We start from the raw sequence: 72,089 nt of genomic DNA on the forward strand, positions 1-72,089 counted from the left end.
TCTAGGTGAGTGATCTCACCATCGTGGTTATCCGGGTTTAAGATCTTTTTTGTATAGTTCTTCTGTGTATTCTTGCCACCTCGTAATATCTTCTTCTTCTGTTAGGTCCATACTATTTCTGTCCCTTATTGTGCCTATCTTTGCATGAAATGTTCCCTTGGTATCTCTAATTTCTTGACGAGATCGCTAGTCTTTTCCATTTTATTGTTTTCCTCTATTTCTTTTCATTGTTCACTTAAAAAGACTTCGTCTCTCCTTGCTATTTTTTGGAACTCTGCATTCAGATGGATATATCTTTCCTTTTCTCTTTTGCCTTTCGCTTTTCTTCTTTTCTCAGCTTTTCTTCTTGTCTCCTCAGACAACCATTTTGCCTTTTGCATTTGATGTGAGGATGCCCTCAAACCCTTTTCTTTTCAAGCCCTGCGCCTGATATTGGGTGCTTGTCTCTTGACAGCTTGTGAGTGAGTGAGTATGCATACTAGCAGGTACTGGGGAAAGGTCAGGTAGATTTTCTAATTGGGTGGGTCCCCAGCCTGCCTCACCATTTGGATCACTGGAGAACTTTGCAAAAATAGTTTCCTGTTCTCCTTCCTGGAGATTCGAATTCAGTGGGTCTGAATAGGGAATCTAAGTTTTAAAACCTGTGCTCCCACCCGCTTTCTTGCAGACAGCCAGGAGGGCCCAGGTTTGGGGGGTGAATCTGGTGGTTTTCCGGCCAAACTGTGGCCCAGGGAAACGAGGTGGCGTTTCTGATCTCCAGGCGGGGAAGGGGCGTGGGCACCAGCCCCAGAACCGTGCGGCAGGTGGTTGCTGGCCGCGCTCATTCGAACACCCATTTCTGGTGCGCCGCTGGGGTGGTCTGAAAGGAAGCCGCCCCTGCGGGGAAGGTCATCCCCCTCCCAGGCCCAGTGATCACGGCCTTCCCCGGCCCAGACGCCTGGGGAGGGTTTTGGGGCGGGTTGCCAGGTGGGAGAGGGAGAGGGCTGAGCGCGGCTGCGAGAGAAGGTGGCCGAGAGGTGGCAGCATCAGCCCGCCCGCCGTCTCCAAACCTCCGGACCGGGCGGGGGTCACGGAGACTCGGGCGGCTCGGAGACGCTCGAGTGGCCGGGGACGGGGGCGCCAAGGCTGGCAGGGCTGACCCCGGGGCTGGCGGGGAAGGAACCACGGAAGCAGCCGCGAGGTGCCCCCAGCGGTGGCTCGATGTCTCACGGAGTCTGGGAGCTGGGGTTCGACCAGTCTGGTTACACCCTGGTTGAGTCTCTCTCCGCAGGATTTGCAGGAGTGCAATACATTGAGTTCAAGGGACACGGAAACGAGCCAAGGGTCCTGGGTGTACAGTTGAGGAACCGCTGTCTCAATATACTGTGATGTGAAGGATTTTTTTAAGGGGTGGCTGGCAGTAAATCCCTTGTTGGTGTCTAAAATTCCACTATCAGAGATGCATTCTCTTAAGTATTGTTCCCGCCTCAAGGCTCTGGGAAGCAGCAATGCATTGAAATTTAAACTCTTTAGAGTAAATCAATGACTCCATCTAAACTTAATTCCTGGCAAGAGAAAGGTTAGCCCAGAATACTGAAGAAACAAAGAAGCCTGAAGGCTCATTAATTGGTCCTGGCTAATCAGGCCCCAGGGACCAGGGCACTTCCTGGGAAGGTCTCAGAACCAGTTATGCGGGAGAAAAAGGAGCCCTATACCCACTTCCTGAATGTTTGAGAGAGGAATAATGAGGTGCCAGCCCAGGGGGATTGGTTCAGTGCTTTGCCTTATTATTACTGTTTTTGTAAAAGAGGAAGCACCTGTACTAAGACTGTCCTAAATTATAAAATGAATCTCTTCCTCTCTTTCCTTCTACCTTCTCTGCTTGAATTAGGGAAATGCTGTGGTGTGGTATGATGAAACTTTTACACCAGAAATTCCTGGCTTGGAGATCTGCCTCTGCCCGCTCAGCTGGAAAACATCTTGTGAATGGATGTACTGATTCGGGCCTGAGTGAGGTGTGTGTCAGAACAGTCACTGTGAGGGGCTTCCTTGTCGTCTGAGTTTTCTATCTTGTTCAGTGACAACAGCGATGCTGTTGAACAAGGCCGTCCAGCTTAAGGACTGTCACAACTTACACTGACATGGGCAGTGGTCTGTGAGTGATCACTGTGAATGAGAACTGTAAAGAAGAACTCTACACCCTTATATACTGGATTTTAGGAATCTTTTACTAGAAGGAATAGAAAATATTGGTACGCAGTAAAGTCTAATCATTGTTTGAAGACTGGCTCTCCACAGATTTCTTCCAGGAATTTCACATGTGTTTATTCTTGTGACAAACTAAAATATCTCCTCTATATTGACTAGAGGTCTTTGGACTAAAGACCTTGAGGCAGAGGTTGAAGTTTAATCTATCCTTGCAAGGACAGCCCCCCTACTCTCCTATGCAGTATGTTCTAAATATGTGTGTGAACACCAGTTGGTATTTCTCCCGGTGATAAAATTAAGGGTAAAATGGTATTTTTAGGTTCACAACTGTGGAGGCTAAGTATCTTTTTCTTTCCCTCTGTTCCTCCTTCTTATCTGAAAGTTCATTAAATATGGGTTTGTAATTTGGGTTGTTATTAAATTACTTTTGATGTTGTGTGTGTCCTGGATTTAGATTTTTGACACATATTTCTGACACATATTCCGTCTTGTAACTGTATTTAAATAATTATCTTAGACTTGTCTTTTTGTGTGGTTGGCTTCAGTGCTCACTGCTAGTCCTTTTATGTTTTGATTTTCCCATTCTTGAGGTCCTAATTTTAAGTTGTCACTTGAGAAGTTGGAATATATTTCAAAGTGACTTAAACAGTATATGAGTGGCAGACACTTTGAGCTCTTATGAATGTCTCTTTTGTTTTCTCGTCTCAAAATTAAAACTTATCTGTGAGTAGAACAGCTGAGTCTAAATTTTTTACCATGTCAAAACTCTATAGGCATCTATCATTGCAGAAGCGAAGGACAAGGTCAGCATGATTTTTATTCCTTTATAGATATTTTTATGTTCATTTTTGGGTCTGGATATGTAGATAGACAAAAAACATGTTTTATATTTTAATTTAAATAACTGTCAGGATATTTTTGGACATGAGCCTGTGTTAGTTACTTTTCCCTGGAACCTGGTGAGTGTTTCCTTCTCCCCACTCCTCTTTTGGAAAGTTTTCTTTCGCTATATCTTCAGTGATTGTTTCTTCTTTGAGTGTTATAGAGCCTTCCTCAGAAACATTAAGTCTTGGGCTGAATCTTTATTCCTGGTCTTCAATAGCTATCATCTTCTTCTTTAATTACTGTATCAATATTTTATCAGTTGTAAGAAGTACTTGTATTTTATGTACTATTAAGGAAGAAAAGATGCTGCCAGTTAAACTATGACATAATGCCATAATTACAGTCCTGTGAAACTGGTGAGTTGATCATACCAGCTTCTTTCTTGTGAAGTATTTCATCTATCTTGAGGTATTTGACAGTTTCTCCTGCCTTTAATTGCATTGTTTGGCATGTGACAGGCAATCTCTTTTGCGTGTATCTTAGTTACAAAACATAACAATTTCTAAGCTTCTACTTAAGGATAACTTCTTTTCCCTTTCTTGGATCCTGTAAAGAACTTGGCTTTTTTAAAACAGGAATTTCAGTCATTGCTCCTAAAACAGATATTTGCTTCAGTGATATCAAATTACACCCTGCTGCTCTAATTCCACGCCTTTCTGCATACACAATAACTTCTTGTTTTAGTGCCAAATCATAGTGTAATCTTTTAAAAGACATTTTAAATGGCAATTAAGCTCACATGTGATTGCAACAATGTGCATAACTCAATTAAGGTGCTTAGAACATGAATAGCTGAGACCACAGTTAGGCCATGCCCAGGACCTGACAACAGTCTCATTGTGACAGCTCCCAGGTCCACAGTGATTGTACGATGCCACTGATCATAAGACTTAACTGATTTCTGAATTGTTGTGAAAAGATGGACATCTTAGAATCAGTGAAATAAGATAATATTAATTCTTTGTTCTCTTTCTCTGCAATTTGGAAGTGTTTCTCAAGTTTGTCATCCATAATACTTGATTTTCTGCCATGTTAATTGCACTCATTTACTGCTTCCTATGTTGTTCAGTCTGTGACCCCATGAACTGTAGCAATCCAGGCTTCCTTGTCCACTGCTTCCTATATGTGGTTTTTAACTATTGTTTAACAATTTCATTTTCTTGGAGATAGTGCTCTTTATCAGAACTAGCTTCCTTTCTATCTGTTCTTGGATACCATTGGTCAGATTCTCATTTCTAGGTTGAAGCCCCTGGATATTTACCATACAACTGAGCTCTATTGAATTCAAATGATGTGTGTGACTTATAGAACTTCCCCATAAGAGCATTCGTTAAGCTCTTCTCTATGCTCATTTTCCCTCATTCCAGCCGAGTGCCAGAAGATGACAGTGAGAACCCATGAGGCCACATGATGAAAATGGTGGCACTTTTGTTATCCTGGGTGCCCAAGGATGGAGGTCTTGCTGACTTGAAACTTTTGCCTTAGACTGTTTTCTAAGTGACAAGTCAACTTTTATTATATTTCATCCAATATACAAATATTGGGTGTATTTGTACAGCAGCTGAATTTACTCTAATAATACATATTCTGAAATCACCATGTACCTTTTGTAAAAGATTTTCATGAAATTCTTACAAAGTTTCAGTGAGAATTGCCTTGAATTTGGCTTTCTTAATTACTGTTGCTGCTAAGAAAAGAGAGTAACTTGGACAGTGAAACTATAGCAAATGAGGTAATGAAGTAATTACTAGATTTTAACATTCCCATCATTTATGCCAAAAGAAAAAAATGTTTCAGAATACCATCCTTCCCCAGTGAGTACATGGAGTTCTGAATTGCTCAGACATTTGATAAAAGAAGAAAATAAGAACTCTTGCAAGCAAGTGACTGAAGCCTGGATGGGTAATAACTGGACATTGTCTAATGCTATTTTGGATGAAATATTTTTTTAGAAAACTCTGCTCTTTTAGCTGTTGTCTCTTATTATAAAAGTTCTGTTATTGTTTATTTAAAAGATTCACAATTACCCTTTGCATAAACAAAGGAGCTTACCCCCATCACATTTTTGTAAGACCTATCATGTCATTTCAGGTGGTAGTCTTTGAGCCTTATCCTCAGTTCAACTCAGTTCAGTTGCTCAGTTGTGTCTGACTCTTTGCGACCCCCATAGACTGCAGCACATCAGGCTTCCCTGTCCATCACCAACTCCCAGAGTTGCTTAAATTCATATCCATCAAGTCGGTGGTGCCATCCAGCCATCTCACTCTCTGTCGTCCTCTTCTCCTGCCTTCAATCTTTCCCAGCAACAGGGTCTTACCCAATAAGTCAGTTCTTCGCATCAGGTGGCCAAAGTATTGGAGTTTCAGCTTCAGCATCAGTCCTTCCAATGAATATTCAGGACTGATTTCCTTTAGGATGGACTGGTTGGATCTCCTTGCAGTCCAAGGGACTCTCAAGAGTCTTCTCCAACACCACAGGTCCAAAGCATCAATTCTTTGGTGCTCAGCTTTGTTTATAGTCCAACTCTCACATCCATACATGACTACTGGAAAAACTGTAGCTTTGACTGGATGGACCTTTGTTGGCAAAGTAATGTCTCTGCTTTTTAATATGCTGTCTAGGTTGGTCATAGCTTTTCTTCCAAGGAGCAAATGTCTTTTAATTTTATGGCTGCAGTCACCATCTGCAGTGATTTTTGAGCCCAAGAAAATAAAGTCTGTCACTGTGTCCAGGTTTATCCTGGTATCAATTTTATCTCAGCTTGCTTTCCATATGGTTTTCAGTTTCATCCTCAAAGGGCCATGTTATATTTTTCATATTATAGATGACAGTTTCCTAAAATTTTCTTCTGGTTTCTATAGTAAATCATCTTCAGAAGTGTGCTCTTTTTCTTAGTCTTCTGGGTGATTCTCTTTTTTTCTCATATGTGGCATTGTTTTCCAGTAGGTCCAATTCTCCTCCCCCAACCCCTGAGCCCTCTTCATTTTACAATAAGGCAATAGAACTCTGTGGAGATTTGGAGCTTGCTAACAGAGGAAGTGTGGCTTGTCCTTGGCTTTGCTCACTGGGCTGTTCTTCAGATGTGTAGATGGAGGGCCAGTTGAGGTGCATAGCTGCTCAGCAGTTCCCAGATTCATCTTGATGGGATTCAGCTGTTCAGCCCTGCTGAACTGCTGTGAGATCTCCTTCTCCTTTGGCCTGTTCTCTAACCTTCAGAACTGATGAGTATGTCAAAGTCTTACTCTCCAGCACAAACTGTCTTTGTCCTGCCTACACAGCATCATGTGTGGGCAAAATACCTTCCACAGTGTGATGCGCCATCGCTACTCATCCTCGTCTACTTCCTGCTTCCTGGTTTCCCAGGAACTCCATTCTGTCAATGGATGTGGTTAGTTTGGGGGAGATAGAACAGTTCTCTGGGGCCATCCAAAGAGTAATACCCATAGTAGAGAGCCAGGTGTTGGTTTGGTCCTGGATCTCTGAATTAGGGGTAGAAAGTAGGAGAAAGGCAAAGTATTCCTGTCACTTTTCAGGTGGGTAGGTCTACTCTGTTTTACAAGGTGAAACAAGGATTGTTTCAATGCAACTTAGCTTCATTAGCTTTATTTAGGTAACAGAAATTCTTTTCAGATTCTGGTAACAGCTTGGTGATTCATCTTCATTTTTTTAAAAATTAATTATATATTTATTTTTTGGCTGTGCTGTGTCCTCATTGCTGCACCAGGGATTTCTCTAGTTGAAGCGAGTGGGGGCTACTCTTCATTGCTGCATGTGAGCTTCTCGTTGTGGTGGCTTCTTTTGTTGAAGCCTGTGTGCTTCAGTAAGCTGTGGTACCCAGGCTTGGTTACCCCACGTCATGTGGGATCTTACTGGACCAGGGATTAAATCTGTGTACCCTGTATTGACAAAGAGGATTCTTAAGCACTGGACCACCAGAGAAGTCCTTCCCTTGTGGCTCAGCTGGTAAAGAATCTGTCTGCAATGTGGGAGACCTGGGATTGATCCCTGCATTAGGACAATCCCCTGGGGAAGGGAAAGGCTACCCACTCCAGTATTCTGGCCTGGAGAATTCCATGGACTGTATAGTCTATGGGGTCGCAAAGAGTTGGACATGACTGAGCGACTTTCACTTTCACAAGTCAACTTCAGTTTTGAAGTTGTTGAGAATATTTATCTTTTTCTGTTTTGTAAGTAATTTAGACAGAAGTTTAGAGACACTTCATTGGGTGTGTCAAGCCAAGTGGCATTTAAACCCTAAGGGAACCTGATTTTATTTTATTAAAAAAAATAGGTCTAGGCATTAATTCAGTTTACTTTCTCATCATGTTCTGTTTACCCTAAATCAGTTCATGAAGCATCTAGTAGTCCAAAGTTGTCTTCAGATGCTTCTCTAAATTTCCTCCAAAGGAGGGCCTTTGGGGTACTGGGGAAATGGACACATTTTCAATAGGTTTCCCATATTTTTCTACATTTGCTTCTTTTTGTCCCCCTTCTCTACAAGGATGGTGTTTTAAAAAATTAATGCACATTTAATTTTCTTAAAAGTTGGAGGAAGTAGGGGTATGACTTCTTTTGGTAGCAGGTAGCCATGTAAAACAGTCATCGAATGGAGGGTAATTTCTCTGACCTAGGGTCCTTTCAGTGTATTTTTGATTGTTAATAATAGAAACCAATTACAGCTAGTGAAGGTGGTGGTGGTCGGGGGAGATGGAGAAAGAGAGAAAGAAAAGAAAAATGAAAAAAAAAAATTTTGGGATACTGGAGAACCTCAGGAATCCAAGGACAGTTGGGACTAGAAGCTCCAAGACTGTTAGGAACCCAGACCCTGCATTCACTCTTCCCTGCTTTCCTTTGAAAGAAACCTTAATTGTAAACAAAGGCCTGTTCAGAATGTAATGTGACTTTGTCTGCTTCTCATATGCAAGTAAAATGTATGCTTGAGAGCGCCTGCATTTTCTCCATTCAAGTAATTCATCTCAGACTGACTGATGGCTCTTCTTGGTTGTTGTTGTTCAGATGCTAAGCTGTATTTAGCTCTTTGTGGCTGCGTGGACCATTGACTATAGCCTGCCAGGCTTCTCTGTCCTCCACTATTTCCCAGAGTTCATCTCATCCTCTGCCGCCCCCTTCTCCTTTTGCCTTCAGTCTTTCCCAACATCAGGGTCTTTTCCAATGAGCCCACTCTTCCCATCAGGTGGCCAAAGTTGATGGAGCTTCAGCCACAGTCCTTTCAACAAATATTCAGGGTTGATTTCCTTTAGGATTGACTAGTTTGATCTCCTTGCAGTCCAAGGGACTCTCAGGAGTCTTCTCCAGTACCACAATTTGAAAGCATCAGTTCTTTAGTGCTCAACCTTCTTTATGGTCCAGCTCTCACATCCATATATGACTACTGGAAAAACCATAGCTTTGACTACATGCACCTTTGTTGGCAAAGTGATGTCTCTGCTTTTTAATACTCTATCTAGGTTTGTTGTAGTTTTCTTTCCAAAGAGCAAGTGCCTTTTAATTTCATGGCTGAGGTCACCATCTGCAGTGATTTTGGAGCCCCTAAAAAGAAAATCTGTCACTGCTTTCACTTTTTCCCCTTCTATTTTCCATGAAATGATGGGACCAGATGCCATGATCTTCATTTTTTGAATATTGTTTTCAGCCAGCTTTTTCAGTCTCCTCTTTTATCCTCATCAAGAGGCTCTTTAGTTCATCTTCACTTTCTGCCATTAAAGTGGTATCACCTGCATATTTGAGGTTGTTGATATTTCTCCTGGCAATCTTGATTCCAGCTTGTGATTCATCCAGCCTGGTATTTTGAATGATGTACTTTGCATAGAAGTGAAATAAGCAGGGTGACAATATACAGCCTTCTTGTACTCCCTTCCCAATTTTCATACCAATGAGTTGTTCCATGTCTGATTCCAACTGTTGCTTCTTGACATGCATACAGGTTTCTCAGGAGACAGGTAAGGTGGTCTGGTAGTCCCATCTTTTTAAGAATTTTCCACAGTTTGTTGTGATCCACACAGTCAAAGTCTGTGTGGATCCACAGTCTCCAAAGTCCACACAGTCTCACGGGTGAGACTTCAAACTGCAGTTTTGGGGGTTCCCACTTATAATCCCAGGCCACAAACTGGTATCATCACTGGTTTATGGACAAAAATGCAGATTTGATTTTACTTCAACCTCTAAAAACACTGTTTATTTCACCTTGTGAGTCATAGGATTTTGTTAGACCCCAAGGGGTTGGCCAGACCCTCAGGGGCTCAAGAATATCAAGACCCATTCCCTTTCTCATCTAAAGTCCCACCTGACTAGCTGCGCTTGTGGGCAGGCATGGAATTCAGGCAGTGTGCAGGCAGGTCAGAGGCCTGCTCTCCTGCTTTTGAAGCCTGAGCAAGACTTCCTCTATTTTAATTACCCTAAGAACTAGCTGTTAGCATAACTGCTGGCTCCAACTCAGGGCTGGGATCGGGGGCAGTTCTCAGGGAGAGGCTCACTGTGCGCTGGTCAGACTGTCTGAAGGTGACTATCACTGTTGGCTTTGGGAAGAAAGCCCATTAGGTCCTATCCAGAGGGGAACGGGGGCGCCTGACCATGACCCTTCTCTCAGGCCTATGGGTTACTTGGGTGGACGAGAGCACCAGTCTTCCCATTGAGCTCTGGGTCTTGGGGGAAACCCTTGTGAAGAGCTGCGGAGGTAATTTGTAAGTCTGCACACCTGTGTCTCCAGCTGTAGCCCATTACACTTTCCTTGGTGTTGTTCCCACATCTGTCCAATCAGAAATGCTCTTTAGTATGAAGCCCACATTTTGCAACTTTCTAGCAGTGACTTTATTTGGAAATTGACCTCTCCTTTCACTTCTCAAGCAGGACCAGTCGCAACTGGACAGGGCGCACCTCCACCAGTGCCTTTCTCTATGGAGGTAGAAATGGAACGTGCTTCTCATGGATACATTTGGTGGAACTCAGCTGGAGCTAGCAGTGTGCCAGAGCACTGGCATGGACGTCAAAAGTCCTGGGTTTTATTCTCCACATTAGCCTTCACATAAAACTTCAACAGTTTGAGTAGATTTATCGGTGGACCCAAATTCCAGTTTTTAAATTTATAAAGTGGAGATAATATACTTTGTTTACCATCTATCATGTGCTTTAAATAAAATCAAATATCTGTAAATGTAAGCCCTTCTTTGTTAATTGACATCAGAAGGACTATTCATAACATTGTAACAATATTCCAGTGGTTAATAGAGATTTGTGCAACACCAGGAGGACAGGTAGGAACTGAGGGTTGTGAGACAATTCATCCAGTGGCACAGGTAGATCAGAGGGAAAGCTGGATGAAGCATGAAATTCTGAATATCCCCCATCTGAAGGCTCTCATGTGAGCCCAGGTCTTCATGCACCTGCTTTTCCTGGCAGGACCTCCTGTCTTAGTCTGCAGTTGACCCGTTCTGATTTGACCAAAAGACAGAGGCTGTGCTGAGACTGAAGTAGCATGCTTGAGCCTCCATCCATGTGACAAGTACATTCGTGTGGATCCTGGACAAGACTCCAGAGCTAACGGTGCTGACTGGGTTGTCATACCCTAAGGACTGGGAACTCAGACATGGTTGTTCTTTTTCCCATTCCTTCAGTGTATCATGTGCCCCAGGGTGTTGAGAGAGAGATGAGAAAAATTGGGGTAGGTGGGAAACTCAGGATTTGTTGTTGTTGTTGTTTCATTGCTACGTTGCATCTGACTCTTTTGTGACCTCATGGACTGTAGGCCTGCCAAGCTCCTCTGTCCATGAAATTTCCCAGGCAAGAATACTGGAGTGGGTTGCCATTTCCTTCTCCAGGGAATCTTACTGATCCAGGGATGGAACCTGAGTCTCCTGCATCTTCTGCATTGGCAGGCAGATTCTTTACTACTGAGCCACCTGGGAAGCCAGGAAACTCAAGTTTAAGTGAGGCAAATCCAGAGGATGGTTTCCCCATCTTGTACCTTCTTGGGACTTTGTGTGTGTGGGGGGTGGGGTGGGGTAGGGTAGGTGAATTAGGGTTAAATTAAATGGTAAAATCCAAAGGAACAAGGTCTCACTTCCTTTGGTTTTGAGCTGCTGTGACATAAGAAGCAAAAAGAGTAGGTGCTGCCTTTCTGCCATGAGTTTGCAAGGGTCCTTTTGGTTCCTGGGTCACAAATGCTTACAACCGTATGGGCTGGATAATGTCATTATGCAGATGAGGATTCTGGACATGAGCTGACATGCCCAAGGTGATGCCATCAGTACATAGACTCAATTTGAACCTCACTCTAGAAGTTTTCCTCGTAGCAATCACTAATTACCCACTGGGGAGTTTTAAAATACTGATACCCAATTCTGATTTAAGTGATCTGGGGTTGGCCCTGGGCATTGAGACTTTCTAAAGTTCTCCAGGTGGTTCAATATCCAGCCCAGCTTGAGAACCACTGCTCTATGATTTCCCTAGTTTAGTGACTAGGGTCCAGCCGCCTGCTGATGCAGTGGCTCTCAAACACAAATGTACATAAGAAACACCTGTGAATATTGTTCAGTGTGGGATTCTGATTCAGGTGGTCTGGGAGGGCCTGGGGTTCTGTGTTTCTAACAGTCTTCCAGGAGATGCTGCTGGTCCTGAAACCACACTTTGAATAGCAAGGTAATCTGACCAGCATACCTCCCACGTGGTGCTGAGTGTCCTTTGACCCAGACTCCCCCACTGTGCTCAGACGGCCAGATGGACTCACTGCCCATCCTGCCCCTCTGACCAAGCTGGTGTGTGACTCCATCCGTTTGTGTGATGTTTCTTCAAGCTGAGTGCTCCTTCCCTTCCTTCCATCCCTGGGGTTGCTGCTGTGGATCTTGGACTGGACTTCCTTCCTGCCGCTGCTTCTGGTTCCAGAACCTGGAGTCTCCCAGCCGCCCCCTTTTTGATGTCAGCCCTGTCCTGATGTGTGGCAAAGCAGGCTGAGCCCAGGTGGTGAAGACCAGAAAGACTTGCGTTTGGGATCAGAAGGAGAGTCCCGGCTCTCCCACTTCCTGCCTGGATGACCTTGCGCAACTTACTTGACCTCTGTTAAATGATGAAGATGGTTGCCTTGTAGGTTTACGGTGAGATTACATGAGATGATTTAGGTGATGTGCCCACCCCAGAGACTGGTATGCTTCATTAACAATAATTGTATTATTAAGGAGGTTGAAACTAAACATTTCCTGACTGTCCGGGGTGTGCCATACCCTGCACTAGATGATTAGTAGACATTACCTCGTTTGAGCCTCAGAACAACCTTGCAAGTGATCATACTTACTTCCTCTCTTGTACAGCTGAGGTCATCGAAATCCAAAAGGTCGTGACTCAGACAAGGATGCACAGCTAGCAAGCTCTAGGGCTGGAACTTGCATCCCTGTTTGTCTGACTTTGAAGGCTTCTGCAGATCTCTTCTGACAGTTGTGCTTACCTGGCAGACGGGAGGGTTCCATAAACACTTGTTGACTTGGCTGTTTGGGGAGAGGAGACCAGCACCCAGAGGCTGGGAAATAGCCTTCTGCTCTCCAGTTGCCGCCAGAGAATGGGCAGGTGGGCAGGAACATGGGTAAGGGTCAGAAAGGGACTTTGCTGGGCGGATGCTAATAAGCACAGCCTGCCTGGTCCCTGGCCCTGTGAACCAGGCAATGTGGGTCTGGAGGAACTGTAGGTTTCTATGCCTTCCTTAAGAACAGGTGTGCCTCTGTGTGTGTGTGTGTGTGTGTGTGTGTGTGTGTGTGTGTGTGTGTGTGTGTGTGTGTGTGTGTGTGTGTGTGTGTGTGTGTGTGTGTGTGTGTGTGTGTGCGCGCGCGCGCGCTCGCGCGCCCTCTAGAGGGTGTGAGAGGGTTGAGAATGAGCTGACAGCAGCAGGTGTGAGTACTGAGGGTGGGGAATGAATGAGACCTTCCTATGTCTGGGGTGGGATGGGGCACCCCTACAGGTTCCCACCCCAGTCTCTGTGAAGAAAGGCTCAATGGGGCCCAAGCCCACCAGGCTCCTGTCTCCTGCCAGACCCAGGCACCTGCCTGCCGGGCGTTTCTGCCTTTGCCACAGGTGGCACCAGGCTGTTGATGTAAAGTGTAAACTGCATCTCTGACATGGCAACCTGGCAGCAGGCTGATGAGAGAGAGAGAGTGAGCAGGAGAGGACTCGGGAGGACGCGGGAGGATGTGGCGAGCTTCAGCTCAAATGGCATGACAGGGGAGCTGAGTGGGGGGCTGGTCCTGTCCCTCTGCAGAGGACCCTTGCCTGTCCCTGGTCTTGGAGGCGTGGAGACGGAGGCCGGGGACTGCACATTCAGCGGCCCCAGAGTGAAAGCTGCTGTGCCCCCAGACCAGGCAAGCTGGGGTGGCCCGGCTGCTCACCCAGCAACACGGCCTCGCGCTGCTCTGAAGGGGGACTGGGACCCTCGGTTTGCACTGCCCTTTCATACCTCTTAGCAAGGCCACCAAGATGGATTGTTTATTGGAGGAGGAGACGGAGCTAAGAGAAACTCAGGGAAAGTGCCCAGGCCTCCAGGAGGTGGTGGCTGCTTCTCCCAGGGAACAGAGCCTCTCCGCCTCACTTCACACCTGGTCTTCTAGCCTCAAAGCTCATGTTGTCCATCTTGATGAAAAATGTGCAGATTTTACACAGTTACAGGAAAAAAGAGACCCCATATGGTATGCTTCATTATTTATATACCTGGTTTCATATAGTTTTGATTATACTATTATATTTTCAAGTTATCAAAACTCTTTTTCCCCTTACAATTGCTAGATTGAGATCTTTTAATTCACTTAACATTTTATTTTTTCATTTTGAATTCATCTCAGACTTAAGAAAAAGTTGCAAAAACTGTATGAGAAATTCCCCTCACCTAGACTCCCCCAAAAGTCAACATCTTATATAACCTAGAGGACAATAATCAAAACTATTAGCATTGATACATACTATTATCTAGTCTGTGAACTTAACTCAGATTTTGCCAGTTTTTCCACTAGGCCCTTTCTCATTTCCAGGATCCCATCCAGGATCACACTTTACATGTGATGGTCCTGCCTGCTTTCATCTGAAACAGTTCTTTGGTTTTAAAATGTCTCTGATGACCTTTTCATGTTTGAAAAGTGATGGCCAGCTATCTTTTTGCCTTTTCATACTGTTAATGGGGTTCTCAAGGCAAGAATACTGAAGTTATTTGTCATCCCCTTCTCCAGTAATGGCCCTAACAGAAGCAGACGATATTAAGAAGAGGTGGCAAGAATACACAGAAGAATTACACAAAAAAGATCTTAAAGACTGAGATAACCATGATGGTGTGATTATTCAACTAGAGCCAGACATCCTGGAATGTGAAGTCAAGTAGGCCTTAGGAAGCATCACTACAAACAAAGCTAGTGAAGGTGATGGAATTCCAGTTGAGAAATTTCCAATCCTAAAAGATGATGCCGTGAAAGTGCTGCCCTCAATGTACCAGCAAATTTGGAAAACTCAGCAGTGGCCACAGGACTGAAAAAGGTCAGTTTTCATTCCAATCCCAAAGAAAGGCAATGCCAAAGAATATTCAAACTACCATACAATTGCACTCATCTCACATGCTAGCCAAGAAATGCTCAAAATTCTCCAAGCAAGGCTTTAACAGTGCATGAACCGAGAACTTCCAGATGTTCAAGCTGGATTTAGAAAAAGTAGAGGAACCAGAGATCAAATTGCCAGCATCTGTTGGATCATAGAAAAAGCAAGAGAGTTCCAGAAAAACATCTACTTCTGCTTTACTAACTATGTCAAAGTGTAGTGAATACTGTGTGGATCACAACAAACTGTGGAAAATTCTTCAAGAGTTGGGAATACCAGACCACCTTACCTGCCTCCTGAGAAATGTGCATGCAGGTCAAGAAGCAACAGTTAGAACCAGACATGGAACAATGGACTGGTTCCAAATTGGGACAGGAGTGTGTCAAGGCAGTATATTGTCACCCTGCTTATTTAACTTATTTGCAGAGTACATCATGCAAAATGCCGGGCTGGATTAAGCACAAGCTGGAATCAAGATTGCTGGGAGAAATATCAATAAACTCAGATATGCAGATGACACCACCCTTATGGCAGAAAGTGAAGAAGAATTAAAGAGTCTCTTGATGAAGGTGAAAGAGGAGAGTGAAAAAGATGGCTTAAAGCTCAACATTCAGAAAACTAAGATCATGGCATCTGGTCCCATCACTTCATGGCAAATAGATGGGGAAACAATGGAAACAGTGACAGACTTTATTTTTTTGGACTCCAAAATCACTGCTGATGGTGACTGAAGCCATGAAATTAAAAGATGCTTGTTCCTTGGAAGAAAAGCTATGACAAACATAGACAGCATATTTAAAAGCAGAGACATTACTTTTCCAACAAAGGTCCATCTAGTCAAAGCTGTGGTTTTTCCAGTAGTTATGTATGGATCTGACAGTTGGACCATCAAGAAAGCTGAGCACCTAAAAAATGATGCTTTCGAACTGTGGTATTGGAGAACTCTTCAGAGTCCCTTGGACAGCAAGGAGATCAAACCAGTCAATTCTAAAGGAAATCAGTCCTGAATATTCACTGGAAGGATTGATGCTGAAGTTGAAGCTCCAATACTTTGGTCACCTGATGTGAAGAACTGACTCATTGGACAAGACCCTGATGCTGGGAAAGACTGAAGGTAGGAGGAGAAGGGGATGAAAGAAAATGAGATGGTTGAATGGCATCACTGACTCAATGGACATGAGTTTGAGCGAACTCCAGGAGTTGGCGATGGACAGAGAAGCCTGGCGTGCTGCAGTCCATGGGGTTTCAAAGAGTCAGATACGGCTGAGTGACTGAACTGAACTGGCCAGTTATCTTCTAGGGTGTTCTTAATTTAGGTTTATGTGATGTCTCATTGTGACTTACATCCAGGCTATTCATTTTTGGCAAAAGCAGCACAGAAGTGATGTTGTATCCTTCTCAGAGCATCCTATCAGGAGCCGCGTGGCCTCTCTTTGTTCTGGTACCTGTGGTGTTAACTTTGAGCTTTTATTTAAGGTGGCGGCTGCCAGGTGTCTGCCCTGTACACGAACTGCTTTTACTTTTGCAGTAAATGTTTGGCGAGGAGACACTTTATAAAAATGTGCTGTTTCTTCTTACAATTTGCCTACTGATTTTAGGGTTCAGTCATTCATTCATGTGTTCTTTCTGGGTAGTTTAATTCACTTATAAATGCAAACACAAGACACTTATAAAGCAAAAATAAGAGAATCTTATATGCCTGTGGGCAGGATTGTATCCCTTTTTACACTTTTAATCTGTTTGCTAGGTTGTCTTCATAGTTTGTCCCATTTAGTACAGTGTAGTCAGTGGTTAACTCCATAAAAGTTTGAATGTCACATCTACTCTGCTTTCACTATGTTTGCTTTTAGGTATTACACTATTTTAATGATGTTTCATCCTTCTGGCTGATTCATTCTTGTCTCTCAGAGCACACAGTGTCTTTGGAGCTCAGAACTACTTTCTAAATTTAATCTGAACTTAAGCTCCATCTCCCTCTATTTAGACTGAAGATATGTGGTCTTATTCTGCGTGTCCCAGTGATTCTAATTTCTACTCAGGACCAGTCTTTTCTTGGTGAATGACTCAGCATTTTACAATCTGACATTTTTAAGAGAACCACTTTGCTATTAAACTGAAGTCATATATTAAAGTGAAACCTGAAGCCAGCATGGGTCCAACAAAGGTTAGACAAAGATAAGACAATTTGTCACACCTACCAGCCTGCAAAGTGCATGGCAGAAATGAAATGAGATTCCAGAACCGGAGCAGGCCGGGCCCTTTGACTACAAATTTGGATGCAGAGACACCCTTCTCAGAGAAGGCTGGGGCCCTGGCTTCCCAAGAACCCTCTCTTGGCCGTGTTTATGGACTAGGTGCAGAGAGTCTGTGCTCAGGAACTAAGGCCCAAGTTAGGACAACGTGTTTAAAGGAGGCTTAAAAGTTGAACCTCCAAATTGGGAAAGTTGTAAATTTGAAGTGAGCTGTTATTGATTTTTGCTTTGTACCAAAGAAGAATTGATGAAATACAAAGAAAGCCTTCCTGTCCATGCATCTCATAGCTGCTGTCAGCCCGGTGATTGTACTTCCTTCATTGTTTTCAGGTCACACAGATATACACATAGACACATACACTGCTTGAGTCTGCTGTTTGGAATGCAGGCCTTCTCTGCCCACAGAAGTGCTGGCCAGGAAGCCGGCTGAATGCAGCAACAGGGCTATTTTGGTAGAGCCCTTTTCTGTCTGTGATCTACTGACACAATTGAAGCCGAATCTGGCCTCTGTACCCTGACACCGAATTAATTCTTGGAGACAGAGTTTTGAATAAAGGAGGAAAGAACAGCTTTATTGCCTTACCAGGCACTAATGCCCTTCAAAACTGTGTGTCCCAACCTGGAGGGGTGGAGATAGTGTGGAGTTTAATAGTAATGGTTCAAAGGGGAGGGCGTGACCAGCTTGTGGACATTCTTCTGATTGATTGGTGGTAAGCTAAGTGGGAGTCAGCATCCTTAACCTTCTGGTTCTAACTGGTCTTGTGTCTACTTGCTTGTGGGCAGCATATGGTTAATTTCTCCCATGTAGTGGGGGTTTCAGCATCAGCAAAATAGCTCAAAGATATTGTTAAGTATTTATATCCTGCTCCTCCCTTGTTTGACCTCCCTTCTCTTCCTTAATAACAACTGTTGGAACCTGCCCATTGGAACTCAGGGAAGGTGATGGAAGCTGAATGAAGCCTGTCTCCTGTAATCAAGAAATGGGGGTCACAGAAAGGGTTTTGTGCCCAGGAGCCCCACAGGGTCTGATTTGGTATCAATAGCGGTAACACAAGGCTTTCCTTTTAGCCATTTTTTAAATCATGCTCTTTGTGAGTGTGGGAGGGGCGAAAGGAGTACCTAGATGGAGAAAGCAAGAGAGAAGACAGGGATACAGACGGGAAGAAGGCGAAACCGAATCCTCCTAAAACTGAGTTCCCCTGCTGAGTCTGTGATTAACCTCTCTACCCAAAACTTTATTCCCTTTCTTGTCCTCAGGATTGAGGAGCATCAAAGAAAAGGGGGAGACTGAAACGGAGCAGGAAGCTGCAAGGCTTCCTGAGTACAAGCCTCCCCCTGTCCCCACTTCCTGTTTGACCCTCTGCTGAGTTCCAAACAGCAGACTCAAGCAGTGTGTGTGTGTGTGTGTAGTGTGTGTGCAACAAAATGCTCCCAGGAATGACTGTCTGACTGCACAATCCCTCCAGGGCAGGCCTGGGCCGCTGCTGCCTTGTTGCCTCTTTGGATCACGTGCCTGGTGGGGTGTTGGATCTCATAAGCACGTGGCCTGATGCTCTTCCTGCTTCACCATGGCTCCAATCCAAGCAAAGTAAGACTAGGGAAGGGAGAGTATAGTCCACGTCCCCTGTGATAGGGAGGCAGCAACAACCAGTCAGAGTGAAGGCAAAATTAATTTTGTACCTTTGTCCTTGGGAAATGAAAATGAACGGGCCTTAGGAGACTCTTCTGCCCTGGCTCCTTAGCATAGTGAGGGAGCAATTAGCTCCAAGGTTTTTCATTTCCGCATAATCCTAGAAAAATCTAGTTTCAAGGATTCAGAGCTGCTTCTTTAAGCCGAAAAGATGCCCCACACCCTTGAGTCCACAAATGACTCCAAAGCCAGAGGGACTGTCCGCAACTCTGACATCAGAAGACCCAGAGCCTGGTCTGGAAAAGTGCCCAGCCATGACATTAACTGGAATTTATTTTCATCATGTTAGGTTTCTTATTGTACCACACACTCCTTCCCCACCTGCAAATGCAGTCATTTTTTTAGGATACAACTCTGAGGGTTGTAGGGCTGTCTGAGAAGTAATGGCTTACGTGCCATCACTGTATAGATGTGCCCTTTCCAAATATACGCAACAGGAAGGTGACCTGCCGATCCAGGGAAGGCAATAAACCACACATTCAATTAGAATGACATACATTTAATCACAATTGTCTAATGGTATTTGAGATTTCTTATTTAATCAGTAATGAGGCGACCCAGCAATTAATGTTTCTGGAATTGCAGCTGCCCTCACCAGTGCAGTGTTGATTTTAAACTAATCTTTCTATTTTATATCCCCCTTTTTATTTCTGGAGTTAATAAAGGTGCTCTAATGAGTTGTATTAAAACATCAATTTCTCCTTTTGTTGCATCCACAAGTTTATCATGGTTTTTAATCAAAATATTGAGTGAATATGTAGGAAGGAGCTTTGGATGGCAAAATCTGCCTGGATGGAGAAGCTGGGGTGGGAGATGGCTCATTTCTCTCTGACTCTCTCTCTGAGAAGCTGTTTTTCCCCTTTGGAGGAGGTCTGAGATCAGGGACCATTTCACGGGTGTGTGATTTGTGTGGTTACACAGGTACCAGGCTCAGAAGGACGGGTGCTTGATGTCATGCTCTGTTGCCAGTGTCTTGAGTCCTAATGCCTTTTGAAAAAGAGATCTCATATTTTCCTTAAGCACTGGGCCCTGCAAACTGTGTAGCCAGCCTGTTTGAGGATCTGGCAGAATCAGCCCCTCCTCGAGTTGGTGCAGGTGTAGAGTGGGCAAGAAGTGGATGGGGAGGCAGGTGGGGTGAAATCTTAGAAATATATATATATTTATGCACACATCCATATATATACATGTCCCTTGTTTCCATTTAAATCAATTATACATGTGTTATACATGCATTGTTCTGGATCTTCTTTTCTTCACCTCATCCTATATCTTGGAGATAATTTCATAGCAACTATAGATTTGTCTGATTGAAAGTTTTGCAAAGATTTAAACAGGCATCCGTGTGGACTAGAACAAGGGGAATGGAGGGAGACCAATTGAGAGGCTCTTTCAATATTCCATTTATTTTTATTCATACATCAAATATTTATTTACATCTTTGCTGTGTTCTGTGATATCAAGTCACATAAGAAATTATCCTTGCCTTCAAAGAGCTCAAGGGAGCTAAGACAAGTAAACAAATAAATCATAATGCAATGTGCCCAAGTGTTGTAACCAGAGTGAAGTGACAAGTATCTGGACTGGGGTGTCTCCAAGAGATTAAAAACAAACAAACAAAAAAAAAAACAGGAGGTGGCTGGAATACTTTTTCTTTGGAAAAAGTGTCAACAGGTGCAGTCTGATAAAGGGTAACAGGCACTTTGGAAGGGACAGACTGACACATCTTTCATTTGTTTTGTACTCTCCTGTCTCCCCATCCCCATGCCCACACTGACATGGTGTCTGATGCCGAGGAGTGTTACCTGACAGACAGAGAACAAGGCTAAGGAGAGGCTGGAGACAGATCAGTGGGTTCTCAGCCTTTGCCTATGGCTTCGCCAGCTCCTGCCTGACTGCAGTAGAAACAGTGAGCGAATTCTTGATTATGCAGGGAGATGAGCCTCTGATTCATTTTTGATGTTCAACGATATGAGGCAAGCTCCCCAGCCATCTGTTCAAAGGAGGGATGTGTTACATATTTTGATTAATTTATTTTTATCTTAATCAAGTGGCAACTTTCCGTCTTGGTGCATCTTAACCTGAGCAGTTGTGGCTGGAGGGCGACGGGCTTGACGGACTGATGAGGGAGGGGGACGGTGGGCCACCCGGTGCGATGCTAGTGTCAGAGGCAGGAGCAGAGTCTCCCCTGGACTGCCCTTTCACCTCCCTAATTAGGGAAGAAATCACAAGCCCTCCAGTGGGCACTGAAATGCTTCGAGTGCCAACTTCCTGGGGCTCATTATACAGATGGGGTCAGAAAACCAAAAAACAGCCAAGATCTGCTGCTTATGGCCAGCAGGCCACAGGAAACCCAGGCTGGGGATGAGAAGCATGAACAGCTTCCTGAAATGGTTACGTACAAGTGAGATAACGGGGAGGAGGCTGCAGTGACCTCACTAGAAACGGCCAAAACCTCTTAGCCGGTTTCCTGACACTAAGAGATTTATGTTTTTCCATCCATTGGCATTAGGTGGAAATGTGCAGTTCTGTTTCAGGCACTGGCTCTAGGACCTCACAGAATGAGTGCGATGGAGTAGAGAGTAATAGTAGTCTAGCCATTTGTCTTCAGCGTGGGTTTCCCCAAACTGAGGAGCCTGAAAAAAGGACTGGGGAGCAGTTTCTGTTCAGCAGAGATCCAAGGGAAAGGGGTGAGGGAAACAGACAAGGAGGAAGAGTCATAGAGAGCTGGTATCACATGGGCAACTGGGCTCAGTTCTGATGAGGACCGGTCAGAATTGCCCCTCTGCAGGGGGAGTCTGGTGGTGGTATTGACCGACTTGCAATGCCGTCGGTTGAGGGTTTGCCCTCGCAGGTGTTAATTACCTTCGGACTGCTCTTAACACCTGGGATGTGGAGGAAGAAAGCCCTAGGGCAGACAAGCAGAGACTGGGAGGGTGCTTGAGTTGGTCCCTTGGACCAGGCATGGGGACTAGCAGTCTCAGCGGCAACTGAAGTCACGGTGTAGGGCACAGACAGCACGCCTGCCTGTCCTGTGGGCAGGGAGCGGGAGGAGGAGATGAACTACCGCTTAGTCATCAACGGTGACCAGCGTGTGAGTTTCATTGGCATGGCAGGCGCCAGTCTCAGGTGGGCGGGAAATCTCTGTGCATGTGTGTGGGGAAAGAGCAAGTTAGCCAAGATGGTGTGGTCACGCTCTCTCGCCTCGCTCCTGCCCCACATTTTGTAAAGAGTGACCGTGTAACAGCTGAGATCACTTCTAGCTCTGTGCAGGTGCGCCATGAGGTCCTCGCTTGGTCACGGGTTACTCTGTGCAGTGTACCTGTATGGGCTTCACCATGGAAGCCCTGGCTGCGGCTGCTATATTGGAGTGACATCATGGTTATGTTATATGAGGTTGTGTTTTGGCTATGTTATGGTTATGTTATGGCCATTGCTATGGCTGCAGCAGCAGCTGGAAGAGAGGCTATGTCACAGCTGCCACGCCAGCCAGGAGAGAATAAACGTGTTTGCAGCTCCTATGGCTCCCCAAGTCTTCTTCCAGACTCTTGGCCCATGCCTGGCCTACCCTGGGTGCAGCAAACAGTGCAGACAGCGTAAACAGTGAGACCACTGGCACTGTGAGCATGATCAGCGATACAGTCTGCATGCTCAGTCGTGTCCGACGCTTTGTGACCCCAGGGCCAGGCTCCTCTGCCCATGGAATTTTCCAGGCAAGCATACTAGAGTGGGTTGCCATTTCCCACTCCAGGGGATCTTCCCGACCCAAGGATCATACCCGAGTTTCTTGTGTCTCCTGCATTGGCAGGCGGGTTCTTCACCACTATCCATGTCCATAAATTAACCCAAGTTTGCTCCTGTGCTCCCATCATATTGTACTGATGGAAAATTTTATCTCATTTTGGGACTTTCCTTCCCATGCGCCAACCTCCTTCCCAGCTGCATGGTTGGTTCTGGGTTTCTGTGAGTCATTGGATGCTTCCCAGGCAGCAAGCTTTGTGCTTGTGCTGGTGTCTGTGGAGGATGGTTCTCGATGTTTACACGGTGTACAGGGTGTTTTTGTTTCTGGTGATGACTTTTCTGATTACCCAGTCAGGTAGAGCTAGTTTTCTTTTTCATTTTCTTTTTCATGTTTGCAAGCTGCTTTATTTTGCACACTTTGGAGGTCTCCTGTGAATCCCTGTGCATGGAAAATGCTTCTCTGTAAAAAGATGTACTAGTTTTTGTGTAACTAGTTTAGTTACTCCCATTTTCCCCATCCCTGCGACCATCTCCGAGTGACTTTGTGGCCTCTGTATGTGAATAACATCACAAGACTGGCACCTGGATGCTGGCCATCTAGACACTTCCAATGATAGTTTCTTCATGAACTAGCCTAGGGGTCTGCTTATTTTTTGACTGCTTAGGAAAGACCTTCTAAAATTGAATTTGTTTTAATTTAACTAATTAAAAGGCTTTCAATCAATAAACTTGAAAATTTTTGATGTATAATTCTACGTAAGTTTTAACACATTCGTAAATTTGTGGGACCACCACCAGCACAGATCAGGATACAGAACTTCCATCACCCCCAAAAGCTCCATTCTGCTGCCCCTTGGTAATCACATCCTCTCCCCACTCATAACCCCTAGCAACTACTGATCTGTTCTCTACCACTATAGATTTGTCTTTTTGAAAACAAGGTCTTTAAACATGGAATAAAATTCCATGTTTAAAGGTCGTTCTGGTTTTGTATTAACACACATGTTTACTGTTGAAGCAATGAGTCTTTTTTTTAAAAAAATAATTCCTTTTTGACTATAATGCATGGCATTTGGGATCTTAGTTACCAACCAGGGATTGAATCCTGCATTGGAAGTGCAGAGTCTTAACCACTGGACCACCAGAGAAGTCCCTGAAGCAAGGATTCGACAACACTTGCAAAGTCATGTATGTTAAGGTAGCTTACTGTGAGGATGCCACCCGAAAGTCTCAGGGAGGGTGGCCAGCGTTGCCAATATCATCAACCTTAGAGTATTTCAGGGAAATCAGTTCCAACTTCTCTCTCATAAGCTTCTTCTGCTTGGTAGCATATAGGATGACTTCTTTTTCTTAATACCACCATAAACTCTTAACAACCAAAGGGTTCCTTTTTTAACGTAACTGCGTGTTGCTGGTGCATCCATCTTCCGGTTGCTTTTCCAACAAAACCAGTCCCTGCTGATTGGGAAGCATCTTTGCTTTCACATTTAAATTTTATCCATGGGTTCAGCCTTGAGAGTATTGGCCTTTCCTGTTAGGACTTAAAAAAAAAATCTGCATCTTGGAAGTAGTTCTACCTGAGATAAGTGAATCTGAAAGGAAGGGTCAATTCTGATTAAATGTTGCTAAAATTTGTCTTAATTTGGGTTAAATCTGGGTTATAGGAGAAAAGGGAATAAGGAGTCCAGTGTCATAATTGGGGTTCTTTCCGAAAGACTCAGGGAAACCCTGGTAACTATAATTGGGCCATCCTGACCTTGTCACTTCGATTGTTAAAGGAATTGATTGGAGGTGTTCTGAAATAAAGAGGAGAGAACCTCCTTCTTACCTACTGCCCAGAGATTCTGCATCCTGGCTGGTGACCCCAGGATGGGCTGGAGGACAAGGGGATAGCATTTCTAGGACACCTGAAGGAATGAATTGTTGTTTTGTTTTTTAATGGAAATAGAGGAGGAGGCACAAGACCCGTCCCTGGAATTCTCCTTGGTAATCTTATTCTCAGTTCTGTTTTGGACTTTATTCTCAGGTCCAAAGGCTGCTCAAGCTCCAGCCATATGTTTCAACCAGCAAGAAAAAGTAAGGAGGAGAAGCCAGGTTCTCTGTCTTTAAGAACTCTGTTCAGAAATTACACTTAGCATTGCACTTACCATGTCTTCTTACTTTTCTTTGGCCAGGATTTAGTCAAGTGACTGAAATTGGTGAGTTTGGGAAATGTAGTTTTTATCCCACACAGTCATTTGCCCAGCAAAAGATCAGAGGATATTCATGTCAATATCCAGATCGGGACTTCCCTAATGGTCCAATGGTTAAGAATCTACCTGCCAATGCAGGGTTCGACCCCTGGTCTGGGAAGATCCCACAAGGCAAGGGGCAACTAAGCCCATGTGCCACAACTGCTGAGCTTGCAGTCTAGAGCCCACGTGCCGCAACTTCTGAGCCTGCTTGTCACAACTACTGAAGCCCGTGCGCCCCAAAGCCTGTGCTCCACAACAAGAGAGGCCACTGCAATGAGAGGCCACACTCCAGAACTATTAACAGAGAGTAGCATCCACTCACCACAACTGGAGAAAGTCTGAGCACAGCAAAGAAGACCCAGCACGGCCAAAAATAAATAAATAATAAAATTAAAAAAAGAAAATATCCAGATTGGAGTGTAAGCAGAAAGAGCTTGACCCCTTGAAGTTCACCTCCTCTCCTGCTGTGTGGTCACCCTGCTAGAGGGCATAGAACTACTCTTTTGAAATGTAGAGCCAGGAAGCACACTTTCTTTCCTTCTTTGTCCCCGTCACGAATGGGATCCCTTGGCATTTTCAAAGATCTTCACTTAGGACCCAGTGTGAAAAGAAGAAAATAAACAAAGAGAATGCTGGATGCTGAGAAACTTACAACCTATGGGTTTGGATCTTAAGGTAACGGCTTTCCACCCCCAAAAGCCTGGCATGAGTATACAAAAGTTTTGCCTGACTTTGATCCTTTCAGCTGCTGTCAGATCTCTGTGTAGAGGAGATTAGCTTTGCTTTTTCCTGGAATAAGGCACAGGGCCATTTTTAAACTCTGCCATCCCACGGTGCTCAGCCATTTAGATCCGACTTTCCACTGAGCCACAGGCTTTGTCAGTGATCACTTCTAGTGATTAACGGGTAAGACTCTTCCTCTCTATGTGGAGAATGAATTCTTCCCTTCAAGCCCACAGGGCAACAGGACTTTCACCACTCTCTAAATAGTGTATCTAGAGATCTTTTCATGTCAGTCCCTATTGATCTAATGCATCCTTTTTAACAGTTGTGTAAATATTCCATTGTGTGGATAACTCCGATTTATTTAAGCAGACTCCTATTGCTGAAGGCTTTAAGAATTGATGTTCCTATTGAATAATTCTTTTTCACTGATTATTTTTTGAACAGGGGAACAGCTTGAGTTTAGAAGGGGATGAAATGGCAAGAGAGAGACATGGGGGTGGTGGGCGAGGAGACCAACTTCCTCCATTTCATGCTATCTTGAAGGGTGACCTTGTTTGAGAAGCTTGAATAGAATGGTTGAATAAAATATGGACAAGAAGTGAAATCTTCTAATTCTGCTGGAGGTTGAGACCAGATCCACAGGTGTCCTTGGGATCAGGGAAATGAATAGTGTCATTAACTTGAAACAGTAGGTGGGCTGGCCCACAAACTTTTAAAGTTTACATCTCAAAGCAAAGTGTTTCCCTTGTGGCTCAAACAATCTGACTGGAATGCAGGAGGCCTGGGTTTGATACCTGGATTGGGAAGATCCCCTGGAGAAGGGAATGTCTACCCACTCCAGTATTTTTGCTTGAAAAATTCCATGGACCGAGGAGCCTGGCAGGCTACAGTCCATAGGGTTGCAAAGAGGCGAACATGATTGAGTGACTAACTTTCACTTTTTTCTTTTACTCATAGAAAAAGCTTGGCCTCTTAATAGTCAAACTGGTTGACGCAAAAAGCACTTTGGGTACCTACCCACTTTGGGTAACAACAAAGACGAACACTTTAGAGATCAACAAGGCCAAGAATAAATGTCAGTTCAATTTTTCCACCAAACCTCCCAATCCTAATGTGATTGTTCTGAAATAGCATGAACCCTCAACACTTGTAAAGAAGTATCCTTCCAAATGTTTTTAGGGACCCTGGCCTCCCAAATATATTTGCCTCCTCCCTCCCCCAACCGATGGCCTTCTGCCTGCTGAGAATTCAGCTTTCTTTCTATTCTTTTACTATAAAAACCTGCTTTCAAAAAAGATGAAAAAAACCTAAAACTTGTTCACATTACAATTTAAGTTGTCAATAGCTGTTTAAATGATATCAGGTATACTTCCTAGGTGGCTCAGTGGTGAAGAATCCACTTGCCAATGCAGGAGATGCAGGTTCAATCCCTGGGTCAGGAAGATTCCCAGGAGAGGGAAATGGCAACCCACTTCAGTATTCTAGCCTGGGAAATCCCATGGACAGAGGAGCCTGGCAGGATACAGTCCTTGGGGTTGCAAAAGAGTCAGACATGACTGAGCGGCTAAACAACAGCAGGGAGGGAAACTAGAAAGTTATGTTTGAGTGCTTGTGTGTGTCTATACACACATGTATATTATTTATTTATTAATTTTTCTCTTAAAAAAATTGAAGTATAGTTGAATGTATAACGTACATCTCAGGTGTACAATATTGTGATTCACAATATTAAAGCTTTTACTCTATTTATAGTTGTTATAAAATTGACTGCATACCCTGTGTTGTACGGTATATCCTTGTAGCTTGTGTATGTGTGCTCAGTCATGTCCGAATCTTTGTGGCCCCTAAGAACTGACTGTAGGCTGCCAGGCTCCTCTGTCCATGGAATTTTCCAGGCAAGAATATGGAGTGGGTTACCATTTCCTCCTCCAGGGGATCTTCCTTGTCCAGGGATCTAACCTGTGTCTCCTGCTGTGGCAGGCAGATTCTTTACCACCAGCGCCACCTGAGAAGCCCTATCCTTGTAGCTTATTTTATACCTAATATTAGTAGTTTATACCTCTTAATGCCCTACCCCGATATTCCACCCTCCCACTATGGTAATCACTAGTCTGTTCTCTAAATCTGTGCCTACCTCTTTTTTGTTCTATTCACTAGTTTCTTATGTTTTTTAGATTTTACATATAATAGAATCTATTTATACATATAGTATTTGTCTTTCTCTAACTTATTTCATTTAACATAATGTCCTGCAAGTCCATCCATCTTGTTGTGAATGTCTAAATTTCATTCTTTTTTAATGGCTGAATAGTATTCCATTATATTACATACCACATCTTCTTTATCCATTCATCTGGTGATGGGCACTTGGGTTGCTTACATTTCTTAGCTACTGTAAATGCTGCTGCTATGGACATTAGGGAATGTATATCTTTTCAAATTAGTGTGTTTTTGTTCTTTTGGATATATACCCAGGAGGAGAGTTGCTGAGTCATATGATAGTTCTATTTGTAGTATTTTGAGAAACCTCTGTACTGTTTTCTGCAGTGGCTGAACAAATTTACATTCCCACCAACAGTGTGTGAGGGTTCCCTTTTCTCCACATCCTAGTCAACTTTTGTTGTGGTTTTTGTTGATGATAGCCATTCTGCCAGGTATGAGATAATATTTCATTGTGATTTTGACTTGCATTTCCCTGATAATTAGCATCATTGAGCATCTATCTTTTCATGTGCTTGTTGGCCATCTGCATTTCCTCTTTGGAAAACTGTCTATTCAATTCTTCTGCCATTTTTAAACTGAATTGTTTGGGTTTGTTGTTGTTGTTGAGTTCTATAGGCTGTTTATATATGTTGGATATTAACCCGTTATTGGTCATATCATTTGCACATATTTTCTCCCATTCAGTAGGTTGTCTTCTCACTTTGTTGATGACTTCCTTTGCTGTGCAAAAGTTCTTAAGTTAAATTAGTTCCCATTTCTTTATTTTTGTTTATATTCCCTTTGCTTTAGGGGACAGATCCAAAAATATTGCTATGATTTATGTCAAAGAATATTCTGCCTATGTTTTCTTCTAGGGGTTTTGTATTATGCAGTCTTAAATTTAAATCTTTAATCCATTAAAATTAATTTTTGTATATGGTGTTAGAGAACGTTCTAATTTAGTTCTCTTAACTGTAGCCATCCAGTTTCCCCAGAAGACCATCTTTTCCTTATTGTCTGTCCTTGCCTCCTCTGTCCTAGATTAATTGACCACAGGTGTGCAGGTTTTCTTCTGACCTTCTTACCCTGCTCTGTTTCTGGGCCTGTACCATACTGTTTTGATTGCTGTAGCTTAGTAGTACAGTCTGAAGTTCAGGGAGTGTGATTGCTCTTCTTTCTCAAGATAGCTTTGGCTATTTGATGTATTTTGTGTTCCCATAAAAATTTAAAAATTACTTGTTCTAATTCTGTGGAAAATGCCTCTAGTATTTTGATAGAAATCACACTGAATCTGTAGATTGCTTTGGGAAATATGGTTATTTTCACAATATTGATTCTTCTAATCCAAGAACACAGTATATCTTTTCATCTGTTTGTATCAACTTTAATTTCATCAGTGTCTTATCATTTTCCTAATACAAGTCTTTTACCTCCTTAGGTAGATTTATTCCTAGGTATTTCATTGTTTTTGATATGATGGTAAATGGGTTTATTTCCTTAATTTCTCTTTCTGATAGTTCATTTTTAGTATATAGAAATGCTACAGATTTCTGTATATTGATTTTGTATCCTGTAACTTTACCAAATTCATTGATGAGCTCTAGTAGTTTTCTGGTCATGTCTTTAGGATTTTCTATCCTAAAGTCATGTCATCTGCAATCAGTGACTTTTAATTCTTACTTTCCAATTTGGATTCTTTTTGCTTCTTTTTCTTCCCTGATTGCTTGGTTAGGACTTCCAAAACTATATTGAATAAAAGTGGCAAAAGTGGGCATCTTTGTCTTGTTCTTGCTCTTAGAGGAAATGCTTTCAGCTTTTCACTGTTGAGTATGATGTTGGCTGTGATTTTGTCATACATAACCTTTATTACATTGAGGTATGTTCCCTGTATGGTCATTTTATGGAGTTTTTTTTCTTTTGGTTATAAATGGATGTTGATTTCATACAAATATATTTTAATTTAAATTTTTAGTGTAGAAGTTTCAAATACAAAAGTAGAGAGAAAAGTGTAATAAACCCACACCTGTCTATCTTCTAAACATTTATTTGCCATCTGCCATTTTTGTTTCCATCTGTCACCTGTCTCCCCTACGCATAGTTTTTTTTCTGGATTGCTTTACATTATTTCCATTTTTTTTCATTTCATATACAAATATGGAAAAGGAAGTTATATTTGCTAGGACTAAAACCTCATGGGAAGTTTCATAGGGCTACCTGGGTTGAGAAGGAATTGGGTGCAGGGTCAGGATTCAGCAAAAACGAGTTCCTGGGTCGTGTAGGATGCCTGCCACCAACGCATGAACCTGCCATGTAATTCCATCTTGTTGTCCCTGCGTCCAGACCAAGAAACAAAAGCCTTACTATAATACTGGAGGCACTTACAGCCAGTGGGAGAGAATGTTCTGGAGGGAAGAGGGCTTTCATGTCCCAGCCACCTGCAGCTGCCTATTCCTCCACCTTCCTCCATGGATCACTTTGCAGCGCCTTGATGTGGTTTGAGCAGAGTGGGGTGTGAATGTCAGGCAGAGCACAGGCCTTGCTGCCAGCGAGTGAGCATGGAGGGAACAAAGCCAGGCCAGGCTTCAGGTGGCCACCAGCTCGCGGCCGAGGGGAGGAGCAAGTGGAAGGACTTGCCATTTGGAGGGACTGTGGGCTTCAGGCCTCCTGCCGGAGCATCAGCAGCTGTCAGTGGTATCCAAACTCCACTCTCCGCTCAAAATGAAGATGTCATGGAGACAGAAGGGAATGCCCGTCATGCCCTTTGATGTGCTTGTTTTTCTCAGAAGCAGCAGTTTTGTCTCTAGAACTCTTTTCTGGCAATCCAGTCTGTCCCAAGGACAGCTGTGTTTGCAAGTGCTACAAGCCCAAGAGGTAGCTCCGTGTGTGACTGGCATGTGCAGGGTCAGGGTGGGGCCCAGGGGCAGAAGGCTGAAGGCATGTGGGACTGGGTATATCCATGCACCCTCTGCCATGCACCTTCCCGTGTGATTGTCGTTCAGTTGCTCAGTCATATTTGAATCTGCGACCCCATGGACTGCAGCACGTGAGGCTTCCTTGTCCTTCACCATCTCTCGGAGCTTGCTCAAACTCATGTCCATTGAGTCGGTGATGCCATCCAACCATCTCATCCTCTGTCATCACCTTCTCCTCCTGCCTTCAATCTTTCCCAGCATCAGGGTCTTTTCCTGTGTGACAGGCTCTAGAAATGTTGGCAGCATCAATCAGCTGGCTATTTGAGGATCAGGTATTCTTGGGGTGGGTTTCCTGGCGCTGGTTAGATCGAAGGGAGTGGTGACTCATATCATCAGTGTTGAACCCGATGTGACGGCAGGAGGCCAGAGGAGCCTGTTCGTTTCTGCTGCCTCCTCAGCAGGGCTCCCAGGCTGCACACATCAGCTCTGGGCTGAGGTGAGTTCTGCTGCTGCTCAAGTGCCACATGCAGAATGTTGAGGGCTTTTAGGAGAGAATCTGGTTGTTCACGGTGAATTCTGCAACTGGCCACATGGCTTTGCTCAAGTCTGGTGAACATTTTTAGTGCAAGGGAACCATGAAGGCTATTGACTCTAGCTTGAGCTAGACAGAATCCATAGGTTCTCTAGTTCAGCATTTTCTAAAGTGCATTCTGCTGAGCAGTAGCTCAGAATTAGGAAGGGGACAGGGGATGTTCAGGTGGGTTAAGGTCAAGAGTGGGTAGAAGATTCCGTGATGAAGAGTTGGGAAATGGTGGGTTGAACAGGTCTGCCTGCAGAAGATTTCTCAGGCATTTGTTACACTGTCGTGCGTTGTGACTTTCAAAGAGGGCTGTGATGCGCTGTGTTCTTACTATTTGCTTGGCTACAGGCCCCCTGCTGCAAGTGTTTTCTCAAACACATTTTAGGAAGTGAAGTCTTTCTTGAATGAAGATTCATTCTGCTGACTTTTTAAGTCACCGACACCAAAATACTCAAAGTCTAACTATCTCTCAGAAAGGAAGAAAGAAGAGAGAGAAAGAAAAAAAGAAAGTGAAGTCGCTCAGTTCTGTCCGACTCTTTGTGACCCCGTGGACTGTAGCCTACCAGGCTCCTCTGTCCATGGGATTCTCCAGGCAGGAATACTGGAATGGGTTGCCATTCCTGTCTCCAGGGGATCTTCCCAACCCAGGGATTGAACCTGGGTCTCCCGCATTGCAGGCAGATGCTTTACCATCTGAGCCACCAGGGAAGCCCCAAATATTTTTCAAGTATCTTTTTAACCCCAAGTATCTTTTAATCTGAATTTTTCTTCACTTTTTCGCTCTTGTATTAAAGAGAAATATTTGACATTAATATTGTTAAAAGCTCCTCCTAAATGATTTTTGAAACTTTGATTGACTTTGCATTTCCTTTTTAGTTTATATATATATATAAATGTTGGGCTGGAAGAAGCACAAGGTGGAATCAAGATTGCTGGGAGAAATATCAATAACCTCAGATATGCAGACGACACCACCCTGATGGCAGAAAGTGAAGAGGAAATAAAAAGCCTCTTGATGAAAGGGAAAGAGGAGAGTGAAAAAGTTGGCTTAAAGCTCAACATTCAGAAAACTAAGATCATGGCATCTGGTCCCATCACTTCATGGGAAATGATGGGGAAACAGTGGAAACAGTGGCAGACTTTATTTTTTTGGGCTCCAAAATCACTGCAGATGGTGATTGCAGCCATGAAATTAAAAGATGCTTACTCCTTGGAAGGAAAGTTATGACCAACCTAGATAGCATATTAAAAAACAGAGACATTACTTTGCCAACAAAGGTCCGTCTAGTCTTGGCTATGGTTTTTCCAGTGGTCATGTATGGATGTGAGAGTTGGACTGTGAAGAAAGCTGAGCACTGAAAAATTGATGCTTTTGAACTGTGGTGTTGGAGAAGACTGTTGAAAGTCCCTTGGACTGCAAAGAGATCCAACCAATCCATCCTAATGGAGATCAGTCCTGGGTGTTCATTGGAAGGACTGATGCTGAAGCTGAAACTCCAATACTTTGGCCACCTCATGTGAAGAGTTGACTCATTGGAAAAGACCCTGATGCTGGGAGGGATTGGGGGCAGGAGGAGAAGGGGATGACAGAGGATGAGATGGCTGGATGGCATCACCGACTCGATGGACATGGGTTTGAGTGGACTCCGGAAATTGGTGCTGGACAGGGAGGCCTGGCGTGCTGCGATTCATGGGGTTGCAAAGAGTCGGACATGACTGAGTGACTGAACTGAACTGAACTGAAATAAACCTTTGTATCTGTGTAAACTCCCTTTGGGAGCTTGAAAACATTCTTACTTTTCCAACAGCCCTGAGAGACAGCATCCCCATTTTATTTTTTTATTTTATTTTATTTTTTTAGCATCCCCATTTTATAGGTGGAGACACTGAAGCTCAGAGAGGTTTAGTTGTTGGCTCAAAGTCTCATATGGAGTAGGAAATGGTAACCCACTCCCATATTCTTGCCTGGAATATTCCATGGACAGAGGATCCTGGCGGGCTACAGTCCATGGGGTTCGCAAAGATTCGGACATGACTGAGTGGCTGAACACAAAGTCTCATAACTGATAAAGATGTAGATTTCAGTTTGTCTGACTCTGAAGCCCGTGTTCTTTTCTTTCAGGTAAAGGAAGGGCAGGTTTTTCTTGCTTGGTGTCTGCTTACCCACAAATACTTTCCCTGAGGGAGGGGACTTTATTTTGTTCACTCCAAAATCCCAGAGCCTTGCACATAGTAGGTGCTCTGTAAATATTTATTAAAGGACGGAAATTACTGTCTTCTCACCTGGGTAATAAATATGCAATGAAAATGTCTCTTCTGGGTCCCTAAGGAGGTTAGTTTGACAAAGTGCAGCTAAAATCAGAGTCTTGGTGAGGCCTAGTCAGATAATGAGGCTGGGGTTGCTCTGGGGACAGAGAAAAAGAGTTTAGCCCTGTGGGAGTATCCCAGGGTTACCTCTGAATCCTGACTTCTTTTAAGCTTAAAAGAGAAAAAGCAATACTAACCGCACATGCCCAGAGGAAATAATAATGAAAATAGTACAGAAGGGTCTGACATGAAAGGGAAGTCTTCCCCTAAGCCTCTATGGCGGGTCCCGTTTTTCACTTGACATGTGTCATGATGGTTGTTTTTGTCCATAACTCAAATAATATGCTTGCATTTCTATTTCTTGACTCATCATGTTGAAGCAGTAGCTACTGACTCCCCACTATGATAGATGAGGCATGTATCTTCTCCTGGCTTCTTTCTGCCAATTTTTTGTTACATTTTTATTCTTCTACTTATTTCCTCTCTGGTTTAAAATGGGGTGCTTAAACCTTCATTCCTTGATTCATTAACTTAGTATCTCTTGTTTCTCCACCTTGTAACTTGAGACCATTACTCCGATGCCTCCTTCCTCTTCCTTCCCATCTCAGTAAGTGCTAACTTTATGTTGTCAAAATTTAGAACATTTATATTTCATACTGCAAGTATAGTTAGTCCTCATGTTTTGTTTATATACCTGTTGACGCTGAAAATTGAAAATCAGCACGTAGCTTTAACCGGTATTGTGATTTTGTAAATATTATTCACTGTGGAATCAGTAGAGTAATTGGATCTATGTTGTTGTTGTTCAGTCGTGTCTGACTCTTTGTGACCCTGTGGACTGCAGCACGCCAGGCCTCATTGTCCCTCATCATCTCCTGGAGTTTGCCCAAGTTCATGTCCATTGAGTCGGTAATGCCATTCAACCATCTCCTCCTCTGTCGTCCTCTTCTCCTTCTGCCTTCAGTCTTTCCCAGCATCAGGGTCTTTTCCAATGAGTTGGCTGTTTACATCAGGTGGCCAAAGTATTGGAGTCTCAGCTTTAGCATCAGCCCTTCCAATGAATAGTCAGGGTTGATTTCCTCCAGGATTGATTGGTTTGATCTCCTTGCAGTCCAAGGGACTCTCAAGAGTCTTCTCCACCACCACAGTTTGAAAGCATCAATTCTTCGACATGCTGCCTTTTTTATGGTCCAACTCTCATATCTGTACATGACTACTGGAAAGACCATAGCCTTAACTATACAGACCTTTGTCGGCACAGTGATGTCTTTGCTTTTTAATACACTGTCTAGGTTTGTCATAACTTTTCTGCCAAGAAGCAGAAGTCTTCTAATTTCATGGCTGCAGTCACCATCTGAAGTGATTTTAGAGCCCAAGAAGAAGAAATCTGCCACTGCTTTGACTTTTTCCCCTTCTATTTGCCATGAAGTGATGGGACAGCATGCCACGATCTTAGTTTTTTTAATACTGAGTTTTAAGCCAGCTTTTTCACTCTCCTCTTTCATCCTCATTAAGAGGCTATCTAGTTTCTCTTCCCTTTCTGCCATTAAAGTGATATCATCTGCATGTCTGCAGTAGTTGATATTTCTCCCAGCAATCTTGATTCTAGCTTGTAACTCATCCAACTTGGTATTTTGCATGATGTGCTCTGCATATAAGTTAAATAAACAGGGTAACAATTAACAGCCTTGTCATATTCCTTTCTCAATTTTGAACCAGTTAGGTGTTTTCCGTAGAAGGTTCTAACAGTTTCTTCTTGACCTGCATACAGGTTCCATAGAGGAAATGTAACCCTAGTCATCAAATCTGGGCTGCTCAAAGGAGGTTGTTCCAAGCATCAGGGTCAAGTGGATTACTGCTGTACTCTATTAGTTCTTCAAAAAACAAAAAAACAAAAACCAAAAAACCCACTGATTTTTGTATGCTCCATTTCATATCTGGAGCAGACACTGACTCTCATCTTGGAATTATTAATTGCAATTCTCCCTTTTCTTATTGACTGAAGTAACAAAGGCCTTCTTCATATATTACTAAGAATGTCCAGCTTCTTAATCATTCTACTCTATAAGTACGAAATGGACAATTTCAAATAGATTTCTTTCTAACTGGGTTCTGAGCTTTTTCAGTGCATTCCTAACTTAGCTCCACTGTTTACTGGATCTCATATAGTCTCTTAGATCTGAGATGGACAAATGGACAATGTCCAGATGATATGAAAAAATAAAATCTGCAGCAACCAACCCAGGACACCAACCCATTATTCACAGTAACTCGTCCAGGAAGCCAGCATGTTATCTATAGGTCAGACTTGTAGGAAAGTTGACCACTACCATAGCAAACCAGCCCATGAAGCCAAACAATAACCTCTGAAACAATAGGACCAGTAGGGGCAGGAATGGATTAATATCTGAAAGTTTCCCTCATTTTTGTTCCTGATTCCGACTTAGGACCTCCAGGGACAGCCAGTGTCCACCCGTAACCAATCACACAGGAAGTTAACCCGCCCATGACCTGCCCACGCCCATAGCCTCCAGTCAGCGCACATCTGAAGCCTTTACTTTTTCCAATAAAAAGCTTTTCTGCTCTTCTGCCCCACTTGAGTCTCTGCCAAATACAAGTGATGGGGTTGGCTCCCTTGCAAGCTCTGAATAAATAACTTGTGCTTGTCCTTATTTGGTTGGTGTTTATTTATTTCCGCAGGTTCATTTTTGCTTGTTTGCTTTTCTGGAGTATATCCTCATGTAATTTTTCTCAAGTAAGATGTCTGGGTCTTAGCAGGTGTGAAATATCTTTATTCTGTCCTCTCCCTTGGCTGACTTCTGGGTTCAAAATCACTTTACTCAACATTTTAGAGGAATTGCCCCACTGTCTTCTATTATCCAGAGTTGCGACTGAGAGGATTATCAATCCATTGTAGATAAAATGTCTCCCCTAGTGGCTTTAGAAACTTCCCTTAATCCACGTTCTGAAAGTACATGAGGTGAGATCTAGGAATTATCTTTTTAGAATTATCGTGGTCAGGACTTGGTGGGCCTTTTAGCAATACAGGCCTCAGAAGTATTTATTTGACTCTTTTCTCCATTTCTTCTTTTTTGGTTTCCTCTCCCTGGTCTTCTGTGAGATGGATATTGGCTCTGATTAATCTTTTATATCTTTTCATTTTTCTCTCATGTTATAGCTGTTTGTATTTTTGCTTTCCACATTGGAGTACTTTTTTGAATTTCTGTTTCAACAATTATATTTTCATAGCATATTCTTTATGAATACAGTTTCATCTCAAATCTCTTTGGGGTTACTAAATTGAGTTCTTTGAGTTCTACACACTTCTTTAGCTGGCTTCCCCAGTGGCTCAGTGGCAGAGAATCCACCTGCCAATGCAGGAGACGTAGGTTCGATCCCTGGTTTGGAAAGAGCCCCTGGAGAAGGAAATGGCAACCCACTCCAGTATTCTTGCCTGGGAAATCCCGTGGACAGAGGGGCTGGCAGGCTACAGTCTGTAGGGTCAAAAAGAGCTGGACTCTTAGCAACTCAACAACATCATCGACATTTCCTTGAGTCTATGTCTTTGAGCTGTTTCTTTTTTTTCCTGTTCTCTTTGAGGGTCTGCTGACCCTAGACTGTCTGCACACATTTATGGCGGGGAGGACCAGACTCCCCTCATAGGGGGTCTGTATGTAGGTTTCCTGGCTATTGCCCTTCACCTGAAGGAGAGGGCTGAGTGTTGCATCAATTTTACACACAGGCTTCATTTTAAGTGAAGTTGGTTGGATGACCTCACTGACTCAATGGACATGAGTTTGAGTAAACTCTGGGAATTGGTGATGGACAGGGAAGCCTGGCGTGTTGCAGTCCATGGGGTCACAAAGAGTCGGACACAACTGAGTGACTGAACTGAACCAAACTGCATTTTAAGTGTGTGAGTGGGGAGCTGTAGGCAAGATTGGGATGACCCTACTTTGGGATGCCAATTCCACTGTGAAATGCTACCCATTTCCAGAAAGAACTTCCAATTGCTTCTGATTTTTCAGATTCAGCCTGGAGGCAAAATGCTGGGGAGACCAACCCTTGAGGAGCCCAACCCTTGAGAAGCTCACTTAAGTCAGTGTCCTTCCTGGCAGCTCCTCCTACACCCTGGCGTTCTAGCTGCTAATTTTTGGGTGGGGATGGTGAGGCAGGGTCTCTGCTGCCCTCTTGTCACTGTTGTTTGCCATCAATATGATTGAATTCACCTTGTGACCTCTTTGGTCCTTTCCTACCCTATCTTCAGCTTTGAGCATTTTGATGACTTGATTCCTCTTTGTACTTTTTAAAGTGTCATTTTGGTTGAATTTTGAAGTGTTCTGTTTTTTTATATGGCCTTTTAATGGACTCAAGTGCTTTTCTGTTAGATTTAGGACTGAGGTGGTTAGAACAAAGTTTCTGTGACCAAAGGCAAATCAATATAATCTTACACTCTATGCTATCACCCCAAAGCACCCTCGAAACCACAAAGAGACTGAGAACTTGGGATAAAGAGGCAGTGACAGAAAGAGCGGGAGGGATCTTCCTCCTTACCTTTTACCCGGGCAGATGAGGACTCCATGGGTGCACACCCGTGGCCCAGGAGGGTTTACCGGGTACTGTCACCTTCTCACTGCTCGGAGGATGGTTAGAGAATACCGTGCAGAACTGGCAGCGTTTTTTTGGAAGAGGCATGTAAAGTCTATTTCACCCCTTCCTAGGTTCTTCACCCCTGGTAGAAGTCAGAATTATGGTAGCCTAACTTGGGAATAGCAAGATAGATACGTTTCCCAGAACAATTCAAAAATGCATTCATCGACAACTGTGCAGAGTGGGGAGAAAAAGAACTCTGAAAAATAAGCAAGTTGGCTCAATCATTTCATGAGCCAATTAGAACAAAAAGACCTTGATGTTATTTCTTGTATATTGTGTACACGCTGTGGGGAGAGAGTAGGAGTTGTTGCTGGGGTCCAGTCTAGAGACTGGCTGTCCGGCCCCTGCCTGGGACTTTGCTTAGATTCCACCCTGACGGAAGCTGAGGGACAGCGATCCTAAGATGTCAGCAGCTCACCCTGCAGAAGCCAGCAGTCCTGTTACTGCAGCAGAGCCTTGGTTCTGCCTGGTACCCCATCTTCTTGTAGTGAGCTGAAGTACGTGCCCAGGGTCACATGGCCAGCAAGAGGCAGAGCTGGGGGGACTTCCCTGGTGGTCCAGCGGCTAATACTCTGCACTCGCAATGCAGGAGCCCAGGTTTGATTCCTGGTTGGTGAACTAGATTCCACATGCCATAACTAAGTTCGCATGTTGTAACTAAAGATCCTGCGTGCTGTAACTAAGACGTAGCATAGGGGTTAGTTCAATAATAAATAAATGTATTATCTACTTAATAAACAAAAAAAGTAAATATTAAGAAAAAGGCAGAGCTGGGATTCAAACCTAGGGCTGTTGGATGTCTCAGCCTGTGTTCTTTCTTCCAGTCTTGCATTGCACTGTTTCTCTGAAGAAGTTAGCATCAAAGGTCAAGCGTGACATATGACTCAGCCGTGCACATGGGTGGTGAGATGCTATGAAGCACAGCTGTGGTTCAGGGAAGGGGTGATGGGAGGGCTGTCTGCAGTATGGGGCAGGTAGGGACCAGTCTGTCTGTCCACAGTCCTTCTGGCTTCTGTGAGGCCCAGGGCCCAGCCTTGCACTGCTGCTTGGTCAGTAGTTGCTGCTGAATGAATAACATGGAACAGCCCGAGAGGTTCTGTGGAGAAGGTAGGGTTCAAACTCTGTAGAAGCCTTGAGTCTAGGAAGGTAGAGAAGGCAGAAAGAGCTTTCCGGGGCCTGAGAGACAGGATGGGGTATGTCGTGCAGGTGGGGGGAAGGGGGAGGGCTGGAAAGGTTGGCAGGTCAACTTGGAGAAGCAGCAAAGGCCAGCTGGTACCAGGCCCTGAACATCAGAGAGACTGGAGGGAAAAGGACTGAGAAATCGATGAATGGGAATGCTGTGCTGTCTTTAAGCATGAGCTAGGATGAAGATGCTTTGATTTCTCAGATTTCTTGAAGATGAATAAAATTATCTCAACTAATGAATTAGTAATAACAGTTATTTTATGGAGGCCTCACCATGAGCCATAGATTTTGCAAAATGCTTTACATATATCAGCTGAGCTAACTTTTGCCTCCTTTGTGAGGTAGCTGCCATCTCTATTTCTAGAGAGGAGGAAACCGAGGCTCTGAGAAACTCAGAGAGGTTAAGAAACTTGTCCGAGGACACACAGCCCGCCAAGGCAGAGCAGAGGCTTGAAGTGAGGTGTGTCTGCCTCTGAGATTCTTAATGACTGGGTTTTACTGCCTCCTGGAACAGGGGCACTTGGCTCTAGCTGGAACAGTGGGAGTCCCTGGGGAAGCTGGAGGCTGGTCCACTGCTGTGTCATCCAACAGGCAGGATCAGGCAGCCTGGGAGGAAGGGTGGGCTGGCTTTGCCCGGGGCCAAGCTGGCATAGCTGGGCTCTGCTATGCAGGACGAGGAGCCAGTGCCCTGAAGGTCAATTCCTGCCACATCGCTCAACACCTCTATTGCTCAAAGACTTGAAACCAGCCTCAAATGAATAAATAAATGAACAAAAATATTTGCTCTTCCCTCTGAAGCTTGGCTGGGAATCTCTCTCCCAAACTTCTCGCATGCAAAATGTAGTTCCAGGGAGCAGATTAACATTTCAAACTGGTTCATGCAATTAGACCGGAACACCTGGTTTTGCAGTAAGTCTCATTTTCCATGTGTGCAGAGGGGTTCTTGAAATTCCCGTGCTGGGTGGGTTACCCTGGTGACTGGGCACCAGCTGTTCGGTTGGCATGTTGTGTGACAATTGATGGCAGCTCCCCGTTGGCATTTGGCAGAGGCCCTGGCAGAAGAGGTAGCAGGTTAATGCTGACACCTTCCTTTCTTCCTCTCCTGTGGGGCCCAGGCTCCTCTTTAGCGATAAGTGGAGCAGGCTGGGGGGAAGAGCGTTGGGAGCTGAAGACCGTGGAAGCTGGCAAAAGCACTCTCCTCACCTCAGTGTCTGGGCTGATTCATCAAAGCTGAAGGCATGGGCAGGGAAGGGGTAGCATTGGGAGTCGTGTGTCATCCTTGAATCAAGACCCACTCTGTGCAGCCCTGCCTGAGGTAGACATCTTCACCTGGGGGTTTTATCCCAACTTTACTGATGGATAGAACAAGTTTTAGAATTTCATTAATCAGCATCAATAAACTCCAAATCCCCCCAAAGCAATACAAAAATCTAAAGTCTGGAAAGAAAGAGGAGCTACTTATCATTTTTTTCCAACTGCCTAATGGTAGCTCTCTTGCCCATTGTTGGTGGGGTGCAAGGCCCTGCTTCCCCCCTCAGAACCCATCCCTGGAGCTTTTCCCTCATTAGCCCTGACCACAGGGCATCAGCATGTGGCTCAGGCTGGCCAGGCAGACGCTCCGACCCAAGCTGCCCTTGTGTCTGGTGACAAAGCCTTAAGGATGACAGTCAAGGTGAAAGAAGGTGTCAGCTACAAACTGGCACTTGCCATGGGCACTGCCATTGACCTCTATAAGGATTAAATCATGTGCTGTGGCAGCTGCTGACCTTCAACACCTGCTGCAGGGAGCTCAGAGTGGACACCAGGAATGAGGCTCTCTGTGCTCCCAAAAACTGGCAGAACAGGTCTTCAGATAGTTAAGGTATTTTAAGGAGCTGATTTTATGAGCCCAACTCTTTCATCTCCTCATATCTAGAAAAGCACTAAATTCCTTCATGGGGATGTGTGCTCCTTGTGACTAGCAGAAACCTTCTGCAAAAATATGTGCTTGGTTGCATGCACTACCCTTTCACCGCAATCACATATATACTGACCTTCCCCCCCTGCTTCTTTGGAGCAATTCCTCAGAGCTATTTGAAATGCTGTCTCCCAGGCTATAGTCCTCATTTTCCCCCAAATGAAACTTAATTCACAGCTCTCGTGTTGTGAATTCTTTTAAGTCAGCAAAGGGAAGACCAGGATCCATCCATTCATCATGCACACAGCTGTGCCAGCAGCCACGGTGCCTGGAGGAGCAGTGGGGTCCTGGTGGAAGGCATGACTGAAATATGAATTTATTATCTCTTCTCAACTGCTTGGTTCTTAGACACTTTCTAAGACTGGAAATCGGCTTTTAGAAGATAATTGTTGGGTCTCAGAGCTCAGACTCTTCCCATCACCAGCATGGGTCACCGTTGCTTGTAACTATCAGATAAAAAACAAATCTGGGCTTAGTAAGAAGAAACTTTATTTAAAAGGATTATTCTAGGGGCTGAGAGGGAAAGAGTCTATTGTAAAAGGGAGAAGCTCCCACTGCAGCCTCTGTAAGGGCCTCAAAGTCTGGGCAAATGGGGTTTTTCTTTTGCAAGGATAGTAGTAAGTAACAGTAGAAAGAACCGAATGAGCAAAAACCCAATCAGAACAGCAGGTCAGACAATGGTTTATTTACCGAGCACAAGTACCTGGGGGAAGGGGAGCAGCTTCACTGTCTGGTTAAAAGCATTTCACTCCGATTGTTCTGATTGAATTATCAGGCACCAAACAGTATGGCTAACCATTGATGAGGCGGAGAATGGGAATTTGGAAGGTCTGCGTCTGGAGTTGTCATAGATGAACAGGACAAAACAACTCCATGTTCTGGGTTGTGTGGGGAGGGAGGTTCTGTACAGTGACCCGTTTTCTGGAACACAAAAAGGTGCAGAGTAAGGAGCAGAGACAGGAATTCCCAAGGTTGACTCCAGGAAATGGCTGAGCTGACCCCGAACCTTTGTTTCTTAGATCCCAGATCTGTACGTGTTCCTTTTCACCATGCTGCCTCTCTGCACGGCCTCAGTGACTTAACCTCATACCACAAACCTTGGCTTGTTTTTAAGACACTAGCACCGTTATTTGACACATAAAGGATCCATATGTACGTGTGGAGCTTTTCATGATAATTATATTACACCAATATCCAACGGAATATGAAAATGGAGATCAATTGCAATCTCAATTTGCTAGACTGAAATTGTGTTCCGTAATTTCTATGCAGTCATCAGCCCTTACTCTGCCTAACAGGCTTGCCTTCTAATGCAAAAGGACTGCATCAGGGCAGCCGTCAAACCCTGCCGCCCCCAGCATTACAATCAATGCTGCTGCAAAACTGCTCCCCTCTCTTTTTTAAAACCAGAATAGCATCCTTAAAGAATGAAAAGAGATGTAAAGCTTACATCTTTCTCTTTGTATGTTTTCAGATTCCCCACCATGTCACCCCCAAAACAAAAGACAGTGGTGATGAAGTATTTTATATAGTGTCAGGATAGAATCCAAAACAGGCTTCGCTTTGGTCCTGAGATAGCCTAGCTCTGAGAAGGCTCTGTTCACACATGGCAGCAACTGTTCAAGGGGAGTCTTCCCATTGGAAGGTGGAATAAGCAGCTTTTAAGCATCATGAAACTAGGACACTGCAGATATGATACCCCATGTCTCTCTCTTGGCCTGTTCTTCGGATGCTTCAGGTGGGGATGAGTGCCTGCGGGGCTGCTTTTTCCCTCCAGCTCTGCTCCCCCTGGGCTTCCCCGAGCTCTCCTTCTATTTGCATGGGCTTCTCCTCGCTGCCTTAGGGACGGCCACCCTGCTCCTCTAGGGTGAACCCACATGTCAACATTCTGAGCCTGCATTGGGACCTCAGAGCCGAACCCAATACCTCCCAGAGTTATGGCTAGCAAAGCCCCTGCTGTGGTCTGACTCTGGACTCAGGTTCTAGAAATAGTCCTGGGTTTCCTTCTGGCTCTTTTGCTGACTTGCTGTGCAGCTTAGATAAAGTACTATAGCTCTCTGGACTTCCCCTGCTGACAAGGGAGAGACTACACCCATTTCTTTGTGTTGTGAGGGTTAAATAAGATAATGCAATCAAGTAGGTGGCATTCAGCTGAAGCTGAAGCTCCAATACTTGGGCCACTTGATGCAAAGAGCTGACTCATTGGAAAAGACCCTGATGCTGGGAAAGATGGAAGGCAAAAGGAGAAGGGGGCGGCAGAAGATGAGATGGTTAAATAGCATCATGGACTCAATGGACATGAGTTTGCACAAACTCCGGGAGATATAGACAGGGAAGCCTGGCGTGCTGCAGTTCGTGGGGTTGCAAAGAGTCAGACACGACTTAGTGACTGAATGACAGCAACAAAGGTGGTGTGAGAAAAGCACGTGATGAATGTTAACAAATAGTGGTGATGATAAAACAAATATATTGATAAGTAGTAGTGGGGAAGGAGAGGAGATTTGCTGGATCCTCTCCACTTTCCTTCAGGAAACACATGGTCACTTTTAAAGCTGATTTCTGAAGCCTTGTTTTCTAACCCACTGTTCTCCATTAATGTTCTCTTTGGGTAGGACACAGGGTCTCATAATGGTCACTAAGACTGCACTCTCCCTAAATGTGACATACTTCTCCCTGCTGACCTTCCTGACTCACTGTTGACCAGGAAGGGCCCAGTTTACAGTTTGGCTAAGCCCCTCCTTTAACAGGGAGTCTGGCTATCTTATCTCAGGAGATGGCAACATAGGGGGGAAATACCCAAGTTCAGCACAAAGCGCAGGTGGATTGAAATCCCAGCCCTGCCACTTCCTGTCTATCTGGCTTTAGACACAGATTAACCAAAATACTTAATCTCTTCAAGCCTCAGTTTTTCCTTCTGTAAGATAGGAATAATGGTAATTTACCAAATAGAGATCACGGAGGTCAAATCAGTCAATCCTAAAGAAAATCAACCCTGACTATTCACTGGAAGGACTGATGCTGAAGCTCCAATCCTTTGGCCACCTGATGCAAAGAGCTGACTCACTGGAAATGACTCTGATGCTGGGAAAGATTGAGGGCAGGAGGAGAAGAGGACGACAGAGGATGAGATGGTTGGATGGCATCACTGACTCAATGGACATGAGTCTGAGCAAACTCTGGGAGACAGTGAAGGACAGGGAAGCCTGGCGTGCTGCAGTTCATGGAGTCATAAAGAATCAGATGTGACTGAGTGACTGAACCACAGCAAAAAACCAAATGGAGGATTAAATGAGATAAGAGGTATACAATGCCTGGCATACAGTGAAAACTGAGTTAACAAAGATACTTTTGAATGGATTATACTAAAAAGCCACTTAGGTTTTTCTCATGGCTCTATCTGCAAAGAATAGTTAAGAGTGATGGATGGGATGTAGGGTATGAAATGGGGAAAAGCCCTTGAATGAACCTATTACTGATGCTAGCAGTGGGCTTTGAAAGACAAAGGCTGTGGGGAAAGTTTTTGGGGCCCGTCCCCAGTCCCACATGCGCCCTGGGGGTCAAGGGGGAGGTGGCGCCTGTCCTGAGTTGGGGATTTGGTCGTGTTCATTCACACTTGAGTCCCCTGATGGGTCTCATTTTCCAAGATCCTGCCCTGCAGCCTTCAGCTCAGACATTTCTAGAGGTTTTGGAGTCATTCACGCAGCAGCACATTTTAATTTGGGATTGGAAGTGAGTGAGGGCCCAGAGCCCCGATGCCTGCCACTTTGGGGAGATAGTTAGAGGCCTGCAGGGAGCAGGTCTGGTCACAGGCTTACGGCTTTCCTGTTGCAGGCAGGCAGGTGCTTACATTTATTCAGCACCTATGATGTGGAAAGTGCTGCACCAAATGCTGGAGGGAGGAGCTGGGGAATAGAACACGTGCCCTGTCTCCCTTGTAGAAGAGCTTACAGACCATCAGGAAGTTAGTGCACATGGCAGAAAATAAATCCCCATCACTGAGTGCATTTTTATGAGCTAGGTCTCTGCAGGGGAGGAGGTGGTGAGCTGAGCTGGGGATGGGGCTGGAGGTGCAGTTTAGATCTGGATGAAGCTCACCAGGAAAGACTTTCCATGGAAAATTAACTTGGGCAGGGTTTGGAGCCACCCAGGGACACAGAAGGCTGGAGAGGGGGAAGGCGGAGGTACTGCAGAAGGGAAATGGTATTTGCAAAAGTGCGGAAGCAGGATCTGGACGAGAGTTGATAAGCCCAGGGAATTCCCTGGTGGTCCAGTGGCTAAGAATCCACCTTTTAATGCAGCGGACAGGGGTTCCATCCCTAGTAGGGGAACTAAGATCCCATATGCCACGGGGCAACTAAGCCTGCATGCCACAACTACTGACTGTGCTCCGGAGCCCCCAGGCCACAACTAGAGAGGAGCCTGTGTGCTACAATGAAAGATCCCACGTGCCACAGCTGCAACCTGACAGCTAAATATGTGAATAAATATTATAAAATGATAAGCCCACTGGTGTGTCTGGAGCAGGTCATCTTTGAGGGAGTGACACGCTGTCTGTGAGGTCACGGTGGAGAAGACTGGTGGGCAGGGTGGGGAGCTGCAAATCTCCTGTGAAGCAAACAGACCATTCATGTCCACCCTTGGCAGAGACAGACCTGTACAGAGACCTGAGATAAAGTAAGATCCACCTTGTATAGGTCTGTGTGTGTACGTGTGTGTGTTTGGTAGAGGTGGGTGGAGAATTACTTAAGACTCTGATGGCAAGCAACAGAAGCCAAAGTGTGACTGCTGGTCCACCCGGGGGGTGAGATGGGCAAACATTCCAGAATGTCGCAAGGGGCTGTAAGGGCAGTGTGAGGGGCTGGGCTGCTGTGTGGCGTGTCTGCAGGGCAGTGGAAAGGCCAGGAGATCCAAATTCCAGACCTGACTCTACACAGCTTGAAGTCTTGGGCACACGTCCCTGCTCTCTGAGCCTGTTTCCTCATCTGTTACATGAAGGGTTGCGTTAACAGATTCCTCCCAGCTCGAAAAGTGTGTTTCTCTTGCCCGTGGATGGGATGAGGAGGGCCTGGTTTGGGGTAAGCGCCGGGGAAGTGAAGTGGGTATGAGAAAAGCATCATAGGAACCACTGGAAGATGCTGATGAGGAGCTGGTTGTGCAGCATAAAGAGGATTCCAGGGACGCAGAAGCTGGAGGGTGGTGGCTTTCCTCGTGGCGATAATGACAGCAGGAGCGAAGGCCCATCTGCAGAGAGAAAGAGCTCAGCTTTAGGTGGAAGGGTATCCAGTGTGAGAGACCTGACGATCCCCGCGGAGGGTTGCTCATTGAAAGCCACGTGGCAGAGTTAGAAATGGAGATCTGAGAGGCATTTTCAAAGGAGAGATGTTTGGAGCTAGTGGAGACATTGATGTTGAGGGGAAAAAAGAGGAAGGAAGGCAAAGATGCCTGGGAGATACAGAGAGAAGAGCCACAGGAGAAGGTGCAACTGGGAGGAGGGGTTTCAGCTGGGCAGGCACTCAGGAGATGCCCAAATGTATGCGAAACTGTAGTGGACGGGAGGAGGGTACCAGCCCCTTCTCAGGGGGCAGGGGGTGTGGATGCCCCGTAGTGAGGAGTTTAGAAATGAGAGGCAGCTGAGGCAGAAAGTGAAGTCCATTTTTGAGTAAATGAATTGGACAATGAGGGCAAGAAGGAAAAAACAGGTAGTGGCTTCAGGGACCAGTGGACTCAGTGGATTCAGGAGAAGCCTCTCTCTCTGCCTCCCTCCTTTCCTTTTTCATGTGAGGACACAGTGAGAAGACGCCATCTATGAACCAGGAGGAGGGCTTTCACCCTCTCACCAGACGCTGGATCTACGGGTGCTTTGATCTTGGACTCCCAGCTTCTGGGATTGTGAGAACTGTCAGAAAGAAAGTTCTCTTGTTTGAGCCACCCGTCTGTGGTATTTTTGTCATGGCAGCCCAAAGGGACTTGGCCACCCTCCCGCCCTCTCCCTTTTCAGTTGCGATCCTGAGGAACTCCTGGGAGCACAGAGCCAGCCGGTGCCCTCCGTCACGCACCCCTGGTGGCCTTGATAGTTCAGTGTGGAAATCTGGTGCGAGGGGGGCTGTCCAGGTGAGGGATTTTTTTCCCCTATAGCTCCTGGCCTCAGATCATGAAGACTGGGAGGTTGAACAGTGTCTGGGGGACTCAAAGGATGTCCCTGCTGTCAGTGGCTTATTCTTGTTTCCCAGGTGCTGAAGTCAAAGCGTCTCAGTGAAAGCTGATGGACAGTGGACAGTGTCACCTGGGGGTATTTGGGAATGGCGACTCATATGAGCAGAGGACAGGAAGGGCTGGGACCACCTGCCTCCAAGCCAGGCAAGCACATGGTCTTCGTGGCTCCTCCTCCGACTGCTACCCCTCTCAGAAGCAAAGTGCCAGGCTTGATTCCTGCATCCGCTGTACCTCGGGGTGTGCGTGCCAAGAGATCAGGGTGCCCCAATGTTGGTGGTTCAGAGTCTTTGAAGGCACACCCTTAGGATGGCTAGATAACACTGGTTACCCCGGGGCCCGTCACTTCATGACTCTCAGCTTCCCATGTGGCTGGTTCCCCAGAGGGTTCTGGGGAGACCTGTCATGTCCTCCCTGTCATGACTCCTGGAGAGCTGGTCAGAGCGTTTTGTTCATCTTCCATCTTGTTTAACCCCGTCTCACTGATCTTTCTCAAGCAGTGGTTTTAAACAGACTTTTGGACTCTGTGGGAGGAGGCGAGGGTGGGATGATTTGAGAGAATAGCATTGAAACGTGTATATTATCATATGTGAAACAGATCGCCAGTCCAGGTTCGATGTGTGAGACAAGATGCTCAGGGCTGGTGCACTGGGATGACTCTGAGGGATGGGATGGGGAGGGAGGTGGGAGGGGGGTTCAAAATGGGGAACACATGTACACCTGTGGCTGATTCATGTCAATGTATGGCAAAAACCATGACAATATTGTAAAGTAATTAGCCTCCAATTAAAAAAAAAAGGTTGCAGAAAGAACAATATACAAAATCAAAATAAAATAAAATAAAGGACCTCCTCCTCTCACTTGAAATTCCCTTCTCCTGAAACATCTGCACCATCAGTAGAGCCAGCCTCCGGCCCCCGCCCTAGGGCTGCTGCAGGCTGCTGGCAATGACGTTCCCCTCCTTGGGGCTGGGAACGAGAGGTCTGGGGGTGCTCCTGCCCCTTCACACTCCGGTCCTGGGGTTGGGGGGGTGGCTAGGTGGGGTTTGGAGGGGCCTGTAGGAGTTAAGCTGCCCCATTTGGACTTGCCTCCTGGGTCAGTCCACCCTTTATGTGCCCTGGAGGAGGGGTGTCTGATGGAGGCGGGGATGGATCCAGAACGGAGGCTGGAGGAAGCATCAGCTGGCAGGCAGCAGCATCCCGCAGAATATCTGCCCGCGGCAAGGTGAATGCTCTTGCCAGCCAGATGCCAGGGCTGGTCTTTTGGCCTGTGTTCAAGCTTGGGCCAGCTTGTGCTTGGTAGGCGCACCTGTGGGTTCCTTCACCGAGAAGGAACCCAGCCTTTCTTTTTATCTGGGCTCTTATGTGGAGATAGGAGGGCCCCGGCTGGCTTTGGGCTGGGCTGACTCCCCCCTGGAAGTGCCTGGGAATGAAGAGGGGGAGGTGGGTCTTTCTTTCCTCCAGAGAAGGGGTTTTCCCAGGGCCACAGGCCGCATGGAAGGTGGGGTGTGCTGCCCTCTGGTCCTGGGGGTCACACGTGTTCCGCCACGGACATGGGGGCTTTGCAACTACAGGCCTGCTCCTGCCAACCCTTTCTGTTTATCCACTCACAGAATTGATTTTCTCATGAAATCCTCCTACTGCATGATTTAAGTTCATTTATATAAATTATACAGTGATTTATTTAATGACCTACTTGGAGCACTATAAATTCTACAGCATTGGTACAATTTATTATTTAACCCCCATATAAATCATGCAAGATGAAGAGTCAGAAGAGTGGGTAAGGATCATGGGCCAGGTTCAAATTGCCTTATGAAAGCTCAAAGAGGGCTTTGTTTTAAGAACCAAAACAGACAGAATACAAAGATATCAACTATTTTGGGGGGGAGGGGGGTATCCTAGCATTGTTTGTTTCAGTTGCTAGAACAGTGCACCCCACTGTGGGATTCACTGCAGCTCTGCCCGCAGGTGGTGGGGTGATTGGCATGCAGGTTGAGCTGCTGTTGGAAGGGGGCCTCTTGGCTCCCGTTGGCCAGGGACCATGTACCCAGCACTGTGACATTTCTGTACTTGGAAAAGTGAGCCATGCTTCAAGCAGAATTGACAGAATAGGCCCTTTGGCTCTTGTCTAAGCCCCAGTACATTTGCTAAAAAATTATTCTCTGGTGTGAAACTACCCAACTCTTCATCTTCCTTTGTTGGTCAATTTCTTCTCCATATTTTCCTCCAGGCAGCAGTGGGCAAAGGAAACTCATGATCATATTTAAGGAGACCTGCTCTTCTCTGCCCCTCCCCAGAGCGAAGAACAGGATCCATGTGATCTAGAAGTACAGTGTGCTGGATACTATGAATGTGGCCGGAACATCATTCATTCATTCAACAACTCATTCCTTCATCCATTCAACAAAAATTTACAGAGCTCTTCCACAATTCCAGGGAACAGGAAGAATGAGGTACTATGTGTAGTAGTTAAGGCTCTCTTCAAGTCAGGACTGGAGCAGAACAGTCTTAAAATCATGCAGCATCCCCAGCATGGAGCCAGGCAGCATTTACTGTTGTTCAGTCGCTAAGTTGTGTCTGACTCTTTGTGACTATGGACTGCAGCACGCCAGGCTCCTCTGTCCTCCAGTATCTCCTGGAGTTTGCTCAAGTTCATGTCCACTGAGTTGGTGATGCTATCTAAACATATCATCCTCTGCCACCCCCTTCTCCTTTTGCTTCAATCATTCCTAGCATTAGGGTCTTTTCTGATGAATCAGCTGTTTGCCTCAGATGGCCAAAGTATTGGAGCTTCAGCTTCAGTATCAGTCCTTCCAATGAATATTCAGGGTTGATTTCCTTTAGGATGGACTGGTTTGATCTCCTTGCAGTCCAAGGGACTCTCAAGAGTCTTCTCCAATACCACATCAGTTCCTTGGCACTCAGCCTTCTTTATGGTCCAACTCTCACATCTGTACATGACTATTGGCAAAAGCATAGTTTCGACTATACAGACTTTTGTCAGTAAAGTGATGTCTCTGCTTTATAATATGTTGTCTAGTTTTGTCATAGTTTTTCTTCCAAGGAGCAAGTGCCTTTTAATTTCAGGTCTCAGTTCAGTTGCTCAGTTGTGTCCAACTCTTTGCGACCCCATGAATCGCAGCACGCCAGTGCTCCCTGTCCAGCACCAACTCCCAGAGTCCACTCAAACTCATGTGCATCGAGTCGGTGATGCCATCCAGCCATCTCATCGTCTGTTGCCCCCTTCTCCTCCTGCTCCCAATCCCTCCCAGCATCAAGGTCTTTTCCAATGTGTCAACTCTTCGCATGAGGTGGCCAAAGTACTGGAGTTTCAACTTTAGCATCAGTCCTTCCAATGAACACCCAGGACTGATCTCCTTTAGGATGGACTGGTTGGATCTCCTTGCAGTCCAAGGGACTCTCAAGAGTCTTCAAAAGCATCAATTTTTCGGTGCTCAGCTTTCTTCACAGTCCAACTCTCACATCCCTACATGACCACTGGATAAACCACAGCCTTGATTAGACGGACCTTTGCTGGCAAAGTAATGTTTCTGCTTTTTAATATGCTATCTAGATTGGTCATAACTTTCCTTCCAAGGAGTAAGTGTCTTTTAATTTCATGGCTGCAATCACCATCTGCAGTGATTTTGGAGCCCAAAAAAATAAAGTCTGCCACTGTTTCCACTGTTTCCCCGTCTATTTCCCATGAAGTGATGGGACCAGATGCCATGATCTTAGTTTTCTGAATGTTGAGCTTCAAGCCAACTTTTTCACTCTCCTCTTTCACTTTCATCAAGAGGCTTTTTAGTTCCTCTTCACTTTCTGCCATCAGGGTGGTGTCACCTGCATATCTGAGGTTATTGATATTTCTCCCGGCAATCTTGATTCCAGCTTGTGCTTCTTCCAGCCCAGCGTGTCTCATGATGTACTCTGCCTATAAGTTAAATAAGCAGGGTGACAATATACAGCACTTTATCAGTGATTTTGGAGTCCAAGAAAAGAAAATCTGTCACTGTTTCCATTTTTTCCCTATCTATTTGCCATGAAGTGATGGGACCAGATGCCATCATCTTAGTTTTTTTAATGTTGAATTTTGAGTCAGTCTTTTTTCACTCTCCTCTTCACCTTCATCAAGAGGCTCTCTAGTTCCTCTTCACTTTCTGACATTACAGTGGTATCATCTGCATTTCTGAAGTTGTTGATATTTCTCCTGACAATCTTGATTCCAGTTTGTGACTCATCCAGCCTGGCATTTTGCCTGATGTACACTGCATATCAGTTAAATGCACCTTAAACAGGGTGACAATGTTCAGCTTTCTTATATTCCTTTCCCAATTTTGAACCAGTCCATTGTTTCATATCTGGTTCCAACTGTTGCTTCTTGACCCACATAACAGGCTTCTCAGGAGACAGATTAGGTGGTTTGGTATGCTCACCTGTTTAAGAATATTCCACAGTTTGTTGTGATCCATACAGTCAAAGGCCTTAGCATGGTCTATGTAGGAGAAGCAGATTTTTTCTGGAATTCTCTTGCTTTCTCTGTGATCCAACAAATGTTGGCAATTTGATCTCTGATTCCTCTGCCTTTTCTAAACCCAGCTTGTACCAGTAGCCTTAGGAAAGCTTTAAAGCTCTTGCTGTACCCTTATGTTCCTCAGGTGCAAGATGACAATAACAGTACTTATATCATCCAAGGTCATTAGTAAGTGAAGAGAGATAAGTCAGCTGATGCATAAGTCATTGAGAATGAGACTTCGCAGATAATAAGTGCTCAAGAATATTTGTTATTATTTGACATGGATTCTGGCTTCTCAAACTGTAAAATATTAAGATTTGCAAAACTCATGCATAAATAAAGATGACGTAAGATAGAAAAGTATATGTTCTTTAAGAAAGGTACATATGAAATGCTGAACTAAACTTTTCTTTTGTATCATTTGAATATTCTGTAACAAGTAAATCATACACATGGTGCAAATTCCAGAAGCACAGAAAGAAATACACCAAACAGTAATTCTCCCTCCCACAGTTGTCCCTGTCCAGATTCCCCACCTGGATGCAGCCACTGTTTAGTCCCTCATGCATCTTTCCAGAAAATCTTTGCACATGGAGCGTAAGGGTATATGTGTTTTCTTTTCACAGGAATAAGCAGCACACAACCACTGGCCCAGGAAGCTTTCCTTTTTAACTTAGTCATGCGTCCTGGAGTTTGTTCCTGCAGCTCTGCCCCGTACTGTTCTGTTCTGTGCCAGGACATTGCCGAGTTAACCTACTCTGCATTGCTCCACTTTTGCGTTGCTTCCAATATTTTGCTATTACCAAAATGTATGCACTAAATACCATTTCTTGTTAAAGTATTTCTTGAGTTAAATAGTGAGTTGTGTAGTTGCTGGGACACAGAGTATAAGCATCTGTGAGCTTTACAGCTGTTGCCAAATCATGCTTCACAGAGCTTTTACCACTTTTACTTCTACCAGCCAACAAAACCGAGGCATTAAACTCTTGATCTTTGAGACTGAGCATCTTTTCATCTTCAGGAGCTACTCAGTCTCTTAGGGCTTCCCAGGTGGTGCTAGTGGTAAAGAACCTGCCTGCCAATGCAAGAGATGTAAAGAGACATGGATTTGATCCCTGGGTCGGGAAGATCCCCTGGAGGAGGGCACAGCAACCCACTCCAGTATTCTTGCCTGGAGAAGCCCATGGACAGAGGAGCCTGGCGGGCTACAATCCATGGGATCGTAAAGAGCCGGACATGATGGAAGTGACTTAGCACACACTCACGCATAGTCTTTTAAATGAACTGTCTCTCTTTTAATTGAGGGGTTAATTTTTTTCTCTTTGATTTGAAATGGCTCTTTGTATATTAAGGAAACTAGCGCACTGTCAGTGGTGCATCATTTGTACCACTGATAGGACTGCCCTTAGACGCCGTCAGGAGGGATCTTTGTCCTGGCTCCCCTCTGGCCTCCTGTGGATATTCACTACCCCATGTGTGAGAGTCTGTAGCCCTAAGAGTGTGCTCACTCTTCTAGATCATTCCGTGGGTACACAGGATCCTGGGGTTTCCTGCTCAAGCAGCACCAAACCCATTACCAGGCTTCTTTCTTGGGTCCATCATCCTCTAGAGAGTGGACTGTGCTGCTGGCATGCACACCCTTGGACTCACTGGCGTGTGTGTGTGTGTGTGTGTGTGTGTGTGTGTGTGTGTGAGTGGACATGCAGGCTGGGCTGCTGTCCGCATGAGTGCAGGGCCCCCTCTGAATTATGAGATGAGCCAGCACGGGAAGAAAGGGGCGGCTGGGTCAGTCCCTCCCACTGTCACACGTAGGGACTCCCAGGTGGCGCCAGTGGTAAAGAATCCGCCTGCCAGTGCAGGAGACATGGGTTCCATCCCTGGGTCTGGAAGATCCCCTGGAGGAGGGCATGGTAACCCACTCCAGTATTCTTGCCTGGAGAATCCCATGGACATAGGAGCTTGGCAGGCTACAGTCCGTATGGTTGCAAAGAGTCAGACACAACTGAAGTGACTTAGCACACGTGCATGCACGCACTGTAATGTGTGGTGTGGAACTTTGAAGAGTTCAAGAATCCTAAGCCCAACCTGGCCTTCTAGGTGGCTTTAAAGGTATATTTGTCAAGGTAGGAGATCAAAACACATTCTATTTAAATTAAGTTTATTACCTTGAATCCCAACTTTTAAATACTATACATACACTATGTGGGCCTCCATTTGTAATCTTTCCGTGGCCACTTGCCTTGGGCCCTGCAAATGTCAGGGGCAGACCTGACCACGTCCTCTAGAATCAGCAAGAACCATCGGGCACATTGGCATGTGTGTGCATCTTACTTTGGTATGAAATCAAGGCCTCCAATTTGTCATGGTTTTCAGAGCTTGAAGGAAGTACAAAAAGTTATCTTCACTTGGGACAGTTACTGTCTTACCCCCATTTTACAGATGAGACAGCTGAAACCCGGAGAGGTTCAGTGACTTATCCAAAGTCAGTCTGTGGCTTTCTTTTTTCAGGCCGTTTGATATCTTTGCTAAGGGTTTCCATGAAAACTGCTTCAACATCCAGCTTTTCATGTTGCAATCAAATCAGAGAGTGAGAAAGTCTTAAGCAAGAGAGAATAAAGATAGCTTCAAATGCAAGGATCAGACCGGATTTCACAGCAGACCGGAGCTATCTGTCTTCAGCCGCAGCTCCTGCTGGCTGTGTTTCCTAACAGAGGATCCCTCTCTTTGACGTTCTCCCGTGTGATGATCATCCGGAAGCACGTGCACCAGAGAGTTGGAGTGACGCCATTAAAAATATTGATACTGGTGTGGAGTTGTTTGCGTCTTAGCCTGCGCGCTGCTCTAACGGCGCAGTGGCAAACATGACATTTTCCTTGAGTAATTACAGAAGCCAGCAGATGTTTAGAATGAATTGTCTGTTTACTGACATGGGAAGCACAGCCTCACAGACTGGGGCTTCTGGAATCACGGCCCTTTGTCACCCAATCGGTGCTCCTTCCTGGGAGTGAGCAGAGACCCTGCAAGAGAGCCAGGCCCTCAGCTCAGGTCTGAGAAGCACCCCCGGGGAGGGAGACGCAGCTTCACGGCAGGAATCGGGAGCCCTGTGCCGCGCCCCACCCCGCCCCGCCTCCTCCCCTGTGCTGAACGGTGTCCGGAGGCCTGTATATGTGTGTGTGTGTGTGTGTGTGTGTGTGTGTGAGAGGGGGTCTCGGCTGGTGTCACCCTCCTCCCCTGGGGACACTGGCAGAGTGGGTGGGCGGGGCTGACCACGTGGTTCCACATCTCAGCCCCTCTGCACCCGCTGTCTGCCTTCTCTTTCCCACTGTCGTTGTTCAGTTGCTTAGTTGTGTCCGACTCTCCGCTACCCCACGGATTACCTTACCCCAGGCTCTCTGTCCTTCACTGTCTCCCGGAGTCTGCTCAGACTCTTGTCCATTGAGTCGGTGGTGCTCTCTCACCATCTCATCTCCTGCCGTCCTGCTAAGGCACTCCTCTTACTTAGCAGGGTTGCTAAAATTAGATTTCTCTCAATACACTCCTAGTCTTGCTCCAAAGAGGAGACACCGTGTTGCCCTGGAATCCAGTTCCTTTTCATCGCGATGTGGTGGAAGGCGCAGAGCCTGGAGCCAGACACATCTGGGTTGAGCCTGACCCTCCCTCCGTCAATCACCTAACTCCTCCGAGCCTCAGTCTTCTCCCCTGTTGAAAGGAATGGTAACACTTCTCTCTAATGTTAAGGGTTTAAAAGGAAGTGATGTGAGGATGTACTGATCATAGCTGGCATTGCTCAGTAGTTCCTGTTTTTAGAACTCAACATGGCTAATATACATATATATTTTTTGGCTAATATGTTTTTAACTTTACAAATATTGTCACTTAGGATTTCATTAGTCATCAAGAGTTATAAGGGAAGGAGCGTGAGTATTATTCCATGTAAGCAGGGGAGTCGAGTAAGGCACAGAGACGTTTTTACAACGTAATCTACAAATATTCCTGATCATCTGTTGTGTTCAGAGTGCTAAAACTTCCGTCTGTAAATCTTACCTTTGAGAAGGTTATAAGCTCACAAGTGAGACTGCTGTGTAGTCAAGAATAAACTCAGTGAAGGGATGCATTTTGGCTGCTTTGTTCATGGCTGTATACCCAGCACTCCATAAATGTTTGTTGACTGAATGAATGACGTGGTTTTTAACTCCAGACACAGAGGAGGGTAATAGCAGATTGACGAGGCCCTCTGGAAATTCAGAATTGGGGAGAGGGGTTCCAGCCAGGAAATGTGAGGAAGTGGTTACATTTAACCTGGGCTTTTTTTTTTTTTTAAGATGTTTTTGATAGGGACTAGTTTTTAACAGCTAATTTTTTTTTCTGGCTGATGTGAAATGACTAACTTTGGAAGAAAAAAGTATAATTCTAAAAGAAGACTCTACCTTATGGTGTTGGTTTCTATGGGGAAACTCAAGAGGAAGTTTTTTTTTTCTGATTAGAACATAACATTTTTAATATGCTTTATTTTTAGTGCAGTTTTAGGTTCAGAATAAAATTGAGTACTAGACACAGAGAGCTCACATGTAACCCCTGCTCCCCTCAAACCCCACATGTAACATCTTGTACAGTGGTGGTACATTTATTAGAGGAAGTTTAATTTAAAAACATAAATTATACTCTTTATAAATGTATTCAAAGTTGAAGTTCTTTTGAACGCTTTTTTTTCCCCAGACAGGTATGTTATTCTGGGAGGTCGTCGGGACTCCTGGGTATTTGGAGGCATTGACCCAATCAGTGGGGCTGCTACTTTGCAGGAAGTTGCCCAGAGTTTTGGGAAACTGCTGAGTAGTGGTAAGTAGTGTTTCTATGGTGAAGTGAAGTGAAGTCGCTCAGTCATGTCCGACTCTTTCAGACCCCATGGACTGTAGCCTACCAGGCTCCTCTCTCCATGGGATTTCCAGGCAAGAGTACTGGAGTGGGTTGCCATTTCCTTCTCCAGGGGATCTTCCTAACTCAGGGATCGAACCGGCATCTCCCGCATTCCAGGCAGACGCTTTAACCTCTGAGCCACCAGGGGTTTCTGTGGTAGGTGGTAACAAAAAGTGACCAACTGAAATTTCCTTTGCTTTTAGGTAGATATACCTAGTTATGTGTGTTAACAATGATTACAGGCTGGAGACCAAGAAAAATGATCATTTTTGCCAGCTGGGATGCAGAAGAATTTGGACTTCTGGGTTCTACAGAATGGGCTGAGGTAAATAAGACAGAAAAGTTCTTGTTTTCTTGGTCAACAGGCAACAGATATTTATATTTCACGACTGAAGCAACTTAGCATGCATGCATGCATTGGAGAAGGAAATGGCAACCCACTCCAGTGTTCTTGCCTGGAGAATCCCAAAGACGTGGGAGCCTGGTGGGCTGCCGTCTATGGGGTCACACAGAGTCGGACACGACTGAAGTGACTTAGCAGCAGCAGCAGTTTTTAAGAAGTATTTACTGGATTTGTTACAGTAGTGCTTCTGTTTTATGTTTTGTTTTCCTGGCCACGAGGCATGTGGGATCTTAGTTCCCTGGTCAGGGATTGAACCCACACCCCTGCACTGGAAGGTGATGTCTTAACCATTGGACCATCGGGGAAGTCCTTGGCCTGGGCTTTGAAAGGGTGACTGAATCTTAGGTTGAGACAAGAGAGGATAGTCCCGTGAGCTGAGAAAACAGGGGCAGGGGTGCCAACATGCCACACTAAGGAAACATGCCTGACGTGTGTTGCCTGGAGATTGGGGTGTGTGATGCCCAAGCCGGGATCAATACTTTGGCAACCATACACTCCGGTTTGCCAGAAAATGTCCCATTATGCCTGCTGTGGGTCAGTGAACACCTGGTGCTTATTTTTAGTGCTGCTTTTTACTTTCAAAAGCGTCCTGATGTGGAAGATCATTGCATCAGTAGTGAGAGTGAAGCTGTAAGGAAAGCTTAGGGGACTAAGGAAAGAAGGTCGAAGAGTCAGGGCGTGAGTGAATGAGTATTCAAAAGGCGGCTGTGACCACCCAGCTCCAGCCGACAGCCACCAAGTAAGTAAAGACCCAGGTCATCCATCGTGGTTCTCCAGAGAGACAGAAACAGTAAGATCTGTAAAGATATATACATAAAAAAAGATTTATTGTAGGAATTGGCTCGTGTGGTTTTGGGGACCAGGAAGTCCCATGATTTGCAGTCTATAAACTGGAAAACCAGATGAGCTGGTGGTTTAGGTCAGACTGAGTCTGAAATGCTGAGAACCAGGGAGGCAGCAGAGGAAGGAGTGATGATGGTGAAGGTCCCCATAGAACCAGGAAAGTGGATGTCAGAGGGCAGGAGGAGATGGATGTTTCAGCTTAAGCAGGGAGAACAAATTCCCCCTTCTTCTTCTTATTCCATGTAGGCCCTCAGCGGACTGGATGACGCCCACCCACACTAGAGAGAAAGATCTTTGCTTAGTTCACCAACTAAAATGTTAATCTCTTCTGGAAACACCCTCACAGACGCACTTAGAAATAATGTTTAATCAGCTATCTGGGCATTCCTTTGCACATAACATTAATCATCATAGTGGGCTTGCCAGATCTCCTGGTGTTTGAGACAAGTCAGAAGTCTGAATTTTTATGTGTAACTCCTGATTTTAAAGCATTGGTTCAAGAAAATATGAAAAACTATAGAGATCAAACAAAATCTGTCTGGATACTGTAACTGGCCTGAGGCCACCATTCTGTCCCCCTGGAGGGCAGTGGGGAGCTGGGAGATTTCTGAGGAGGGGGTCAGTGACCTGATTAGACCTGAGGGTCACTGGGACCTGGGTGTCAAGGAGGGGCCGGGGGTAGGGGCAGGGATGAGGGTGGAGGTGGGGCCTCCGGTGGGAGCTCCTGGCCATGGACCAGGTGAGCCATGGGGCAGCTCTGACCAAAGCTGGGGGCAGCAGGGGTGCAGACAGAGACAAGATGCTGGACCCTTTGCAGAGGCCTGGACGGCAGGAGCTGGCTGGTTGTGAGGCTGGGGCCCCAGCAGGCTGGTGGGAGTCACACTGTGGAGGTTACAGTCCCCACAGGAGATGCCTGTGACACTCTGCTTCTTCCTCAGCGGGTCCTGGCAAGGTTAGCTGTCACCTATCTAGTTATACCACCTGGGGCTTTGCTGCTCTGCACCCTGGTTAATGCCCCAGGAGAAGACATCCACCCACAGCTCAGACTCCCACTTGATTCCCAGGGTCACCAGTCACGCCCCTGGAGCAGGAAGCAGTGCAGTGAGGAAATGGGTGTTGGTGGCTATCCGAAATGTAAGACGTGCTCTCAAAAAAAAAAAAAAAAAAAAATCTGTTACAAACTGTGAACGCTGCTGGTGATGACTCAGTTAGCATATGTCCCCCAAAGGAGTTAACCAAGCTCGTAATGGGTTTCTCACACAACACCAGAGTTGGTCTGAGAATGAGGGCAGCTCTCGGGATTAAACACCTTCCACCCAGGCAACAGGCTCAGCCACTGATTCGACCCCCAGGGGGCTGGGTTTTCCCTCTCTGAGGAGCTGGCCACAAGTGTTTGCATCATCAGAACTCCCGGCTAGCAAAGCCATGGGCAAGATAACTGGGTGGGTGATGGTTAATTCTCAGGATTGCTATGTGAGGCAGGGCTGATATTATCCCCATATCAAAAATTAAGACACTGACACTCCAAGGGGAGAGGAGAAATAAAGCAGAAAGTTGAGGGAAAGAAAAAAAAAAAACCCAAGTCAAGAACCTGTCAAACTGAGGCCTATTGTTTGCGGGACATGCTTAGCTCCTAGAGGATTCTGCCTGAACACAGGAAGGGTGCTGGACTCGGTCCTCACTCTTGAGTGAGTGCTCAGCCGCTCAGTCGTCCTTGGCTCTTCTCAACCCCAACGGTTGTTACCTGCCAGGCTCCACGGTCCGTGCGATTTCGCAGGCAAGAGTACTGGAGTGGATTGCCATTTCCTTCTTCAGGGGAATCTTCCTGACCCAGGGATTGAACCCGTGTCTCCTGTGTTGCAGGCAGATACTTTACCACTGAGCCACCTGGGAAGCCACGGTCTTCCCTCAGTCAAACGCTCTCCTGAGAAAGTAATTCTGCACAGCCGCCAGCCCCCTTCCTCCCTGCAGAACTGATGCTTGTACAGTGCCAGGGCAAGACCAGGTATTTGGGGTCCGATCTCAGCCCCACCATGTCATAGCTGTGTGTTATCATTGTTCAGTTACTCAGTCCTGCCTGACTCTGTGACCCCATGGACTGCAGCACGCCAGGCTTCCCTGTCCTTCACCATCTCCCAGAGCTTGCTCAAACTCATGTCCATGAAACTGTGATGCCATCCAACCATCTCATCCTCAGTCATCCCCTTATCCTGCATTCAATCTTTCCCAACATCAGGGTCTTTTCTAATGAATCAATTCTTTGCATCAAGTGGCCAAAGTATTAGAGCTTCAGCTTTGGCATCAGTCCTTCCAATGGGTATTCAGAATTGATTTCCTGTAGGATTGCCTAGTCAGATCTCCTTGCAGTCGGAGGGGCTTTCAAGAGTCTTCTTTAACACCACAGTTCAAAAGCATCAATTTTTCGATGATCAGCCTTCTTTATGGTCCAACTATCACATTCATACATGACTACTGGAAAAACCATAGTGTTGACTATACAGACCTTTGTTGGCAAAGTAAGGTCTCTGCTTTTTATTTGCTGTTGGTCATAGCTTTTCTTCCAAGGAGCAAGCATCTTTTAATTTCATGGCTGCAGTCACCATCTGCAGTGCTTTTGGAACCCCCCAAAATAAAATCTGTCACTGTTTCCATTATTTCCCTAGCTATTTGCCATGAAATGATGGGACTGGATGCCATGATCTTAGTTTTTTCAATCTTGAGTTTTAAGCAGGCTTTTTCACTCCTCTTTCACCTTCATCAAGAGGCTCTTTACTTTCTTTTAGATTTCTGCCATAATGGTGGTGTCATTTGCATATTTGAGGTTATTGATATTTCTCCCTGAAGTCTTGATTCCAGGTTGTGCTTCATCCAGTCCAGTTTTTTTGCAATGTACTCTGCATGTAAGTTAAATAAGCAGGGTGACAATACAGCCTTGACATACTCCTTTCCCAATGTGGAACAAGTCTGTTGTTCCATGTCCAGTTCCAACTATTGCTACTTGACCTGCATATAGATTTCTCAGGAGGCAGGTAAGGTGGTCTGGTATTCCCATCTCTTAAAGAATTTTCCACAGTTTGTTGTGATCCACACAGTCAAAGGCTTTGGCATAATCCATAAAGCAGAAGTAGATGTTTTTCTGGAATTCTCTAGTTTTTTCTCTGATCCTAGTGGATGTTGGCAATTTGATCTCTGGTTCCTCTGCCTTTTCTAAGTCAAGGTTGAACATCTGGAAGTTCTTGGTTCATGTACCATTGAAGCCTAGCTTGGAGAATTTTGAGCATTTATTTACTAGCATGTGAAGTGAATGCAATTATGCAGTAGTTTGAACATTCTTTGACATTGCCTTTCTTTGGGATTGGAATGAAAACTGACCTTTTGCAGTCCTGTGGCCACTGCTGAGTTTTCCAAATTTGCTGGCATATTGAGTGCAGCACTTTCACAGCATCATGTTTCAGGATTTGAAATAGCTCAGCTGGAATTCCATTACCTTCACTAGCTGTGTTCATAGTGATGCTTCCTAAGGCCCACTTGACCTTGCACTCCAGGATGTCTGGCTCTAGGTGAGTGATCACACTCAGTCATACTCCCTGCAGAGTCCACAGGCAGCAGAGCCCAACTGGGCAGAGAGGAACATTCTAACTCCAAGTCAGGTTTTGATTATTGAGTGTGATCTGACCATTGTTAATTGCAGAATTGGGACTGTTTGCATTTGAAAGTGACTATAGAAGTCTTTATTACCTATGAGTGACCAGAAGAACCATGTTGATTATTTAAGATTTAATCCAAGAAGGACCACTTCCACTGAGGAGGTAAAAATGAACTGTGGGTCTCAAAGTAAAAATACCTTTATGGCACTGTTTCCTGAGTCCTGCTCGTTCAATGTAGTGGTTACAGCTATAAAATGCTTAGAATAATGGCCATACATTAACCACTAAATAAAAGAAGTTAGCTTCAGGCAACCTTGAGGTGCTTTGAAAGAGGAGAGAGAGGAGACCGGAGACAGGAAAGGATGGGGGAAAGCAGAAAGGGCAGGTGGGTGTCAGTGCGCATGCCCAGCCCTCTTGCTGACAGCTGAGCTCTGGGGGGTGCCCTCCCCACATGTGAGGTCTGCGAGAGGCTGGGGCCAGAGGGGGACTGCTCAATGTCCATCTCTGGAATTAATTAGATCATGAAGCCACTGTATTTGGAGAAAGAGAAAGAGGTCCGTCTGTCCTGCTGGCTGGAGCCCAACTCTCTGGGGAGTGTCTGTAGCTTCCTGGAAGAGTGAGTGTGTCTTTTGGTTATTTAGGGAACATATTGCTACTGAGCTGGCCCTAAAACAATATCAGTCATCTCCATTGAAGCTTGCCAGCAGCCATGAAAGGCTCTGTACAAGTGAAAAATCCATTCTTGTTTCTTAAGATGCTGAAAGGATAGTTGGAGAGAAAGACATGTGAATTGAAAATTGATAATAAAGACATAATAAAAGCTCAAAGAAAAAGCTCAGGTGATAATGAAGATCTAGCATCAGGGCACTGTAGGCTTAACAACCAGATGAATGCTTCCAGCCAGAATTGCTACAGGAATTCAGGACTCGGAGACCATTGAATTGGACAGATAGAGTTAAAGTCACATTCCTACCTTCATCGGCTGAGTGACCTTGGACACAGCACTGAACCACTTTGAGCTTCAATTTCCTAACATGTTGAGGGGGTATAGGAAGATGAAAGAATAGTTTGATAGGGTGCTGGTAAAAATATATCATAAGTGCTCCACATGCATTAACTTTCTTTCTTACTTTCCAATGGCTGGAGTGGCAAGAATGGCCACAGGTTAGTGAGACTTGAGCTGAGCCTCACAGTAAGGAGGATTTGGTGGCTGTGTTGTCAAAGGTAGATTGTTGAAAAAAAGTGTTAGTCACTTGGTCACGTCCAACGCTTTGCAACCCCATGGACCATAGCCTACTAGGCTCCTCTGTCTACGGGATTTTCCAGGCAAGAATATTGCAGTGGGTAGCCATTCCCTTCTCCAAGGGATCTTCCCAACCCAGGGATCTAACCCTGGTCTCCTGCATTGCAGGCAGATTCTTTACCATCTGAGCCACTAGGTAGATTATGGTACAAGAAATGCTCCGTGGAGGGTAAGTTCAAGGTGTCTTGGTTAACACTGACTGCAAGAGTTTCATTGTTACAGGAGTAGGGGACATAAAGATGATGGAAAGCTGAGTCTGAAGTTGAGAATGTGGGAGTGGAATCACAGTAATAGCTACAGCCATTTAGCTTGTGTTGTGGGCTGAATTGTATGTTCCCCCTCCCCAAATTCATATGTCTAAGTCCTAACCCCTCAATAGTTCAGACTGTGACCACACTCGGAGGTAAGTCTTAGGTAATTAAGGGAAAATGAACTCTTTAGAATGGGCCCTAATACAACATGACTGGTGTCCTTATAGGAAGAGGAGATTTGGACACACACAGGGGGAAGATGATATGGAGACTCAGGGAGAAGACAGCCGCCGACAAGCCCAGCAGAGAGCCTGCACAGATCCTTTGCTCACAGCTCTCAGAAGAAACCAGCGCTGTAGATACCTGGATCTTAGATTTCCAGCATCCAGATCTGTAAAAAAGTAAATTTCTGTTGTGTAAGCCACCCTCTGTGATGTATTGTTTGATGGCAACCCTAACAAACAAATACAGTTAGGGTAAGCACTTTCCATGTGTTCTCTTATCATTAGGCAATGGGAGTAATATTTTCATGGCGGAGTGGTTGCAGCCTTGGGGTGGGTGCTGGGAGTCAAACCCTGGATCCACCATTTATAGCTTGGATGTCAAATGCAGTTGGTGGTAGTAGTGGAGGTGGGGTTGGAAGAGAATGTAATAAATGATGGGGAGATTTACTCAGGACCTAAGTTGGATGAAGCCACACACAGTCTAAAGTGCTGTCCCCTGGGCTTGGTCTCAGGAGGACATCTAGGAGCCCTCAAATGCTGGCTAAATCTTTACTAGTTTTACCTGGGTCTTGACCCAGAGCTCTCCTGTAATGTGTCCCTGAAATGATTTGTTTCCAGGTGGATCCTGCCTGTGATGGCTACATCTTGATGCCCCTTGGTTTAGCCCGTATTCTGTATTCTGTGTGGCCCCCAGCTCCCTCTCCTGGTTGCTCTAACCACCTTCCTAGCACATAACAAGTCCTTGGTCACTGTTATGGACTGAATGGTCTTGTTCCTATCAAATTCTTGTTTTGAAATCCTAACCCCTAATATGATGGTATGAGGAGGTGAACATTTGGGAACTGGTTAGGTCATGAGTGTGGAGCACTTATAAAAGGGGCCCTGGAGAGCTCTCTTGCCCTCTTTCTGCCTTGTGAGGACACAGTGAGAAGTTGGCAATCTGGAGCCCTGAAGAGGGCTCCCAACAGAGACTGACCATGGCGGCACCTTGATCTGAGACTTCCAGCCTCCAGACTGTGAGAGATAGACACTTATTGTTTAAGCTGTCCAGTCTATGGTTATTTGTCATAACAGTCCAAACTAAGTCATCAAGTAAGTATTAGGGTGAATATAGTGTTTAAAGTAGAAGGGGCTATGTTAGTGTGTGTGAAGTATTTAGTCACTCAGTCGTGTCCAACTCTTTGTGACCCTATGGACTGTAGCCCACCAGGCTCCTCTGTCCATAAAATTTCTCAGGCAAGAATACTGGAGAGGGTTGCCATTTCCTCCTCCAGGGGATCCTCCCAACCCAGGGATTGAACTCGGGTCTCCCACATTGCAAGCAGTCTCTTTACCATCTGAGTCACCAGGTAAGCCCTCGAAGGTGCTAGTAATTGGTAAAGAACGGACTCTAAAGAGAATAGGAAGATTAGATAACTTCACTGGCTTAAAAAAAAAGTGTATCATATTTTTCTTCATGTAAAAATAAACATTATGAGAAACTTAGAAAATGTCTCTCATATTAGTAAAAGGAGAGAGAAAAAATATTACTCATTCTGATCACATAAGGATAACAAAGTAATCAATGCACTGAGCAAGTGATAATCCTCAGAATGTATGTAAACAACTTATAAACTGCTGTTGGAACTGCTGTTCAGACCTGATCAAACCTGCTCTCGTCTAGTACATTTTTGTTCCTTTGATAACATGTAGAGCAGATGACTCATAACTCTTTGCCAACTCAAATAAAAAAAATTCTCTTGTAACATTTAATCACAAAACAAACTCTTTCAGTAATTTAAATGTCTATTCTGTGTAATAGCAAAATTCAGGATTTACTTTAAAGTTTCTCTGTAACAGAGTCTGACAACAATCTACCAAAATTCCATTTTTAAAAACATTTCCTGCATGATGAAGTTCTGCTCTCCTGGCTGGCCAACTGGACTACATTTCCCAGTCTCCCTTGCAGTAAAGTGATCATGTGGCTGAATTCTAGCTAATGGAACATGAGGAGAGAGGGTACTTTTCACTTCTAAGCCTGTCCCCTTGACACTTGTGTGCCCCTCCATTTTGTTGTTGTTTAGTCGCTCTGTTTTGTGACCCCATGGACTGTAGCCTGCCAGGCTCCTCTGTCTATGGGATTTCCCCAGGCAACAATACTGGAGTGGGTTACAATTTCCTTCTCCAGGGGATATTCTCCACCCAGGGAGCGAACCCGGGTCTCCTGCATTGGCAGGCAGATTCTTTACCACTGAGCCACCAGGGAAGCTGGTCAATACTGTTTCCTAATTCCAGTTGACTAAGATGGAAGCTGCACATTAAGGATTATTGGCCAGGATTTCTGAATACCTGCAGAAACAATGCAAAACTCTGCATGCAACCATCTGAATGCAGAGTTCCAAAGAATAGCAAGGAGAGATAAGAAAGCCTTCCTCAGTGATCAATGCAAAGAAATAGAGGAAAACATTAAATGGGAAAGATTAGAGATCTCTTCAAGAAAATTAGAGATACCAAGGGAATATTTCATGCAAAGATGGGCACCATAAAGGACAGAAACGATATGGACCTAACAGAGGCAGAAGATATTAAGAAGAGGTGGCAAGAATACACAGAAGAACTATACAAAGGAAGATCTTAATGACCCAGATAACTACTATGGTGTGATCACTCATCTAGAGCCAGACATCCTGGAGTGTGAAGCTAAGTGTGCCCTAGGAAGTATCACTTTGAACAAAGCTGGTGGAGATAATGGAACTCCAGCTGAGCTATTTCAAATCCTAAAAGATGATGCTATGAAAGTGCTGCACTTAATATGCCAGCAAATTTGGAAAACTCAGCAGTGGCCACAGGACTGGAAAAGGTCAGTTTTCATTCCAATCCCAAAGAGAAGCAATGTCAAAGAATGTTCAAACTACCACACAGTTGTACCCATCTCACACCCTAGCAAAGTAATGCTCAAAATTCTCCAACCTAGGTTTCAACAGTATGTAAACCAAGAGCTTCCAGATGTTCAACGTTGATTTAGAAAAGGCAGAGGAACCAGATTAAATTGCCAACATCTGCTGGATCATAGAAAAAGCTAGAGAATACCAGAAAAACTACTTCTGCTTCATTGACTATGCTGAAGACTTTGACTGTGTGGATCACAACAAACTGTGGAAAATTTTTCAAGAGATGGGAATACCAGATTACCTTACCTGCCTCATGAGAAATCAGCATGCAGGTCAAGAAACAACAGTTAGAACTAGACATGGAACAATGGACTTGTTCCAAATTGGGAAAGGAATATGTTAAGGCTGTATACTGTCACCTTGCTTATTTAACTTATATGCAGAGTACATCATGCAAAAAGCCATGCTGGATGAAGCACAAGCTGAAATCAAGATTGCTGGGAGAAATATCACTAACCTCAGATATACAGTTGACATGACCCTTATGGCAGAAAGTGAAGACACAACCGTTATTGCAGAAAGTGAAGAGGAATTAAAGATCCTCTTGGTGAAAGTGAAAGAGGAGAGTTAAAAGCTTATTCAAAAAACTTAGGTCATGGTATCCAGTCCCATGACTTCATGGGAAATAGATGGGGAAACAGTGGCAGACTTTATTTTTTTGGTCTCCAAAATCACTGCAGATGGTGACTGCAGCCATGAAATTAAAAGACTCTTACTCCTTGGAAGGAAAGTTATGACCAACCTAGACAGCATATTAAAAAGCAGAGACATTACTTTGCTGACAAAGGTATGGTTTTTCCAGTAGTCATGTATGGATGTGAGAGTTGAACCATAAAGAAGGCTGAGCATTGAAAAATTGATGCTTTTGAACTGTGGTGTTGGAGAAGCCTCTTGAGAGTCTCTTGGACTGCAAGGAGGTCCAACCAGTCAATCCTAAAGGAAATCAGTCCTGAAGCTCCAATACTTTGGCCACCTGATGCAAAGAACTGACTCATTTGAAAAGTCCCTGATGTTGGGAAAGATTGAAGGCAGGAGGAGAAGGGGATGACAGCATGAGATGATTGGATGGCATCACCAACTCAACGGATATGAGTTTGAGCAACTGCTGGGAGTTGGTAATGGACAGAGAAGCCTGATGTGCTGCAGTCCATGGGGTCACAAAGAGTCAGACACGACTGAGCAACTGAACTGAACTAAACTGTGTGCAGCAAAGCCTCCTGCCTTCCTCACTACCCTAACCTGGAACTTCCTTGCACTGTTTTATGAGCAAGAAATAATTCTCTATTAGGTTGAGTAACTAAATGTTTGTGTCTGTTTGTTACTGCAGCCCAACCTCCTCTGACGAATACATTCTCCACTCACGTCCCCGTCAGGCTAAAAGCTTGCAGTGGGAAAGGGTCACAGTCAGCGCTCTCCTCCCTGCTTTGTACCTCCTTTCCTACCCTCAGCTCTGCTGACCCTCTGTGGTTTCTGACCCCTCTGGGGTGGGCAGGAGAGGAAGAGAGAGGTCAGAAGCTGGAGAGATCTTACTTGACTGAGACGGTTGTAAACTTGTTGCTTTTGTCCTCGTTGCTTTGGTACATGTTCCAAGTTGACTCTCGTGGGTTGCTTTTATGGGGTGTGCTAAAGAGCTTCTGTTTCTCCCTCCAGATGTAGTCTCTCACCCCCTTCAACCTGCTTTTGCCCCAGATGGTTGACCGGTATAGACAGTATCAGAGGGCTTCTTCACCTTTTGTCATCTGCTTGAGTTTGGCCAATGGGGAGCACTGGGAGGAGACTAGCGAGAGGCAGCGCTGCCCTCCGCTGTGACTCCACACGCATTACCAACCGTGTTCTCAAAGCCTCTTCAAGCTTGTACTCCCACCAGGTAGAAAGTGAAGTCATCCTTATTTTCAGCCTGACTAGAATTCTGCATGGGTTAGATTGAGTGGTTGGAGCTGGTCTTGGGAGAGCTCCTTTTTCTGACATGAAGACAAATGCCTGGTTGATAAGATAATTCCATCAGGAAATTATGGGAAGGAGATACAACAAGCTATTTAGCCCAGATTCTGCAGTGCTTCTACTGAACAAGACAGTCAGTGATTCAGTGAAAATCAGGCTGTGAGCACTGGGGTGCCCTCATCAGGTAGATGTGGACCATGTGGTGGTGTTTGTCAGCACTTCACTTGGAGTGGGGATGTCTCTGCTCCCATAACCAATTCTCTCCCCAGCGCCGCCACTGCTCCCAGGCCTGAAAACATCTTATAGCTTCCTGCTCATCTTTTGGCAAATGCAGTATTGACATGGTAGCACTTCAGTCTACCTTTGTATATTGGAAGAGGGTGGGGACGGGTCCATGGCTCTCTTGCCTACACTCCCTAGAGGGTAGGTCTCCTGCCAGCCCCCAGCCTGGGTTTCCCTCCAATGTGGCAGTGATGCAATAACAGGCATCAGGAGTTCCTCCCCCAGGACGCTTTTCTTGACCTCGCCCATGGGCTGGGACCTCTCCTAGGTGCTTTCACAATGCTCTGTTCTTAAGACCTCTGTTAGTTCAAGAAGTGTTTATTCAGCACCAACTATGTCCCTAGCGAGGGGCTTGTCAAGTGTCGCTAGTGGTAAAGAACCCGCCTGCAAACACAGGAGACATAAGAGACGTGGACTCCATCCCTGGGTTGGGAAGATCACCTGGCAGAGGGCATGGCAACCCACTCCAGTATTCTCACCTGGAGAATCCCCATAGACAGAGGAGCCAGGCGGGCTACAGTCCATGGGGGTCACAGAGTCTGAACGACTTAACCCATTTGCCTAGTCTTGTTCTAGGAACTTGCTCTAAAATCTTAACATAGCACTTGTATCATAGTTTTATAATTGTCTACTTCAAAAGACTCCAGGAAAATCACTGACTTTAAATAGGAAATATTCACCTTTTTTATTGTTTTAATCAAGAATATTGAAAACTTTCACACCACTTTACGTAATCTTGCTGCATCTTAGGAGTATATTCAATAGAAATAGAAATGAAGAGACTTATGGACAAAGTTGGTTATTACAGTGTTATTTATGGAACAAAAACATCAGGAAACAATGAAATATAAAACATAGGAAACATAGGTTACCTACATTTATGCACATCATACAGTCAAATACTACTAAATTTTAACATTGTGGAAATATTCATATTTTTATCTTGGCTAGAATTCTGCATGAATTCTGAGAGGCTATGTCTTATTATCATTTACAAATATTTTATTTAAAAACTATTATTAAAAAATCTTTGCAGACTAGTATGTTGCACATTGCCAGCAAATAGATACTCAATACAAATCTAGTGAATGAACTGATGTAGCATTTGGGTTGACTATTGGTTAAGTTGAGGTTTAGGGTTTTCCTGACAGTCTTTTTTTTTGTTTTGGTCAGGAGAGGAAACCAAGTCAGTCAAGTGTTGCTCAAGGTCACACCCAAGGACGTGGGCAGAGTCCGTGTTAGAATGTGGACTCCTGGAGGGTCATCTCCCTTTCCTTCACTCTCCCACTTGTTTCTATGTCATCTTGTCCTGGTGTGGCCAGTACAATCACATGAGTTCGCTGTGAAGAGAGAGTTTTTGATTCTGAATTCTGTTTAGAGGCCCCAGGAAACTGAGAAAACTGTGCAGATATTACCATGACCTCTGAATGTTCTGAAGGAGAACACTGAGGTCTAGAGGACTGTGGAACCCCCAGGCCACACAGGTGCAGAGTTGGGGTGAGAAATTGTCACTGACCTTTCAGCCACACAACGCCATTGAGCCAGGGCTGTGGTTTAGTGAGGGGCCTGCCGTGGAAGGGTTTATGGTCTCGCCATCTCCTTATTGGTCTAAGAAGGACTGATGTCCACCAGTGGATGATAGGTGAGTAATCTGACCAGGGGGACAGGAGCTTGGGGAAGCATCTTGTGTCCTCCCTCCCCCAGCCCTCCCAACTCCTGGTCCCATGGTGCGCTGTGCCCTGACAGGGACTCCGTGAATAGGTACAGGCAGAAATTGATATCTTAGAAATTGAATCTTAGAACAATGCAAGACAATGTAAGCAGTAGTTTGTATAACACTTCACAGTTCTCTAAGTGCTTTCACATACATTATTCTCATTTCAGGTACCTGCTCTCATTTGAAATTGTTGCAGGTGTAAGCATATAAATAAAATATCAATTAAGTCAGGGCCTGAAATAAATCAGTCTGTGCTCAAACAGGAATTAAAAAATTAAAAAAAATGACAGCTCGTCCATCTAGGACTAATCCCCAGATCTGATCCATGGCACATCTCCCCTCCCTAACAAGTGTGTTCCAATTTCATAGTGCCCACTGACCTGCACATTTATTCTTTATAAAAAAAATTATTATTATTTTTTTTTAGTTTTTTAAAAGGTCACAAGATGCAAACTTTATTTATTTATTATTATTATTTTATTTGGCTGCACAGCACAGCCTGTCGGATCTTAGTTCCCCTACCAGGGATTGAACTTGTGCCTCCTGAATTGGAAGCACAGAGTCTTAACCACTGAACAGCCCGAGAAATCCCACTATCTGTTCCTTTTTTAAAAAAATTAATTTATTTTAATTGGAGGCTAATTACTTTACAATATTGTAGTGATTTTTGCCATACATTCACATGAATCAGCCATGGGTGTCCCCCATCCTGATTCCCCCTCCCACCCCTCCCCATCCCATCCCTCAGGGTCATCCCAGTGCACCAGCCCTGAGCACCCTGTCTCATGCATTGAACCTGGACTAGTGATCTATTTCACATATGGTAATATACATGTTTCAATGCTATTCTCTCAAATCATCCCACCTTTGCCTTCTCCCACAGAGTCCAAAAGTCTGTTCTTTATCTCTGTGTCTCTTTTGCTGTCTTGCATATAGGGTCATTGTTACCATCTTTCTAAATTCCATATATATGCATTAAAATACTGTATTGGTGTTTTTCTTTCTGACTTACTTACTATGTACAATAGGTTCCAGTTTCATCCACCTCATTAGAACTGATTCAAATGCATTCTTTTTGATGGCTGAGTAATATTCCATTGTGTATATGTACCACAGCTTTCTTATCCATTTGTCTGCGATGGGCATCTAGGTTGTTTCCATGTCCTGGCTGTTATAAACAGTGCTGCGATGAACATTGGGGTGCAGGTGTCTCTTTCAGATCTGGTTTCCTCGGTGTGTATGCCCAGCAGTGGGATTGCTGGGTCATATGGCGGTTCTATTTCCAGTTTTTTAAGGAATCTCCACACTGTTCTCCATAATGGCTATACTAGTTTGCATTCCCACCAACAGTGTAAGAAGGTTCCCTTTTCTCCACACCATCTCCATTTATTGTTTGTAGACTTTTTGATAGCAGTCATTTTGACTGGCTAGAGATGGTACCTCATTGTGGTTTTGATTTGCATTTCTCTGATAATGAGTGATGTTGAGCATCTTTTCATGTGTTTGTTAGCCATCTGTATGTCTTCTTTGGAGAAATGTCTGTTTAGTTCTTTGCCCCATTTTTTGATTGGGTCGTTTATTTTTCTGGTATTGAGTTGCAGGAGTTGCTTGTATATTTTGGAGATTAATTCTTTGTCAGTTGCTTCATTTGCTATTATTTTCTCCCATTCTGAAGGCCGTCTTGTCACCTTGCTTATAGTTTCCTTCATTGTACGAAAGCTTTTAAGTTTAATTAGGTCCCATTTGTTTATTTTTGCTTTTATTTCTGGGAGGTAGGTCATGGAGGATCCTGCTGTGATTTATATCAGAGAGTGTTTTGCCCAT

This window comes from Cervus canadensis, chromosome 11 (genome assembly GCF_019320065.1).
Source record: "Cervus canadensis isolate Bull #8, Minnesota chromosome 11, ASM1932006v1, whole genome shotgun sequence".
NCBI classification, from domain to species: Eukaryota; Metazoa; Chordata; class Mammalia; order Artiodactyla; family Cervidae; genus Cervus; species Cervus canadensis.